This window comes from Bos mutus, chromosome 10 (assembly GCF_027580195.1).
Source record: "Bos mutus isolate GX-2022 chromosome 10, NWIPB_WYAK_1.1, whole genome shotgun sequence".
Lineage (NCBI taxonomy): Eukaryota > Metazoa > Chordata > Mammalia > Artiodactyla > Bovidae > Bos > Bos mutus.
The window spans coordinates 73,855,450-73,927,538 of NC_091626.1; positions in this window are offsets into that span (position 1 = coordinate 73,855,450).

Genomic DNA, 72,089 nt, shown 5'->3' on the forward strand with positions numbered 1-72,089 from the left:
ATTATAAATATTCTGTAGTGAACATAGGTGTGTATATGTCATTTCTAATTAGTGTTTTTGTTTTCTTCTGATTAATATCCAGGAGTGGAATTCCTGGATCATATGATCATTTTATGTTTTATTTTTTGAGGCGCTTCCATACTGTTTTCCATAGTGACTGCATCAATTTAAATTCATACCAACAGCCTGTGAGGTATCCTTTTCTCCACATTCTTACCAATGCTTATTATTTGCTGTCTTTTCCATAGATGCTTTTAATATAATAATAGTTCTCCTTCAGATTTTCTCCCTGTTCGACACCTCCAACAAACCAACACTGTACCGTGGAAGGGCTTCTTACTTCCTGGCCTACAGTGGCTTCATGTTTATGCTCAGACCAAGCCCAGAATCAGGAATGCACCAAGGAGCAAGTGCTGAATGACCCCTCTGCCACCGACACCCTGTGAGACCCTGGGAAGTTCACCTCATCACCTTGAATCTCCATGACTTCCTCTGTAAGATGCTACCTTTGGAGTAAGTGGTTTCCAAAGACATGTCCACACTAAAAAACTGCTATTGGTATTCTGCCAGCCCCACTGAATCCTCCATTAATTGCACATTCCTCATCCATTCAGGCTATGTCCCCACCCCCCACACCTTATAGACAAGTTACCATCTACTTCTATCAGGCTTCCCAGTCTAAACCAATAGGTTCAATGTCAGCACCTAATCTTGGCTCATCCTCCTTTTTCTGCATGTGATAAACCCCACCTCTTTATCAGTCCAAATTCTGCACTTCCTTCAAGATCCAACTCAAATCAACTTCTAGGAAACTTCCTCTGTCTATAGTGACATCCCCTTTATCCAAGCCCCTATAGCAAAATGCCATGCTGTCTTCCCAAGGCAGATGCTCTTAGAGAGGAAGGCCCACAAGGAAATAACAAGGAACCTCCAAGTGAAGGGAGGGGAGGTTAAGTTTTAAACCTTTAAAAGTATGTGTTCGAGATAAACATTAAAAACCAGTTCTTTATGTTTTGCTTTAAAGTTATATGTATAAATAATAGGAAGAAAATTTTATTCTTGATAATTACTGAAGGATTTTCCTTTACAAAAATACTGTATGTATTGTCAGAGATAAAGGGGATACTTTGAATGGATGAAACCCCAGAGAATATGCTGAAGTATCAACAGATAGATGCTTGGGTGCATGGTCAGGAGGATATTTCCTATTAACCACAGAACTTTTTTTTTTTTTTTTTTTTTTGAGCACTGAAATGACTGGAGTAGTCCATTATAACAGGATACCAGATGGGTCTTATCTCATCAAAATTTTTGACATAGTTCCAACCTGGGCACAATAGAGGAAATAGCCTCCCATTCCAAGGAGAGATGTTAAACACACAAAGGACTTAATAAAAATCAGGCACACTGACCCTGGGATTCCTAACCTCGCTGCATACCTGCAGCCTATTGAAGAGAAATATGAAAGGAGGCATATGTGAATATGGAAGTTGGGACCTACTTCCCAATTATAGAATTACACATATGTCATCCTGTTTGGAGGGGAAAAATAGGATTCAGACTGTAATTAGATTGTCTCTGATAAGCTATAGGCCAAATAAGATAGGACAGTAGTTAAGAATATGCCCTTGGAATTATATGGCCTGGATTCAAATTATGGCCCTGCCATTTACTAACAGGGAACTTCAGGGAATTCATTTAAACTTCAAGGGCCTATTTCTTTATCCTTAAAAGTTCAGATAATAACAGTACCTACTTCACAAGGTTTTCTGAGGATTCAAAGATGTATCCTTAAAAGTTCAGATAATAACAGTACCTACTTCACAAGGTTTTCTGAGGATTCAAAGATGTATCCTAGGTGGCTCAATGGTAAAGAATCTGCCTGCACTGCAAGAGGCATAAGCGATCTCTGAGTTGGGAAGATTACCTGGAGAAGGACGTGTCAATGCACTCCAGCATTCTTGCTTGGAGAATCCCGTGGACACAGGAGTCTGGAAGGCTACAGTCCACAGGATCGCAAAGGAGTTGGACATGACTTAATGACTAAACAACAAAACAAAGAAGAGCTGATCTTGTGCTCAGCACAGAGCCTGTCTCTCAGTGATGAATGTGGGCTATTGCTGTGTGCCAGCCATTCAACCCCGCCAGCAGCAGAAACTTAGCTCAGAAAGACTTTCTTCTTCATCTCAACCACAAAGATTTATTCTTTATCTGAAAAATCCATTTTCTGTTTCAGATGAGTTTTTGCTTTCCAAGTAAACAACTATAAATCTTAAGAACACATCTGGATCATAGTAGTTAATAGACATAGTAGAAAGCAGGCATAAATGATGGGAAATCTGTTTTGCACAATTTCCCCAAAATTTTGCAGCTAATGGGAAAATTAGCTGCAGTGGGAAAATCATCTCCTCTTTTAAACTGTTTCCTGATGCTATCAACAAGCAGATTTATCTTCCTATTTCTTCCTAAGTGTTGTGTGTAAAGGTAAAAAATTTAGGAGGCATAGGGAGCTGTGTGGAGAAGGCAATGGCACCCCACTCCAGTACTCTTGCCTGGAAAATCTCATGGACGGAGGAGCCTGGAAGGCTGCAGTCCATGGGGTCGCTGAAGGTCGGACATGACTGAGCGACTTCACTTTCACTTTTTACTTTCATTCATTGGAGAAGGAAATAGCAACCCACTCCAGTGTTCTTGCCTGGAGAATCCCAGGGACAGGGGAGTCTGGTGGGCTGCCGTCTACAGGGTCACACAGAGTTGGACACAACTGAAGCAACTTAGCAGCAGCAGCAGCAACAGCAGGGAGCTGTGTGAAAAGTCACAAAATAAAAGCTCTCAGTCAGGAATCATGGGCTCATACAACTTCATTCTTAGGAAGGTGGTGCCCCTATATAGACAAAAAAGGCTCTGCTGTTAATGATGATGTCATTGAGTTGAGTGCATGTTCTGTTTGCCATCAAGGGACACTGAGCCATGCTCATTATATTTTTCCATGTCACCAGGAGCTCACATTTTGCTGGGTTAGAGCATTCCTCTTGGTGCAGAGACTACATAAGCTGTCTCTTCTCTAACTTTGCTAATCTTGCCACAGATGGTTACCGTGACCTTGGATGTCTTATAGCCAGGCTCAAACCAACTGAGCTAATTGGCTTAGACACTCTTAGGGATGATGCAGGGACCCCACCTCTGGGATATCAACACCCTGTGTCTAAAGTGGCCTGTGGGAAATTTACAGGGTCATGGTCATGTTATTTACATGCAAGTAGGAGAGGAAAATCCATTCCAGCAGGCTGCATTCTAACTGCAAATACCAGAAGAAGTTATAAATACACAAGAGGAAAGCCAAACAGTCTGCTAGCTTTTTCTCAGAATGCCTAGGAATTGAGCCAACTGCATTAGTGGTCACAAAGAGCTTGGGCAAAATCCTATGGCCCTTGGTATCAGATGTTTTTCTTATGCTAATTTGCAGATAGCAGCTTTGCCTAACATTTTCATAGTTAAACCAAGAACAACATATATATATGTATTTTTTTAGAGCTCTGTTTATATTGCAATCATTTCTCTGTGGAAGCCCTAGATTGGCCTCTTGGCTTCCTCAAAAGTCTTCTCTGACCCATTTGTTAACAACCGGAAGTTACCGGTAAACGTTCAACTCTACCTTCTCCTGTTCAAGTTTACATATGATGCCTTTAAAGCAAGGTTCCAAGTCAGTACATTGTCATCTTTCATGTGTAGCTAAAAGTTAAAATTTAATTTTAAAGATTTCATTTAGCTTGCAGATTTGGGCAGTTTCATTAGCCCCAGTAGGAAAGGAATGAAAGCTTTGTCTTTGGATAATTCACCTGGGTTCTTGGAGAAAACCGACAGTACAGATTGTGGGGGAAAAGTTGACCCACAGCGCCATCTCCTGGTATATCTTGTTTGTTACACAGGGTGACAAACATCAGGGAACCTGATGAGCTGAGCACTTCTAGTAACTTTCAGGTTGTAAAAGTACATCAAGCTAATATTGGTGTCATTGAATGGTCCTCAAAATACGGAAGTGTGAGTGTGGCTTCCCAGAAATCCCCAAGACATTTATTGGGCCAAGTATTAAAATTCACCAATGTGGTATACACCCAGATACACTGAAACCTGGAAAGGGCAGGCGCATGTTAAAAGGGAAAGTGAGGGACTTCCCTGATTGGTGGTCCAGTGGTTGGGAATACGCCTTGCAATGCAGGGGGCGCAGGTTCTATAACTGGCTGGGGAACAGGAGCCTATGTGCCACGGAGCCACCAGGGCCAACTACTAAGCCACAACTAGCTAGTCCCTACACCACGTAATCCCTCATGACGCAATGACGATCCCACGTACTGCAATAAAGACCCAATGCAATCAAATAAATAAGTTCTTAAAAGGGGAGGGGGGATGCAAAAAGCCTTTGTAACCATGTGAGAAAGTTTCCAGGAGGATACTAACAGGAGGATAAAAGAGTATCAGTTACGATCATAAGCATAAAAAGAAAAAATGAGGAATCGTGAAAAGTGGAATGTATAAAGATAGCAACAGTATGGTTGATTTCTTTTTCCAGCATCACTTAATATTATGCTTTGTATATGCGACCGTATATGCGACCTCATTTTGTAACGGTGTATCATACTCACAGGAAACATTCTCCCACATAGAAGAAAAAAATGCAACCAACTCACACGTGGTGACCACTACCAATCTTGCCCAACAACCATTCTTTTCCTTCCCTAAATCAGCTGCAGATCTTGTAAGGACCTGTGAAACTGGAATCATGGAAGAGCATTAATCCAGTATCACTAATCACCAGAAATTTTACAGACCAACGAACATCCCCTCCAACAGTCACTTCCAAACCTGGTTTATACAGGTGTTTTAAAGCAATTTTCTCTTCCCTACTCAGATCTACTGCCACAGAAACTCTAGAGATGGAACTCAAGAAACTGCAGGTTCAAAATGCTGCCCCAGTGATTCTAAAAAGCAGCCATGAGCTCAAAATTGTGACCTCCTGGAGGTTTCACAGCTGTATCTTGTTGAGAAAGGGAACGCAGAGTGGATAAAATCCCTGCCTCATCAGTTCTATACTGCCTCCAGGAGATGTATCTTTGGTTCCAGATCGTCAAGGGTAAGCAAGTTTTACTGCAAATGTTTGCTTATAGTTAACTGGTTTTCTTTGGGGCAGACTATTTTCAAATGAAAAAATAGCCCAATTTGTATATAATCTATGGCTGATTTCTTTCCAAATCTTTTCTCTATGAACTATGAAAGTTAAGATCATTTTATTGTTCACCAAAGTCTAAGTCCAGAAAGGAAAAATGACTTGGATGATGGGGAATGAGGTGCATGGTTACCCAAGAAAGAAACCCTTCTGGTCCAAGACTGGGAAACTCTGGAACATTAACTGTGCCAATGAGTTAGTAGGCATCTTGTGGAGCAAGACTGGAAGTTGGAAGATTAATAAGTGCACTTGTGGCAACTTTGGAGTGAGTTAATAAATGGTGGAACTAAGATGGGAAATGAAAGGAAGCATGTTTTCTTCAAAGGGATCTGTGAACCCCATTTCCAAGAAAAAGCCACCCTAAATACCCTCATCAAAATTCACCTGTCACACTCTGAATTTATCCCACCCTCGCATTCTTTATCAGGTCCTTGTATCACAGTATTAGAGTTGATGGGGTGGTGTGTATCTTAATTCCCTGTCAACACATTCCAATCTGCCCAGGAGACAGACCTGTATTCTCACCTTTTCATGCCCTGATGCACCTAGGAGAGAACTTTACCCACAATTGAAACTTACATTAGCTACATTTTTTAAAGAAACTGGTGACTGATTTGGTTAAAGAGCAAGGCTATATTGCCAGCGTGAGTGATTAGATCCAGCATTTCGTTTAAAACAGAGACTCTAATTCCTAATGGTAGAAATTACAAAAAAAAGAGAACAGATGGCCTCAGCACATGTTGTCACCAGTTCACTCTAAGAATCCTTTTGTCTGTGACATCTTGGCCCTGACTGAAGGAGAAACGTGAGCCCAGGACGGCCTCCCCAGAAGTGTGTCCTCAGCGGGGCATAAAGCAAAGCCGGAATTATGGGACCTGAAGAAGCCTCTAGATTTCCCACCATATCCCTGAAATCTCACAACTCACCCTTCTGAGAGTGAGAAACAAAGGGCTGTATGTGGATGGTGAGGGCTCTCTGAGGCTCCCAGGAAGCAGAATGGAATAGACTCTAAAACAGAGACTGAAGGCCATGGCTTCCTGAAAGCTAAGGTGTTTTGTTTAAAAAAAAAAAAAAAATATATATATATATATATATATAAAAATAGGCCTTTTCTCTAGTTGCAGAGAGCAGGGACTACTCTTGGTTTCCGTGCTGAGGCCTTTCATTGTGGTGGCTTCTCTTGTTGCGGAGCACAGTCCCTAAGCACACCGGCTCAGTAGTTGTGACTCATCGATCCTAGAGCACAGGCTCAGAAGTTGCAGTGCAGGGGTTTAGTTGTGCTGCAGCGGCACGTGGAGTCTTCCTGGACCAGGGATCAAACCCATGTCCCTCACATCAGCAGGCAGATTCTTAACCACTGTTCCATCAGGGAAGTCTAGCTAAAGTGTTTTGACTGTGAAAGATGCTCAGAGAGGGGAGAGGGTCTGTTGAATGATCTGCTAAAACTTTCTACTTTTCTGCTTCTGTCTCATGCTGGTGGGAAGGGACAAAAGGAGGAGGAAGTCCCCTACAAACCAGAAATACAGAAGGGGCAAAACAGAGAAAGAAGCTTTATAGCCAGAAATACTGTCGGTGTTTTTCCCATCAGTGAAAACATTTGAGTAGCTTACATATATGTACCAGTGGTCCATTTTACAGAACACTATTTTCATTTTATTCCATTTCTTTCCAGAGTCTCTGCTAAGCTATAAGACCTTGGCAATAGCCCTGTTAATCAATCTACAAGCACATGTTCTAAGTCATTAGTTTCAGAATGAGCTCATTTATTATAAACTCATACCATAGGTATGCCCCTCCACACATTAAGCAAACCTAATATGTGTAAAAATTTAGATTTACACCTGCCGTAAATTAGCAAGACGTAGCCCTGTTTAAAAAATAAGTATGCACTTTAAAAGAGGATTTATCACAGCTCCTTTGAAACTGTGAGTTTATGGTACAATTTGAAGGCAACTTTTGGTTATGAAGAGCTCGTACTCCAGAGTTTGACAGCTGAGTTCATTGTGAGCTCTGCTAATTGTGAGCTCTCACTGTGAGCCTTAGGGCAAATGAGGCAACCTCTCTTTGCTTCTGTGTCTTTATCCATAAAAAGGAGATACAATACAGGTCGTGGCACTGTGCCTGGCCCTCCTCTGCTGCACAAAGTGTGGCACAGTGCTGTGAGGGCCAGATGAGGGGACAGTGCTTGAACTAGGTAGAAAATCTGACACTAAATAGAAATTTATTTTCTCCAGAAAGATCCCATCATAATGGTCGTATGTCTTTTTGAAAAGCAAATAAAAGTCATTCTATTGGGAGCTGCAGGAAGAAATCACAAGTACTATTATTTAGATACAGATTTTTCCATTTTATCTTCATCTTACTTTCTCTGGCATCAAATTGCTAGGATCTTCCCAGCTTCTCAGAATCAATCCAACCCAGCTAAGAGGAGAAGGAAGTTTCCACATCAGGAAAACCATACAAATCACATTTCTGATTAGTTGCTGTACTTCTTCCCATTAGGAATGAAGACAAATAGATGGTGGGTTGCTGAGTGATAGACAGTTGGTCAATAGATGGCTAATGAATTGCTCCTCAAACAATCAATGCTAACTGATAATCATATCTAATTTCTATGCATAAAAAAGTCATACTTTCTGGTCTTACACATGTTAGCAGTAATCTTATGGCTGAAAAAACAATGATTATAAAAATTATTCTTTTCATTGAAAGCTGGTCGATTTAAAGCTAACTGTAAAGATGAATTTAGCAAAAATTCAAAGCAAATGAAATGCTAGTTCAGAAAACATTCTTATGTTTTAATTTTGTCTGGACCTAATGAATTTAAAAATAATGATCCAAATACTGCTAAGTGTTTTGTTATATGTAATTGTGGGTAGAGTTCAAAATAAGTAACTACACAGATTTTTCTGAACACTCCAGTAAGTTGCAGGTGAGGTTTGCTTGTTTATATTTGTGGGACTTCATTTGGATTTAAGTTTAGTCAAAGGAGGGCTTCCCAGATAGTGCAGTAAAGAATCCACCTGCCAATTCAGAAGATGCAAGAGATACAGGTTCAATCCCTGGGTTGGGAAGATCCTCTGGAGGAGGGCATGGCAACCCACTCCAGTGTTCTTGCCTGGAGAATCCCCATGGACACAGGCTCCTGGTGGGCTACAATCAGGCGGGTTGTAGTAACAAAATGCTGATATTTTGTTCACCATGGGTTTTTTGCATTAATTTTTTTAATATTGCATTAAAATCTTTTTGACTCTTGAGGGTTTTGATGACCCCTCACATTTAGTGTCCAGGGTTATTAAACGCCTCGCTTGTCTCACCCTCATCCTGGCCCTGTTGGGGAAGTGTGCTCCATGGGCTTAGTGAGAGGAGCTGTAGTCACAGGGCACAGGACAAAGGTATCAGGAAAGATGAAGAAGCAGACCTAGTCAAACAATCAACTGTCACAATCAGTTTTGGCCATTTTTGTACTTTATTAATGGAAATTGTATAGTGTGTATTCTGGCTTCTTTCCTTTTTGATGTTATGTTTGTGAGATGCATCCATAGGGTTGTGTACACTTGTAAATCATTCACACTCACTATATGGAATTCCATATTGCAAAGACATCACAGTGCTGATAGGCATTTGAATGGTCACGGTCTAGAACTGTTTTGAATAGTGCTTCCTTGAATCATCTGGTATAAATTCCTCTTAAATATCTATGCATTTTCATTTGGATACACACCTGGGAGTGGAATGGCTGGGTCAGTGGGTGCATGTATGTTCATTTTCAGTAGATAGTGCCAGCTTTCTAATTTATTTAGTTTCATCAAGTCTTTAATAAGATAAGGCTTGCAGCTTGTTCTTTTTCAAGATGGTCTTAGCTGTCTTTGGCCCTTTGCATTTCTAAACAAAAATTTAGAAGTAGCTTGTCTATTTGCACAATAAGAAAAAAAACTGATAGGACTTTTATTGGGTTTCTTTTAAATCTATAAGCTCAAAGCAGTGAGAACTGGTATCTTTACAGCATGCTTCCATGTCTTCTTAAATTTCTCTCAATGTCTTATACTCTTTTGTATGTGTACTTAGAAAACATAAGTAGCTGATAAATAGGTAAAATAGGCAATCAAGAAATGTGTTGTTGGCACAAGACTTTAGGCTGCATTACATTTTCAGCCACACTATTCATCCCACCAACACCTGAACTCACATGCCTCGTCCAGCCTCTGGGAAGGGCCTGCATGGGCCCTTCCTTCAGTTTGGTAGAACCCCCTCCTGCCTCTGTCACTCCTACCTGACAACACCTAATCTTGATGAGTCATTTCAGGTTTCACTCTCTGTCGAGTCAGCAGGTCTCCCTTGTGGCCTCCTGCTACATTCTCCTGTACTGCTGCTGCTGCTAAGTCGCTTCAGTCGTGTCCGACTCTGTGCGACCCCATAGACGGCAGCCCACCAGGCTCCCCCATCCCTGGGATTCTCCAGGCAAGAACACTGGAGTGGGTTTCCATTTCCAGAAGGCAGTGGCACCCCACTCCAGTACTCTTGCCTGGAGAATCCCATGGACGGAGGAGCCTGGTAGGCTGCAGTCCATGGGGTCACTAGGAGTCGGACACGACTAAGCGACTTCACTTTCACTTTTCACTGTCTTGCATTGGAGAAGGAAATGGCAACCCACTCCAGTACTCTTGCCTGGAGGATCCCAGGGACGGGGGAGCCTGTTGAGCTACCATCTATGGGGTCGCACAGAGTCGGACACAACTGAAGCGACTTAGCACCAGCAGCAGCAATGCATGAAAGTGAAAAGTGAAAGCGAAGTCGCTCAGTAGTGTCTAACCCTCAGCGACCCTATACTTGGTTTTAAATCACACAGTGTGTTGTGATGAGCTGCTCCAATGCCCACTAAACTTCTGGGCACTGACCAGAGCCAGCCAGCACTTGGAAGATGTGTGTGGGGTATATGAAAAATATGAAAAGCTATTCCCTTTTTTTTTTTTTTTTTTTTTTTGAGCTGTTTGGTTTAGGTGTTTGATTGCCTGGTTTGCTTGTTTTATCTTTGTGGGACTTCATTTGGATTTAAGTTTAGTCAAAGGAGGGCTTCCCAGGTGGTGCAATAAAGAATCCACCTGCCAATTCAGAAGACGCAAGAGACACAGGTTCAATCCCTGGGTTGGGAAGATCCTCTGGAGGAGGGCATGGCAACCCACTCCAGTGTCCTTGCCTGGAGAATCCCCATGGACACAGGCTCCTGGTGGGCTACAGTCCAGGGGGTTGCAAAGAGTCAGACAGGGCTGAGTACACACATACACATCTTAGTCAAAGGAAAAAATGTCTTACTTTGACCCTCTGGTGCATGTCAATCTGATTTTTGTTTCATGAATCATTTTGATTTGAAAATGTCCATATATGCCTAGCCTCTTTACTATAATGTTTTGAAGTGGATACATTTATTGGTGTGATTCCACTTGTGACTCCACAAGTTCTAAGTTAGTTTAAAAGAAAACTGTTAACTGAGTGTTTTCCAAATACTGTAATCAGTAACCAGAGAGTTCATGGAAAGGTAGTCACGCCTCTAATGACCACTAGGTGGCAGTTTCACTCTCAGTATGACCAGCCTGACTCTGCCTTGCACTGTCCTTCAAGTAGTCTGGGGATGCAACATGAACCATGAGGTGAAGCTCGCTTAACAAGCCCTGCTGGCGGAAAAATGAAGGCCAAAAATCATCTATGGAGAAAATGGAATTATGGGGAATACAGTATGTGTATTGAAATTGAATGTCGTTATACATTTATTTCACTGAAAGTTTAGCAAATAACTAAATTGACCACATCCACAAAATTAGAAAGATGTGGAATCCCAGGCACAGGTCAGACACTGTTGAAAGGTAAAGGAGTCTCTTGTTGGCCCTCCCTAGCTAGAATCCGGCCCATTGGGGTGGCGGGGAGCAGGGACAGGTGGAGATAGGGTAAAGGGCTGAGGCCTTGGTGATGTTTTTAAATCTTCCTGTTTAGAGGCTTTAGATAAAACTGGGGACTCTACCCAATTGTTTATGTTTGAAACTGCTGTCTGCTGTTTGCTCTGTGTTTGAGGGGTGGGGGCAAAGAACATGTATGAATTACCTGTTCTATGCAAGCAAGACGCTGCACCAGCTATGGGCTAATAACCACTAGGGGCTACAGGCTTTGTGAATGGGAACAGTTTCTTTACTGGAGTGTGAGCTGGGAAAAGGCTGAGGAGGAGAGGGAGAGCAAGGTGTGAAAGAAGAGCTAGTGGGAAGGGCTTCTCCCCTGCTGTCACCACCACTGACAGGCCCATCCCAAGGTGGGTGGAGAAGGAAAGAAATAAGTGGGACTCCCCACCAAGCATCTAAGAAGAAGCGAGATTGTATGCTCACCCCCCCACCCCACCCCACCTCTTCCAGCTGGAGTTTCCTGACCAGCAGTCCCAGTAGACACATCTGCCCCTGGGTCTCGCACGAGGAGGGAAGAAGTCGGGAGAGGACAAGCGGGGTGGTCGGTGGAAGGGGCCTGAGGCCACTTCCAGGCTTCCCTGGAGTCAAGTGCTATAGTGGAGAAAAGCCATGAATTTGCTTGGACCCAGCATGGTCTGGCGGAGAAGGCAATGGCACCCCACTCCAGTACTCTTGCCTGGAAAATCCCATGGACGGAGGAGCCTGGAAGGCTGCAGTCCATGGGGTCACTGAGGGTTGGACATGACTGAGCGATTTCACTTTCACTTTTCACTTTCATGCATTGGAGAAAGAAATGGCAACCCACTCCAGTGTTCTTGCCTGGAGAATCCCAGGGACGGGGGAGCCTGGTGGGCTGCCGTCTATGGGGTCACGTAGAGTCGGACACAACTGAAGTGACTTAGTAGTAGTAGTAGTAGCATGGTCTGGAGGCCTTAGCTACAACCTGAGACAACTTACTTGCTCCAGGAGGACACTTGGAGGAGAGAAGAGGAGCTTGGAGGTTGTGTGTGAACCACCAGCCTGGGGTGAGGGGTCAGAGGCTGCCTCTCTGAAGCAGCCAAGTTGACAGGAAGCAGTAAGAGGTCCTATGAGCTTCCTGAAAAGGCCAGCCTCCAGCAACATCTCTCCCAGGGGCCAGGCTGGGGCAATGCCAGCAACAACAGGGCAGAGAAGTAAACTCAGATGTGCCGAGAAAGGCATAGGACCAGAAGGAAGGATGCCTGCCTTCCACCAACACACAGCCAGCCATGAAAAGCGACTTCTCCAACACTGGCAGCTACCAAGGAAGTTAGGGTCCCACAGGCAAGACAATTATATTGATTTATAAAATATATTCTACTCCGTAGCTATTTGTGTTAGTTTTCTATTGCTGCTGTAACACATCACCTTTCGTAAGCAGTTTTAAACACAAATATATCATATCTCAGTTCTATGGTCCAGAAGTCCCCTGAGGCTCACAGGGCTGAAATCAAGGCATCAGCAGGGCTGTTTCTCTGCTTAGGCTCTGATCAAGGGTCCTTTCTTTGCTTTTTCAGGTGTTGGAAGTTCATGGGTTGTGGGACTGAGGTCCCCATTTCCTCGCTGGCTGTCACCTGGGGTCACCCTTAGCTTCTGGAGGACTCTCTGGTCATTCACACAGCCCCTGACATCTCAGAACCAGCAGGACCACAAGTCCTTACCCTGCCATCTCTTTGACCTTCCACACTCACATTTCTCTCTCTGGGCACACCCAAGGAAGGTTGTCTGCTTTTAAGAACTCCTGTGATTAGAATGGGCCCAAATGGATAATTTGGAGCTTCCCTGGTGGTTCAGTGGTAAAGAATTCACCTGCCAATGCAAGAGACCCACGTTCAATCCCTGGATCAGGAAGATCCCCTGGAGAAGGAAATGACAACCCACTTCAGTACTCTTGCCGGGGAAATCCCATGGACAGAGGAGCCTGGTGGGCTGCAGTCCATGGGGTTGCAGGAAGTCAGACACGACTGAGTGACTAAACAACAGCTAGTTAATCCTCTCTATCTCAAGGTCTACAATGCTAATCACGCCTGCTTAACCCCTTTTTGCCAAGTCAGGTCACATATTCAAAGGTCCTGGGGATTAGGCTGTGAGCATCTTTGGGGAGCCATTATTCTGTCCTCCACACAGTTCTGTATTTAATGGGCCGAGCACAGTGCTGAAGAGTGAAGCTCATCAGAGGTCTGAGACAGAGAACCTGCCAGATCTGGGCTCAGCCACAGCAGAAAGACTGATGAGGCCCCAGAGGCCTGGACACAGACACTGCTTCTGCCCTTTTGCCCATTTCCTGACCTGGTTTGCAGTCCCCACGGGGCTGCAGGGGGAAATGCCCAGGATCTTCTAGGTCCCTTGTGGCTCCATACCATAAAAGAGATGGGGAGAGGGCAGAAAAAACCTTGGTTTTTCACTGCTGAAACCCCATCCAACTGAGGCTCCCTGGCCTATATTTTACAGCTCCTGAGCTCATGGGAGCCACCATCTTGCTGGGTTTTTCTCAACCACAATCATGGTGAGTCAGCACAGTGGTTGGTTCTCAGCCGCAGGCCCCAGCAGAACCTCAGGTGGAGCAGCCTCCTGAACAGCTGGGCCCCGTGGTCCCGCCGCCGTCTTCCTTTCAGGCCGAGGCCTCCTCGGGCTGACTGCCCCCACCAGGGGCACACCCAAGCAGCTGTGCATCAAGCTGGGTGCAGGGCTTCCACAGCCATGGTGTGAAAGGTGAAGGTGGTAAACCAGAGAAGGGGTCGGCAGCCAGGACCGACTAGTCCAGGCTGGCATTTGGCCAACAGCATCTCTCTGCTTTGGGCCAAACTTGAGGAAGGAGGGAGTTGATGAAGCATTCTGCCTTCCTCTGCTCTGGCGTCCATATCTGGGAGCCAGGCCCTGACAACTAGCACCTTGCACGCACAGTCCACCTCACGGCACCACATTCTGGCCACACAAGCTTACTTGACCTCCCCAGTCTCCCATTGGCTTCCCAATTGGCACAGTGGTAAAGAATCCGTCTGTGGTGTAGGAAACCCAAGAGACACAGGTTTGGTCCCCGGGTTAGGAAGATTCCCTGGAGAAAGAAATGGCAGCCCACTCCAGTGTTCTTGCCTGGGAAATCACATGGACAGAGGAGCCAGAAGGGCTATAGTCCGTGGGGTCACAGAGTCGGACATACCGGAGCACACACAGGGTGCCAGGAAAAAGCAGGTGGGGCAGGTGTTTAGGCAGCACTGTCACTGGGAGAGGCTCACGTGTTCCGGGAAGACAGGGTTTCTGCCGTAGAACATCTGGCAAACTTCTCATCTAGCCTGTCCCCTCCTCAGGACCTTGAATACCGGCTTCTGTTCACTCTGCGACCCTGTGGACTGTAGCCCACCAGGCTCCTCTGTCCATGGGATTTCCCAGGCAAGAATACTGGAGCGGGTTACCATTTCCTTCTCCAGAGGATCTTCCTGACCCAGGGGTTGAACTCGGATCTCCTGCTTGGCAGGCAGATTCTTTACCACCGAGACACTAGGGAAGCTCCATTCGTATCCTGAGACTGGATTGAGTCCCACATGTGCCCTTCAGACAAGCTGGGAGCCTGAGGCCCTGCTCCACCCCACAGCTTTCCCACTCTTCCTCCCATATCCCAAGGCTGCTCCTACCTCATGGACTTTCCTGATCTTCCCTCTGTCTGGAACATTCCTCCTGTGGTTGTCTGCGTGGCTGTGTCACTCTTAGGGTTCAGGCCTCAGTTATACTGTCTTCTCTCAGAGAGGCCTTCCCTGACAGCCTCTCTGAAGCATCCCAACCGCCCCGCCCACCCAAGGCTTCCCTCTCCTACCATCCTTTCTCATTTTCTTGTTCTCACTGTCCAGCACAGTCTGATCTGGTTTGCTTTTTGTGCTGCCTTGCATCACCTGACAAGAGTGAGAGCCTTCTGGAAGCAGGGCTCTTGTCTGTTTTGCTCACTGCCATGTTCCCAGGGTCTCCAAAGGTGCCTGGAACACAGCTGGCAGCCAACAGACAGCTGGTGAAGAAATGTTGAAAGTCATATTCAGACAGATGTGTGGGATGGTCTGGGCATCCCCATGGGGTCGGACTTGAGGAGAAGAGCAGAGTCATGGGACTCTGCAGGAAACCTCTGAGTGGCCCAGGACTCGCAAAGAGGCAGGACCAGGCGGCTGGATGCCCTGAGGAACGGCTGCTCCAAATCAAACATAAGGCTGTGTTAGGTCATTCCCACCCCTGTCCCCAACCCAGGGAAGAAGAGCACCGAAGTGTAAGATAACTCAGACCCTCCAGGCCTGGGATGGAAACCCTTTGTTGTTGTTCAGTCACTAAGTCGAGTCCAACTCTTTGCAACCCCATGGACTGCAGCACGCCAGACTTATCTCTCAGAGTTTGCTCAAATTCATGTCCATTGAGTCAGTGATGCCATCCAACTATCTCATGCCCTATTGCCCCCTTCTCCTACCCTTTGGGAGGATCTTATTTCCAGAGAGCTTCTGCAAAGAACTTTGGAAACAAAGACACAGCATTTTCAGAACATCCTCAAGTCAAGAAACTCAAGAGAGTGCCCCAAGTGTGAGAAGTAACTCTTAGGGAGGACAGTTTAATTGGGCACAAACACTGCTTGGAACTACCCTCTCATTGGGCTTCCTAAATGATATGCTGCTCAGGTATGTCTGATCTTTGCAGCCCCATGGACTGTAGCCTGCCAGGCTCCTCTGTCCATGGAATTTTCCAAGCAAGAATACTAGAGTGGGTTGCCATTTTCCTCCTCCAGGGGATCTTCCCGACCCAGAGATCAAACCTGCAGCTCTTGCATCTCTTGTATTGCCAGGCAGATTCTTTACCACTAGTACCACCTGGGAAGCTCCTAAATGATATAGTCCTACAGAAAGTAGCAGAGCTGGGGCAAGTCAAGTCTAACTCAAAGGCAGTCAATAGAAGCCAGGAGTCAGGAGAGGCCAAGAGATGACTGAGAGGTTATTTGGATTAGATCACTGGATTTCTTAACAGTTTTCCACTGATGAAAGGTAGTTTGCAAAGTTATGATGTGGCACCTCAATTTTCTTTATTTTTCCTGTTCATCAGAATCCATATCTGAAAATGAAAATACTACCTAGATAGTTAATTGCCAGCTTCTAGCTGAAAAAAAAATAAAATTGGGGAAAAAAGTCCTGTTTGAAGTTTGGAAAATTATCAAAATTCATATCTAAATTAAGGAATCTGAATTGTCTTGGATCTTGGTTAAATATCTAGTAAATCTACTCATCCAGCCTGTAATCTCAGGCTTCCTTGGTAGCTTAGATAGTAAAGAATTTGCCTGCAATGCAGGAGACCTGGGCTCAATCCCTGGGTCAGGAAGATCCCCTGGAGAAGGAAGTGGCAACCCACTCTAGTATTATTGCCTGGGAAATCCCATGAACAGAGGAGCCTGGCGGGCTACAGTCTACAGGGTCGCAAAGGCTTGAACACAACTGGTTGACCAACACTTTGACTCTTCACTTCAGCCAGTAATCTCAGTGAATTATGAGTCTAACCAGGTTTTCAACTGAATTGAGTCTTCAGTAGTTTTCTATTCAGAGCATCCAAGTTAACCATTAGAAAGGCCCCTTTACTGTTTAATTGCTGTAAAATAATCAAAGCTCCAGTGCAAATCAGTCATCAGAAATACAAGTGTTTCTGGGGAAGTTCTTGGGCCCTATCCCTACAGGCCGCTTAAGGAGAGGGGGGTTATTTGCTTCTGCTCATCTGAAAAATTGAGATGGTTAGAAAGTTCCACAACAGCACTAAGCCACTGCCCAAAGCGAGATAGAAACAGAGCATCTGATCTGGCAGTTTCACCATCTGGAAAGAGAAAAGTCAAGTCCAGTCTTTATTTTCTTCCTGATAAATCTAGTTGCCTTGGGTTAATGCAATGCATAAGACTTGGTGGCACAAAAAGAATAGAAAGTTCCAGAAGGTATGATTTGGAGCTCTGCGAAGAGCTGTGAGGAGCACACCCTAGGCAGGCAGTATAAATCCTCTGAAGCTCTGATCTTCAGTGACAAGGGTGTCTGGAGCAGAAACAATGCCTGCATTCACATTCAGGCTCCAGAGAGGACAAAGCTCTTAGGTCAGCAGTTACCAGTCTGATCTTGATTTCTGAACACATCCACTCTATTTTCTCAGGCATAATTTTCCCACGATGATTTTACACGTACGTACATATGAGTAAAATACCAAAGTCCTCCATTAACCGTGGTTTAACTTCCTGCAGTTTCAGCTCCACATGGTCAACCACAGTCCAGAAATATTACATGCAAAGTTTCAGAAATAACTCAGAAGTTTTCAATTGTGCACCATTCTGAGCAGAGTGAGGAAATCCTGTGCTGCCCTCCTCGGTCCTCCTGGGAGTGTCAGTCCATCCTCTTTGGTCCTCCTGGGAATGTCAGTACATCCTGTCCATGAGTCACATGGTAGCTTCCTGGGCCATCTGACTGTCTGGTAGGGCTTGTGTTCAAGTCAGAGCTTGTGTTCAAGTCACCCTTGTTTTGCTTGATATCAGCCCCCAAATGCAAGAGGAGTGATGCTGGCAATTCAGATAAGCCAAAGAGAAGCCATCAAGGGCTCCCTTTAAGAGAAAACTAAAAGTCCTCAACTTAATAAGGAAAGGTGGAGGGGAGTATATGCTGAGGCTGTTCTCCAGTAAGAATGAGTCTTCTATCCATAAAGTTGTGAAGAAGGATAAAGAAATTCTTGCTAGTTTTTCTAGTGTTGTACCTCAACTACAAGTTATAGCCCAGTGTATGTTAAGTGCTTCATTAAGGTAGGAAAGGCATTACCTTGTACAGTAAGGTATTCTGAGAGAGACCACATTCATATAACTTTTATTATAGTATATCATTTTAATTATTGTATTTTATTATTATCATTAATCTCTCACTGTGCCTAATTTATAAATTAAATTTTACCATAGGCATGTGTGTACAGGAAAAAATAGTGTGTGTATATATGTGTATATATATATATATACACACACACACATATATATACACACATGTATATATAGGGACTGGTGTTATTCATGGTTTCAAGCATCCACTGTGGGTCTTACAATGTATCCTCAAGGATAAGGGGGGGCTACTGCATGCTTTTTACACTTTGCTGGGTGTTGAATTTGCTGCCTGATGATAAGTCTTAGCCCTTTGCCTTACAGTGGCTTTCCCTAATATGGGTTTGTGAAGCTCCAATGAGCAAAATACACACATCACAACAGTATCATAAGGCAGCCAAGCTTGCATTTTCTGCCCCACTTCCCCAGCCTGCATCCTCATGTGAAACTCTATTACAGTGTGTCCTTGCTTCCTTGGAGAGTAAGCAGCTTCCAGAGTAGAAACTACTTACTTAATCTTCAATTGCTTCGGCAGTAACAGACCTCCTACCTCCGTTCTTGGTTCCATATCACCACATCCAACACCCCAGTACTTTCCCACCTCAAACGAAGACCAGCATGGAATCTATCTCTCATGGTGCATGCCCCTGTTTTTAGAAGATCCCAAATCCTGAGTTAAGGTCGCTCTGGTTCTTAATGTGTACCCTTGAAGATCAGGTCATATCCTACTGAACTCTCTGGAGGAAGAGATCAGAGTTTACCTTCTTAGAGCATCCCACCCCAGGTCTGAGAACATTCTCTCTGATTCCTTCTCCCTTCAGACAATAGAGACAATTGCCACTAAGTTCTGGTCCAGCCTCACCCCTCCCATATCTCCTAGAGCCACAGCTTCCTTTGAGAAGGAAGATCTTCCCTTTATTCTCTCTCCACCCCACAGCCTGATGGCCTGGCCTGGCTTTTTCCACTTGCCCCCTTGAGTTTCCTTCTCCCAGGGTTAGTCATCCTCCCAGAGTTGCTTCTGGAGGGAAGTGGTTCAAAAAGAGGGACATCCAAAGGCTGACTGTTTGAAGGGTGGTGAGCCACAGAGAGGGCCTGAGAAACCAAGAGGGCTTTTGCTGAGGCATGCATTTTCCCTCTTAAGCCTCAGCCCATTCCTTTAATCCACATGTATGTTTTAAGCCATATAGACATCAACACAATCCCTAACATCTCTTCTTTCTGATCAGTGTTCAATACCCAGACTAATTCTGGGGTATTGAACGGGTTTGTGTGTGTGTGTGTACACTCAGTTGTGTCTGACTCTTTGTGATCCCATGGACTGTAGCCTACCAGGCTCCTCTATCCATGGGATTCTCCAGGCAAGAACACTGGAGTAGGTTGCCATTTCCTCCTCCAGAGAATCTTCCTGACCTAGGGATTGAACCTGTGTCTCCTGTGTTGGCAGGCAGATTCTTTACCACCTGTTCCACCTGGAAGTCCATAAGTGGCTGCAGTGATCCTTTACTCTTGCTTGGGATGCTCTTTGGAAAAGGAATCTTTCCCAGAGTCTCCCATCCTCAAGCAATTTTACAAGAGAGGAAGCTTGCACAACCCCTGGCCTGTCCCATACTATGTGTAATGTTTTTCACAACCTTTACATTTGAAATCCTATTGCCTCTCCATAAATCTCCTAATCCAACCCAGGAGGTCAGCAAAGCCTGCAAGACTCCCAGCTCACAGGCTCCTTGCTGCTGTGCCGCTAATCAGCTGCCTGTGGATGCCCACCTATCACTGGTTGGTGGGGCACTGGCTGCACTTCTCCAGATCCTCGCTAGAGGGAGCCCTAACATTTATGTTCTCCCAAACCTGCCTGAATATACCTGATGCTTTTGAGGCCCACTCTCCCCTGTTGCTTGACTTGCTAACAACAAATGTCTATAACAGCCACAACTTTTGGGTGCTCAATGTACAGAAAGCTTTCAACTAGTATCTCAGCTTGTCTTCTCATGACCAAAGATGAACACTATTCTCATTCCCATCTTACAGATGAGGACACTGAGGCACAAAGCAGGTCAGCAACTACCCCCAAATAAATGACGTAATACATTATGTATAAAGCGCCATGGGAGCATTGATGAAACAAAATAATCATCATAACTAATGTTTCTTGAGCTCTGTGTGTCCAGACTTGCACTAGAAGCTGCATGAACTCTCCTTAGCCTTCCCACCAGCTGGTCCAGAGATGACATCAGGAGCATGGGCAGGTGTTACTATCAGGAGAAGGAACATGTTATTTAAAAGTCCCTGTCTTTTGACCATCTCCTCTGTTGTCTCTTGTTCTGACCACAAATGTTGTAAATGCATTTGAACAAACCCAGCTTTTCCACCTCTTCTCTAACATCCTCTTATCTGAGTCTTCATGGCATTCATGTCTGGGGTAACTTCATTTCCTCTCACTCCCCCTGGGACCTCTAGCTACACCACTGGGAATTACTGTTAGTCCCAATTTGGAGATGAGGAGACCAGGGCTCAGATAAACCAAGTAACTTGTATAAGTTCATTCAGCTTATAAAGGAAGAATCCCAGTGTCTGAGGAGGGAGGTACGCATGGACATTGGTTAATGTCAAATGCCAGAGCAAGCAAGAAAATTTAGAGCATCACAGGCAAAGGAAACAGCCTGGATGGAAGTACAAAGAGGCGTGTTTGGTTAAGATCTCTAGAAAGATGTGTTTAATGGGAGTACAGTTGGCCCTCTATATCCACGGGTTCTGTATGCATGGATTCAAGCAACTAAAATTGAAGATAATTGAAAAAAAATTCCAGAAACTTCCAAAAGCAAAACTTGAATTTGCACTGTACTGGCCACTATTTACATGGCATTTACATTGCATTAAGTATGATAGCAATCTAGAGATGATTTAAAGTATATGGGGGGATATGCTTCGGTTTATATGCAAATACTACACCATTTTCATAAGGAACTTGAGCATCCACAGATTTTGGTATCCATGGGGCTCCTGGGACCAATCCCTCATGGATACCAAGGGAAAACTGTATAGGGAGTGGAGGGACATGACTTTGTAGCTGGTTGGTGAGGGAACTGGTCTGCCAAGCTGAAAGGTGGCACTACTGTGAGGCAAAGATTTTTTTCTTAATTGAAGTATGGTTGATTTAAATGTTGTTAGTTTCATATGTACAACAAAGTGATTCAGTTTGTCTACATTCATTTTTAGTTCCTTTTTCATTATAGTTCAGTTCAGTTCAGTTGCTCAGTCGTGTCCGACTCTTTGCAACCTTATGAATTGCAGTACACCAGGCCTCCCTGTCCATCAGAAACTCCCAGAGCTTACTCAAACCCATGTCCATAGAGTCAGTGATGCCATCCAACCATCTCATCCTCTGTCGTCCCCTTCTCCTCCCACCTTCAGTCATTCCCAGCATCAGGGTTTTTTCAAATGAGTCAGTTCTTTGCATCAGGTGGCCAAAGTATTGGAGTTTCAGCTTCAGCATCAGTCCTTCCAATGAATATTCAGGACTGATTTCCTTCAGGATGGACTGGTTGGATCTCCTTGCTGTCCAAGGGACTCCCAAGAGTCTTCTCCAACACCATAGTTCAAAAGCATCAATTCTTCGGCGCTCAGCTTTCCTTACAGTCTAACTCTCATATCCATATATGACTACTGGAAAAACCATAGCCTTGACTAGATGGACCTTTGTTGGCAAAGTAATGTCTCTGCTTCTTAATATGCTGTCTAGGTTGGTCATAGCTTTTCTTCCAAGGAGCAAGTCTTTTAATTTCATGGCTGCAGTCACCATCTGCAGTGATTTTAGAACCCCAAAATAAGGTCTATCACTATTTCCCCATCAATTTGCCATGAAGTGATGGGACCAGATGCCATGATCTTAGTTTTCTGAATGTTGAGTTTTAAGCCAACTTTTTCACTTTCCTCTTTCACTTCCATCAAGAGGTTCTTTAGTTATTCTAAGCTTTCTGCCATAAGGGTGGTGTCATCTGCATATCTGAGGTTATTGATATTTCTCCCAGCAATCTTGATTCCAGCTTGTGCTTCATACAGCCCAACATTTCATATGATGTACTCTGCATATAAGGTAAATAAGCAGGGTGCAATAGACAGCCTTGGCGTACTTCTTTCCTGATTTGGGACCAGTCTGTTGTTCTATATCCAGTTCTAACTGTTGCTTCTTGACCTGCATACAGATTCCTCAGAAGGCAGGTCAGGTGTTCTGGTACTCCCATCTCTAAGAGTTTTCCACAGTTTATTGTGATCCACACAATCAAAGGCTTTGGCATAGTCAATAAAGCAGAAGTAGATGTTTTTTTGAAACTCTCTCGCTTTTTTGATGATCCAACAGATGTTGGCAATTTGATCTCTGGTTCCTCTGCCTTTTCTAAATCCAGCTTGAACATCTGGAAGTTCACAGTTCATGTACTGTTGAAGCCTGGCTTAGAGAATTTTGAGCATTACTTTGCTAGCGTGCGAGATGAGTGCAATTGTGCAGTAGTTCATTATAGTTATTTACAAGATATTGAATATAGCTCCCTGCGCTGTGCAGTAGGTGCTTGTTGTTTATCTGTTTTATATATAGTAGTGTGTACATCTTAATCCCAAATTTCAAATTTATCCCTTCTCCCCTTTCCCCTTTGATAATCACAAGTTTATTTTCAATGTCTGTGAGTCTCTTTCTGTTTTATAAATAAGTTCATTTGTATTACTTTTTAGATTCCACATGTAGGTGATATTTGTTTTTGTCTAATTTACTTCATTTAGTATGATAATTAGGTCCAACCATGTAGCTGCAAATGGCATTATTTCATTCTTTTTATGGCTGAGTAATATATATCGGCATGTAGATAAGTATATCACATCTTCTTTATCCATCCATCTGTTGATGGACATTTACACTGTTCCGTGTCTTGACTATTATAAAGAGTGCTGCAGTGATCACTGAGGTTCATGTATCTTTTCAAATTAGAGTTTTTGTATTTTCCAGATGTATGCTCAGGAGTGGGATTGCTAGATCATGTGGCAGCTCGATTGTTTAGTTTTTTGAGAAACCACCATACTGTTTTCCATGGTGGCTGCCCCAGTTTACATTTCCACCAACTGTGCAAGAGAGTTCCCTTCTCTCCACACCCTCTCCAGCATTTGTTATTTCTAGACTTCTGGATGTAGACTTCTGGCCATTCTGACTGGTTTTGATTTGCATTTCTTTAATAATTAGTGATATTGAGCATCTTTTCATGTGCCTTTTGGCTATCTGTATGTCTTTGGAGAAACGCCTCGTTTGGTCTTCTGCCCACTTTTTGATTAGGTTGTTTATTTTTTTGATACTTAGCTGTATGAACTGTTTGTATATTTTGGAATTTAATCCAATGTCGGTCACGTTTCCAGATATTTTCTCTCAGTCTGTAGAGTCTGCCTTTTCATTTTGTTTATGGTTTCCTTCGCTGTGAAAAAACTTTTAAGTTTAGGTCCCATTTGTTTACTTTTGTCTTTGTTTCCATTACTGTGGGAAACAAATCCAAAAAAATAATTGTTTCTATTTATGTCAAGGAGTGTCCTGCCTGTGCTTCCCTCTAAGAATTTGATAGTAGACAGTCCTACAATTAGGTCTTTAATAAATTTTGAGCTTATTTTTGTGTGTGATGTTAGAGAATGTTCTAACATCATTCTTTCACATGTAGCTGTCCAGTTTTCCCTGCCCCACCTACTGAAGAAAGTTTTTCTCCACTGTATATTCTGGCCGCTTTGTCATAGACTGATGATAAGTGCAGGAGTGTAGTTCTGGGCTCTCTGTACTGCTCCATCGGTCTATGTGTCTGCTTGTGCCAATAGTATACTGTTTTGATTATTTTGTGGTATAGTCTGAAGTCAGGGAGTGCGATTTTTCCAGCTCCGTTCCCCTTTCTCAAGATTGCTTTGGCTATTGGAGGCCTTTTTTGTTTCCATGCAAGTCTTAAAACTATTTGTTCCAGTTCTGTGAAAACTGCCACTGGTAATTTCATAGGGATTACACTGAATCTATAGATTGCCTTGGGTAGTACAGTCATTTCAATAACATGGACTGTCCCACTCCAAGAACACAGTAGTTTTTTAAGCAGAGTGTTCCTGTGATCAGATCTATTATTACTTGAACCATTAACCAGAGCACTGCAAAATAATCTATCTGTACAGATAAGGAAACTTGGGCAGAGAAGTTGAATGGTGTGTTTAGGATCTTAGATCATCAGTGACAGGGCAAAACCTTCTTCCCTAATCTTTCAGCTCCTGGTCCTAAACTCTGACTCTAACAGGGACCCAATGTTTGAGTCCAAGAAGACGCCAGCCTGGCACACTTACCCGTGCTAAAAGTCCAGAGACCTCTGCGTCCCACCCACCCCCATGGCCCCAGCCAGGGCCCCTCACACTGCACACTCTGCCACCATTCTGCAGAGAAGTGTGTCATCCATGCTTGGTCTTTTTCATGTTTGTAGGTGCAAACATTTATTTACACAGAAAGAAAGAAAATTCAGAGCCCAGAAGACCTTTTTCACTTTGAATTGCCTTTCATCCCTTCCTGTCCAGGTCAGATCAAAAAGTAATAAATCCTCAGAAAACAGAGTTTCAACCGGTTTAAAGCCTTCCACTGAAGAAGATATACTTCAGTATGGTATTAGCTCCTCAGTGATAACCTGTAACCCTGTAACACTGGGTAAACCCTTTGAAGAATTCTAAGAATCTTCTCACAGGAAAGGGCTCTGGGGCCTCAAGCTGTTCTCTCTGGGTTCCTTTGAGCACAGAGCTTTGAAATGTGGGTGGAGCCAAGGAAAGATGGGGGAGGGTGGGGAGAGGGGAGGAGGAGGGGCGATCAAGGGACAGAAGAACCGGCCGTGCAAAACCTCGGGTAGACAAATGCATCACTGCTGGGGCCAGAGGGCCCTTCCTTCACACATGGCTACGTCCCCTGCCCCCAGCGCAGCAGAATAAATACATTTTGATGATGTTGACTATGGCTCTTCTTTAGGCAAAAAAGAAAGGAGGTCATCGTACAGGAAAGGCAGCAAAGAGACAAAATGAGTCAGGAGGAATATTAGTAATGCTAGGAGCTAGGACTCAAGAGGCATAAAAAGACAAAGTGGTGGCTGTATAAACTTGCCATGAAAGCCGGGACTCTGGAAAGAAAATGGAATGCTGGTCCCACCCCTCCTAACTGCATGATTTGGGGCAAATTACAGAACCTTGTTGAGCCCATTTCTCCTCTGTAAATGGGGATCGTAGAAACCTCTACCATGCAGAGTACCTGTAAGAATTGAGAGATAAACCATGTAGAAGCACTTCGCCTGGTACCCAGCACCTACCAAGTGCCCCATAAATATGTTATTATTAATTAAAAATTCAGGATTGTCCTCCTCCATACAAAAAAAGTCTGTCACCTCCATGAACTTGTCTTGTTTCTTCTTTATTATGTCTACAAATAATACATTTGTATTATATATGTCTACAAAATACATTTGTTACATGTATACATTTTAATTCTTCCTTCTTCACCTTAGCCACATTCAGTTAATCAGTTTCTTATGAACAAAGCAAACTTCCCAGCCTGCTCTATGTTAGGAAAGCCCGCCTCCTCTTTCTTCATCGTTAACTAAGTTTTGCTTTGTTTCTTATTTTCTGAAATGTTGTCGGCCCCAGGTTCCTCCTCCCCAGAGGCAGCAGCAGGGCACCATAGTTTCCATCTCACCAAGTAGGTAACGGGGCATCCTGGGGAGATAATGGACTTCAAAGAGCACAGGACCACTTACACAGAAGGGCCCACAGTCTCTGGGTAGAGGGTGATGGAGCAGAAACCATACAAATGCTCACCTCCCATTACTGTCCTCCAATTTTTCCTGTCTCCCACAATTAACATCAATTAAGCTTTGCTTTTTAAATCCTTTATCTGCCCTCTGGGGTCATTAGCTTTCATCCAGTCAGCGGTTGGCAGCCAGAACCGGCCCTGATACTTCTCAGAAACCTCAAAGTCCAGAGTTAGATAATTTTTTAGAAATCTTAACATGGCTCTTTACCTTGAATGTTTCAGCTCTGACAGAAGCCCCTGGAACATAGATCCTGAAGAAGTGATATTGAGGGGTGGGGGGAGGTGGGGAAGATCACTAGCTTTGTCTGTTTTCTGTCCCATGTGCTGAGGGTGGGCAGGCCAGCATTGAGACAGACTAGTAAACCAATTTATTTTGCAACTAATTTAGCAGCTGTAAGCAGACAGCTCAGGCAGTAAAGAATCTACCTGCAATGCGGGAAATCCGAGTTTGATCCATGGGTTGGAAAGACCTCCTGGAGAAGAGAATGGCAACCCACTCCAGTATTCTTCCTGGACAATTCCATGGACAAAGGCACGTGGCAGTCCATGGGGTCACAGAGTCAGACCCGACTGAGAGACTAACACTTTCAAGTAGATTTTAAATTTTTTATTTGGTATGTAATTTTAACTCATTTTGTCTCCTTCCAACTCTGATACCCCACAGCTCTTTTACCAGCCAAAGTGGGAAAGGGGTAAAACTGGGATGGGATCCTCACTGATAGGCTACCTACCAGATGACATCTGGAGATTCTTATTCTAAAGCATTTGTCTACTGAAATCTTGAAAATCTCTCCTTTTCTAACTCTCTGTTCCACCTCCTCACACTCCCACTTGCACTGTTCCCCGCCCCCACCCGCCCATGCTAAGTCACTTTGGTCCTGTCTGACGCTTTGTGATTGTATGGACTGTAGCCTCCCAGGCTCCTCTATCCATAGAATTCCCTAGGGAAGAATACTGGAGTGGGTTACCAAGACCTCATCCAGAGGATCTTCCTGACCCAGGGATTGAACCCAAGTCTCTTATGTCTCCTGCTTTGGCAGGCGGATTCTTTACTGCTAGCACCACCTGGGAAGCCTCTTCCACCCCTACCCTTGACCCCAAAAAAGAACTGAAGGCAGAGTCCCTCATTGATATATCGAAGTAACAACTCCTGCAGTATATGTGTGTTACCACTAGATGGGATTAAAGGTCCCAGTCCTATTGCTGTTTTTTGTGCCAGATACCTGGCTGGGCATGAAGAATGCAACGGTGAACAAAAAAGACGGAGTCCCAACCCCACCAAAAACTCCAGATCTAGCAAGAAACAGACATTGGACAAAATATTATAAATAGTTAAATTACATTGCTGGAAGGAAGTGTCCAGAGCCTAATGCTGGGAGTGGGCAGAGATGGGAAAACTTACCCCATATTCTAGGGGCTTCTGCACATGCTCCAGCCACTTTGCACGTTGGTAGGGCCTTGTGACTGGTTCAGGGCAATGGGTGTGAGTGTAAACCATATGACACTTTACAGCCAAAGCAGAGAAAAGTGAGTGTAATTTCTCCATGCTTCTCTCTCCCTTTGCGGTGGTAGCTGGTGCTATGACAGATAGTCAAGCCTTTTGTCAGCCTGAACTGCCTGGGTGACTGTCTGGAGCAGAGCCCTCACTAACCCCCATGCCTGACCCCAGACCTTCACTGCTCACATTGGGTCAGCAGCATGAGTTTTTATTGAATTAAGTCATAGAGACAGGGAGCGGTAATTTGTTTCTGCAGCCTAACCTAGAACGTGTGTTTGTCTGACTGAGGACCAGGGATGGAACTAAGAGTGAGATCCTTTTTCCCTAAGTGAGTAGACCTTACATGAGAGGCACAGACTTTGTGAGGACAGAGAAAACACCTCCAATCCTCCTGAGACCAGTGGGAAGAGAGGAAAGCTCCCTAACCGTTTTCTTACCGTTCCAAGCCAGGTACTGAGCGTATGACAGCAGAGCAGAGGGTATGACTGTTCCAGCAGACCTGAGTCAGGCAGGGAAGGGCACGTCTGTAGGCAGCTGGTCTCGGCAGGACCAGCTCACACTCTGTTGTCTCAGACTGGCCGCAGAGATGGCTGTCTTTACTGAATTAAGATGTGGGATGTCTTTTTATACCTGCCACCATATAAAGAAAGAGAGCAGTCAGGTATTTCACAGCCGGGCTTAACTAGGCACCAGTAACCCACCAGCCAACTTTCTTTTCAGGTACGTATTTTGGGGGAACTTCTTACTTTGATATAATTTCATAATTACAGGGAAAAAAATGGGAAAAGAGAGAAAAGAACACTCATTTACCCTTCGCCCAGATTCACGAGTGCACTTCTGAAGAGTTTCTAGAAAACAACTGATCTCTTCCATATCAAACATAGCTTTAATGCCTGACTCAAACTTCAATATCACATTCAAGTTTCATAAGCTAGTTTTATATTTAAGACTTGAAAAATTTTCAGAGTATCCTTAAGAGATAAAAAGTCCTTTCAAACTCATAAAGAAAAAGTGAAACTCCTGAGAAAAGTAGGTAAAGGCTTTAAGTAGCCAGTTACAAAAGAGGTACAATTGACAAACAGAATTTGGAAAAAATTCAGCCTCTTTAGTAAGTAAATAAACACACGTGGAAACCTGACTGTCTACCAACTGGCCAGGCTGTCCACGGGTGTCCGTGCTAATGATGGAGACAGGCTGAGCCAATGGGCACCCTTGTACCTCAGTGCTCGTTCTGAAAATCGTTGCAGCTTTCTAACTGGCCTACCTGGCAACAATGAAAACAATTTTTTCTTTTCTTTTTAAATTCACGTTCCTTTTAACACAGCAGTTTTTTAAATTTTTTTTTTATTGTGGTAAAAGTCACATAACCAAAACATACCATTTTAACTATACTCAGTGACACCAAGCACACCTGTATTGCTGGGCAACTCTCACCATTATCCATCTCTCGAACCTCTCACTCTCCCAAACTGAAATTCCATTCCCACCAAACACCAATTCCCCATCCCCAACCCCCCTCCTCTCCCCCCATATCCACCCCCATCTCCAACATAGCAATCTTAATTCTAGGAGTTTATCTGAGGGAAATAAGCAAATAGGTACCCCCAATCCTCCCCTGAGCAGAAGACAACAGGAGACATTATTTTCACCAGAGGAAATGTCAAAAAGTGGAGACTTTGGTAAAATAAACAATAGTATTTCATACAAAGCTCTAGCACCACCTACACTGCATTTACCAAAGGCTCTGTTCTCAACATTTTGTGTGTATTAACTCACCCAATCCCCCCAACAAATAGGCACTACAATAGCATTTTACACATGATAAAGCTCAGTTGCAGAGGGGCTCACTATTTCATCCCGGGTCATAAAACTGATAAATGTGGAGCCAACCTTGGCGCCCAGGCAGGCTGCCCTGTTAGACAAGCATCATCCAGCCTCCCACAGAGTGTGGAGGCCTCTCTCTGCCATCGCTGAGATGACAGAATAGATTTATATTCACTGTCAGGGATAAGTATTCCTAATATATGATGGAGAAAGGCAGACTAAGAAACATTATGTACAGTATGAAAACCATTTTTAATAAGGAATTATGTATACACTTATCTAACAATGTGTAAAACACATTCCTCAAGTGGAAGATTAGTAGTGTCAGCATGGTGGGAGATTTTTGCTTCACTTTGCTTCTTTTTATCTGCTATACTTTCTGCAATGATAGTGTAATTCTTGTCATGTAAGATTTTAAATGACTCTTTCCACTACCCAGTCCCGCCTTCTCCTCTTTCCTTCTACGGGTATGGGTCCTCCCGAATAAACAGTCTGCACACTGAACTCCATCTTGGAGTCAGCTTCCCAGAGACCCAGCCTGGGAAAGTTGATGCCGGCAGTGGCCCAAGGAAGCAGCCAGTAGACTTATGTGGGCAGCTGGCTCGCTCACCAGCCAGCTGGCAGTGGGGACCCGTCCCTGAGGGTGGCTGGAGTACACACAGCCTCTGATACAATCACTAAATCACACCACTAAAGTGGTGACACAGGATAGTACACAGGTGGGAAAGTGAAAGTCGCTCAGTCATGTCCATCTGTTTGCAACTTCATGGACTAACAGTCCATGGAATTCTCCAGGCCAGAATACTGGAGTGGGTAGGCCATCCCTTCTCCAGGGGATGGAGTCCCTTCCCAACCCAGGGACTGAACCCAGGTCTCCCGCATTGCAGACAGATTCTTCACCAGCTGAGCCACAACTTGTGCCATGTAATGGTGTTATTAAAGTGTCACAAAAAGAGTGACCTTGGACTTCTGTGGTCGTCCAGTGGCTAAGACTTCGTGCTCCCAATGCAGGGGGCCTGGGCTCAATTGCTGATCAGGGAACTAGATCCCACATGCCATAAAGAAGAGTTTGCATGCCACAACTAAAGAGCCCACATGCAGCAAAGGAGACCTGGCACAGCCAAGTAAGTAAAAATTTAATTTTTTTTTTAAAAAGAGTAACGTCGAGGGCAGTGAGACAGGATGTCTGTTGCTACATTGTTGGAGTTCTACAAAAAGAATATAGTTCAGAGTACGACTGAGAACCGTTAACAAGCAGTTGAAAGTCAGGTGACAACATCAGAAGCTCTCCATAAAAGTACATGAAGAGGCTTTCCTCACCTGAAGATGGAGGACAAAAATGGAGTCTTAGTAGGAAGTGTAGCCCAAACTCCAGTGAAGGTTAAAACTCCCAGTCCAGGCAGGTCTGTTCTACCAAAGCTGAAAGCAATTTGGTTAGGGGAAATGAACTCTGACCCATGGGGTGGAATGTCTGGGTTGATTTCTCCCAAACATTTGAAGTAATTCCCAGATTTCTCTAAACTCTCTGAGCCTAAGGATGACCCACCTCTCTCATGAAGAGCTGGGATCACTCCCTCACTTAAAGACAATGCAGAGAATACAGAGGCCTCTACCTCCCCTCCTGGCCACTTGGTCTAACGTGAACATGAAGTTGCTCAGTCGTGTCCGACTCTTTGCTACCCCATGGACTGTAGCCTACCAGGCTCCTCTGTCCATGGGATTTTCCAGGCAATCGTACTGGAGTGGATTGCCATTTCCTTCTCCAAGGGATCTTCCCAACCCAGGGATTGAACCCGAGTCTCCCGCATCGTAGACAGACGCTTTACCGTCTGAGCCACCAGGGAAGTCTCTACTAGGGTTAAGTTGCAGCTCCACCTAGCTGCGTATCTGCTGGGCTGACAAGGAAAATACGGCCACCACCCCCCCCAACCAACCCCCCCCTCGCAGTGGAGCAGCAAGCCCTCCCAAGCAGGCACACACATGGGACTGGGCCCTGAGGGCTCTTAATTAAAGAGGCTAGAACACAACACTGCATGAGAGGACATGTCTTGGTCTGGAAGTACTTTTCTGGAATACAGAATTTAACATCCTGGCAAGGACCCCGAGAAATGGCATGTACTTGCTACGAGGCTGTATTCTAGATACGCAGAAAAAGCAGTGGCTTCCGGTAAGTGAAAGGGAGAAAGGCCGGAATTTCACCCTCTGCAGATGCTAGAAGAAAGACTCAGAGAAGTGGGCTCCCTGGAATAGACACATTATATACGGCCAGAATACCCACCAAACAATTATATTTCACAGACAGAGTACACATGTGTGAGGCACACTGGTGTCACTCAGAAGTTTGGTGGTGACTCCTCTTTCAAGACCACTGGGGATAGTAGGAAGCAGGTTATTACTATTAGTTAGCTTAATCCTATAAAGATAATAGGAACCCCACCCCTTAGAAATAGAAGCCAGATAATGATGCTTAACTCTCAGAATGGATCTGATTATCATGAGTGGCAAGGTTGGAATAATAGCCAAGAGGGTTTGGCCAAGATATTTATAGAAATTGTTAATAGAACTCAGCATCCTTAGGGGGCAAAAAAAAAAAAAAACAACTGCTGTCTGACTTACCATCAGAATAAACTGAAAATGGATGATCAAGAAACAGTTGCCCCAATAAAAATCCAACATCACTTACTCAGTTATTGGACTTAACCAAGGTTTCAGATTTGGAGCCAACAATGGAAGGAAAGGCTAGGTTCCCAGAAGAAAGAACTTTGCAGAAGAAGATCTACAAATGGCCAATAATAATTCATGGAAACCTGCTGAGTACCAGTTGTTTTCAGAAACGTGCAAATTAAAACCATGATGAGACATCATTTCACACCCATTAAAATGACTGTTACCTGAAAGACTGGCATTATCAAATGTTGAGCAGAATGTGGAACTTTTGATTTGGGGATCCAAGTTCAGTCTCATTATCATCAGGTGGTAGACCTAGTGTAATCAAAGCACATGACCAGAAGCCAGCACTTCCCTCCCCTAGACCCACTGAAGGACATAAAGGGTACAGGTTCTGAAGGCTTCCTTCCATGGCTTTTTAAAAACCTTTAGTTCCATTGTGAAGATATAGTGTTGTTTTTCACTCAGTTGTGTCTGACTCTTTGCAACCCCATGGACTGCAGCATGAAAGGCTTTTCTGTCGTTCACTATCTCTTGGAGTTTGCTCAAATTCATGTCTGTTGAAATCTGTGATGCTATCTAACCATCTTATCCTCCGCCACCCCTTACTCCTTTTGCCTTCAATCTTTCCCAGCATCATGGTCTTTTCCAGTGAGTTGACACTTCACATCAGGTGGCCAAAGTATAGGAGCTTCAGCTTCAGCAACAGTCCTTGCAGTGAATACTCGGGGTTGATTTCCTTTAGGATTGACTGGTTTGATCTCCTTGCAGTCCAAGGGACTCTCAAGAGTCTTCTCCAGCACCACAATTTGAAATCATCAATTCTTTGGCACTCAGCCATCATGAAGATATATTACCTCTGAAAACCTCAATGTGGACCTTTCTGGATTTTTTTCCCCACGCTGTACAATCTGTATAGTAACCTATTCTTTAGACTTAATTTTAGATTTATAGAGAAATCAAGAAGATCGTATGGAACGTTCCACTACCCCTCTCCAGTCTCCCCTATTAGTAACATCTTACTTTATATGGCACATTTTTTATAATTAACGCATCAACATTTATACATTATTATTAACTAAAGTTTGTTTTATTCAATCTCCTTAGTTTTTACCTGTCCTTTTTCTGTTCCAGAATCCTATCCAGGACATCCTGTTACACTTAGCTGTCATGTCTCCTTAGGTGCCTCTTGACTGTGGCAAGAGTCTTAGACTTTCCTTGTTCTTGATAACCTTGACAGTTTGGGGGAGTACTGGTCAGGTGTACAGTAGGATGCCCTTATATTGGAATTTGTCAGATAGTTTCCTTGTGGTAAGACTGAGGTTATGGGGCTTTGTTGGCTTTTTAATTTTATTCTGTCTTGGATAACTTTGAAAATGATCTCAATTACTGACTGACGAGAGTTCTTTCTGATGTCTAGAAAACCTCAGTTTTCTCTTGCTTCAATGGGTTGTACTAATGTTCAAATTGTAAGTTGAGTCAGAAATAGTAGAAACAAAAGTTTTGGAGCATTTTTGCTTTTAAAAAGACCTACTCTTTGCACCACCAAACCAATAAAGAAACTAGCAATTAACATTAGCTTTTATTTAATTAACATTTGTTTTAGTGGTACCACCTCCCTCATCACAAGGGTGCCTAAGTCTTATTTCAGCTCAAAAAAGATGTTTTTCTAATTGCTTTATTATCCTTGTCTTTTAATAAAATATCAAGAATCAAGTAGTTTTTGTGAAGGTAATTGGCATTGAAATATTGTGCTTGAGATTTAGTTGGTTTTTTTCTTTCAATACATAAAAGTAGAATCACATAATGAAGAAAGCAAATTTGTGCATGCTTAATTGACTAACAATAGAAAAGCTGGCAGCTGCACTTCTTGATATACATTTGTGGCATTTTGCTGTCTTATAAATACCTCAAGCTGAACAAATGGAAGGAAAATGTGAGGGCAAAAGAAGGTGGTTTGCTATATGAAAATTTTCTGAATTTTCTTTGTTGTATTGAGGTATAGCTTACATACAGTAAAGTACACAGATCAGAGATTGATGATTTTTGACAACTATGCACCTATTTTCCATTATCCCAAATAAAGTAAGATGCTTTTCCATCACCCCAGAAATTCCCCTTGTGCTCCTGTCCAATGAATTCATCCATCCTCAGTTTCTGATTTCCATCGGGGATTTGTTTTGCTTATTCTGAGACTTTATATAAATGGAATCGTACTGTTTCTAATGTTTTATGTTTAGCTTCTTTCTTTTAATGTATTTTGCATGGCTATTAGCGGTGGCAACCCACTCCAGTGTTCTTGCCTGGAGAATCTCAGGGACGGCGGAGCCTGGTGGGCTGCCGTCTCTGGGGTCGCACAGAGTCGGACACGACTGAAGTGACTTAGCAGCAGCAGCAGCAGCAGCAGCAGCGTTAGCCATAATAGCAATTCATCCCAGATCAAGGGAAATCATAGCCCCGCTAGGCTCTATGCAAGGCAGCCCCATCTGTAATATATTTTCCTCTCAGATAATTCTCCTTAGTTGGGCACTGACAATATAGGGCATCCCAGAAGAAGAGTCTGGAAGTCAGTGAAGACCGAGGAACAGCTGAAAGAATTCAGACCTAGAAAACAGACTTTTATGAGGAAGAATAGAGAAGAAAAAGAGCGACAAGATAATGGTCGCACTGTATTGGAAAGGCTGTCATCTGAAAGAGGAAATAGATTTATGTAGTTCCAGAATTAGAATCTGTGGGTGGAAATTACTGGGAGGCAGTTTTCAGCTCTATGTAAAGAGGAATGTTTTTCAACAATAGGTCATTGGGGTACCTTGAATAGCAGTTAGTTTCTCAGCACAGAGGATGTTGGAGAAGAGGCCCATAACCGTGTATCTTGGATGCTGTTCAAGGACATCCCATTTGGTGGGAGAGGACATCCTCCTACGACTCTGTGGTTTTTGATTTAGACAAAGCTGGGCTTTACCTCCTCTAAAGTAGTTGGTCAGTGTGGTTTGTCATCTTGTATATTTCTCATTGGCAACAGAGTCCCAGGGTTTTCACTGCAAGTATCTCAGAACCAGCTGCTGCTATGAAAACTTTCAGGAACCAGGCTCGATTTTGTGTTCTTTCTTTCAAGGCATTCTTTGTAAAAAAAAAAAAAAAAAAAAAAAGAGGGAGGGGCCTTCCCAGCCTTGTTCTGCAAGCACCTTATTGGATGACCACAGACAGTATGAGATCTTCATCTCTAGCAAACAAGACCACAGCATCCACAAGGGCAGATGTGACTAAAGAGTTTGCTTTATCCTCCTTCAAGGCCCAGCTTGCAACTAAAATGAAAACTTGTTTAGTCACTAAGTCCTGCTTGACTCTTTTGTGACCCCATGGACTGTAGCCCACCAGACTCCTCTCTCCATGGGATTTCCCAGGCAAGAATACTGGAGTGAGTTACCATTTCCTTCTCTGGGGGACCTTCCTGACCCAGGAACTGAACCCACATCTCATGCATTGAAGGTGGATTCTTTACCACTGAACCACCAGGGAAGCCCAAAAGGAAAACGTGAGGCTCTGCAAATCTTTTGTGAGTTGCCATCAGTGAACTGGGTAAATACAGAAAAGGAGTGATGAGAAAAGAAGAAATATTTATAAGAGAAGGCGGCTGTCCTTCAGGGAGCTGAAAGGTCTCCTTAATCTGCCTCCAACATCTGCACACACCCTTCCTCCTCCATCTCCCAGCCCACTGCCAGTTAGCCAAGGCCCAGTCGCCTGCTGTAAATATCTGAATGCAGGTTCCATGCTGTGCAGCTGCCCTAGAAGAAAAGAAAGGAAATCAGTGATCGCCTTCTAGCAGACCCCAAGTTGACTTCTCATTACCTTCTGTAAATCCCAATTCTAGCAATCATCTTCCATATCCTCATAGTTTGTCCTTTGCCTTTTGCTTCCCCAGCTGCTTTTCAAGCTCCCAGCCAAAAGGAAATGGTTTCTGTACCATGCCTGGATTGCCCCCTTTTTTTTTTTTTTTTTTTTTCAAAACCACTGATCTCTGAGAAGCCTGCCAGGGAATCTCACCCACTAGCTTCACTCCCTGACTCCGCCTCTCACAGTCTGTAAACAGCCAGTATGCCAGTGTGATCTCATTTATATATTGCCTTATAGGCATAGCAAAGTCATTTTTAGAGATACCTATAAGATTTCCTAATATGTAAGGTTTCTTCAACAAAAATTCTCCTTGATTTTTCAGTCCACAGACATTTGACAGTGTGACATTGGGGTTGAAAACACATCACAGCCCAAGTTGTTCACCAAGAGTGCTCTTCCAGAGCTGCATGCAGAGGATGCGTGGCTGGTGGTGGCTCTCTGGGCCAAGAAAGATCTGATTTTTTACAGTGGTTCCTTCCTCCCAAGACATTTATGTGAACTCTGCCCCAGTCACATGCCCTCAGCAGAACTAATCGGCAGGATTAGACTGAAGAAGCATTCAGCTGGGCGCACAGAATAGCTGAAGCAACCTCAGCTCTTCCACGACAATTCTGCTTCCAGAGACTATCTAGCCTGCCCATTCACCCAGAGAGGGGAAGTGGCTTATCCAATTCCTCCCTGTTAATGAGGGGCAGAGCTAGGGCAGGAACTCACATTTCCCAATTTGGGCATGACTTATCTTGCGCAGGGAGCTAAAACATGGCTAAGATAGGTCATTGCGTCAGCAGGAAGCCACTGTAACACGTTTAGAACTGGAATTGACTTGGTAAATTACATGTCTGACATTGACTCTGTGAACCTGTTTTCTCATCTGTGGGGTGGGATGGTAATAGTTCTCTTACAGCTTCTGTACAGGAGGAAAAGGACAGGCAAATGGTCTGTGCTTCTTGACATCCACCATATAAAGATTTCTGTGTCTTTTGTAGTCCTTTAGCCAGGTTCTGACATTAATTTCAGGCTTAATGTCACCCCAAAACATACTCAAATTTGCCTCAAATATTTGAAATACGAAGCTTTAGCTAATTGTACACCCAACATCAAAGTACTTTCTAAGGCGATTTTTTTTTTTTAAGATTTTTGTCTAGATTATCTGTGCTAGAGTTAAAGTTAGAGGAAATTTTCTAACGTGTTTTGTGGCTCTTAACTGCTGTTGGAAACATCTGGGGTTTGTTTTTCACCTTTGAAGAAGATATTGCCTTGTAATTTTACATCTTATGGGACATCAGACACGTTGGCATGCTGGCTGGAGTTAATGCACATGAAAAACCAACTCTGATTGAATGATGAAAACTTCTCCCTGAGAATCTCTTAACATTCCAAATACTCTCATAGAGCATAAAGGTCCTGGCAGTATTGAGAGGGGATGGTAGGAAGAGAGAATTAGAGAGAGAGAAAAAAACAAAACTGTGCTTTGTTGATAGGATGTGGGAAATAGTGGGAGTCAGAGGTATGGTCGTCATCCATTGGGTGGGGAGGATTGGCCCAGAGCCTAGCCTGGGTTTGGGATGTTCCCACTGGTTCCCGGGCTCAGTGGGGAGCCAGAGAGGCAGGAGGTGTGCGGGAGGTAAGGCCCTCCTTAATGACCTGGCATGCCATCAGGCAAGGTCAAGAAGGCAAGTCTGCTCCCTTCCCCTCCCCCAAGGAGCACACCGCGCGCACCCATGTCCCCAAGCTGTTGCCTGTCCTTTTGTGACTTCCTCTTCAAAGCTGCCTTGATGCTCTTCATAACCTGATTTCAGTTCTAAAAAACATGTTGTGGAGGAGGAAACACTCAGAGGGATCTGCCCCAACCCTGCCTCCCCACTCCAGATGGTTCTTATTGCAAGAGTTTACATTCTGGGTTTTCAGATATGTTTATGTTCTGCCTTGAAAAGCTACTGTCTCATATCCCCTCTCTGCTGGGCCCTTCAGAAACACCCTGCTGTTCCCTCAAGAGGACCTCTATTTTTGCACTCTCAAGGATAGGGTTATTTATTTTGCCCCAACATCCTACATACATTATCTCTTTTTAATCCTGACCCTAAGAAATAGGTACTATTATTCTAATTTTAGAGATGGAAACAGAGACATTGGAGAGATTACTCTCTTGGTACAAAGTAGGATTTGCAACAGTTTTGTCTCGTAATGTTGCCCATTCTATAATAATTTCTTCTGAAATTGAATATTCAATTAAAAGAAAATTTTTCAAGATTTTTATTTTATATTGGAGTATACTTGATTAATAATGTTATGTTAGTTTCAGGTATACAGCAAAGTGATTCAGTTATACATATACATATATATATTCTTCTTTTTTGAATTCTTTTCTCATTTAGGCTATTACCAAATATTGAGCAGAGTTCCCCATGCTATACAGGAGGTCCTTGTTGGTTATCTATTTTAATTATAGTAGTGTGCATATGTCAATCCCAAACTCCCAACTTATCCCTCTCTGCCGCCTTTCCCCTTTGGTAACCGTAAGTTTGTTTTCTAATTCTATGAGTCTGTTTCTCTTTTGTAAGTTCATTTGATCGCATTTTTTAGATTCCACATATAAGCACTATCATATATATTTGTCTTTGTCTGACTTACTTAGTATGATAATCTCTAGGTCCATGCATGTTGCTGCAAATGGCATTCTTTTTACGACTGCGTAATATTCCTTGTATTGATATGTACCGCATCTTTATCCATACCTCTGTGGATGGACATTTAGGTTGCTTTCATTTCTTGGCTACTGTAAACAGTGCTGCCGTGAACATTGGAGTGCCTGTATCTTTCGAACCTTAGCTTTCTTTGGAAACATGCCCAGGAATGGGATTACTGGATCATATGATAGGTCTATTTTTAGTTTTTTAAGGAAACTCCATGCTATTCTCCATAGTGGCTATACCAGTTTATGTTCCCACCAACAGTGTAGGAGGGTTCCATTTTCTCCACACCCTCTCGAGCACTTATTGTTTGTAGGATTTCTGATGATGGCCATTCTTACTGGTGTGAGGTGATATCTCACTATAGTTTTGATTTGCATTTCTCTAGTAATTGGTGATATGGAACATCTTTTCATGTGCCTCTTGGTAATCTGTATATCTTTGGGGAAATGTCTATTTAGGTCTTCTGCCCATTTTATTATTGAGTTGTTTCTTATTGAGTCACATGAGCTGTTTGTAAATTTTGGAGCTTGATCTCTTGTCAGGCTCATCATTTGCAAATATTTTCTCCCATTGTGTGGGATGTCTTTCTGTTCTGTTTACGGTTTCTGTTGCTGTGCAAAAGCTTTTGAGTTTAATTAGGTACCATTATTCATTTTTGGTTTTATTTTCATTATTCTAGGATACGGATCTAAAAAGATATTACTGAGGTTTATGTCAAAGAGTGTTCTGCCTGTGTTTTTCTCTAATTTTATAGTGTCAGGTCTTACATGTAGGTGTTTAATCCATTTATTAAAGAGACTGTCTTTACTCCACTATATGGACTTGCCTCCTTTGTCATAGATCAATTGACCATGGGGGCATAGATTTATCTCTGGGCTTTCTATCCTATTCCATTGATCTATATTTCTGGTTTTATGCCAGTACCATACTGTTTTGATGACTGTAATTGTAGTCTGAAGTCAGGGAGCCTGATTCTTCTAGCTCCATTTTTCTTTCTCAAGATTGTTTTCACTATTTGGGGTCTTTTGTGTCTCAAAAGGAATTTCTAGCTTAAGAAAAATTGATGCCATGGATTTATCTTTAAGGCAATGCAATAACATTCTTGGCTGCCTATCCAAAAATTGCCATCTTCCTTCTTCCTAATATAACCCAAACTTACTTTTTAAAAAAATTCTACATAGCCAATATATCTTAGGGAAACCACCTCCACCTTCAAGTTCAGGTTGAGACATACTGGTGTAAGAATAATCCCATGCCTCTTGTCAGTAATTGTTTCAGAAATGAGCATGGAACCCAATTCTGGCCAGTAAGACATGAGGAGAAATTTGTTGGGGTCCTCTGAAAACTTCCTTCTCACTTTTAAGAAAAAGACAGAAATAGTGTTTCTCTTTCTCTCTCCCACTTAACCTGAACAAGGAAGCAAGCAGCCAGTCTCTACTGGCAGCCACCCAGCCAAAAGCAGAGGCGCTTAGGATGAAGCCAACATGGGGAATGTCACAGAAGAGAGATGAGAGCAATGAGACATCACTCAGTGGTATCACTAAAGTACTGTATAAAGCAACCCTGAAGGCAACCTTCCACCTCTGGACTTTCTGCTTATTAAGCAAATACATTTTAACATAATATTATCAGATTTGATTTAGGCTGTCTGTTCTTCACAGCTGAAATCATCTTTAACTGATACTGGGATCTGTCACATCTCCAGCATCCACATAACTGTGCACTCCTCATTCATATCTTGAATGATGGTTGAGAGACCCCCAAACGACACTCAATCAAGCAATAAAAGTCAGACTTTGGACATGGCAAGTTTAGTGTGACACTTTAAAGATGGGACAAATTTTTGTGATTGGGCGGCTGCTGAGAGAGACAGTCAGTTTTCCCTTCTTTTTGAGACTAGGCTGACCATGTAGCCTCTTCTGACTAACCCAATGCAGTAGAAGTGACATTAGATAACTTCTGAGACTGGGCCTTAAAAGATTTGCAACTTCCATCATGCCATTTGAAACACTTCCTCTTAGAACCCAGCAACCCAGTAAGATATCCACCTATCCTATGACATTCTTGCTGTGAAGAAGCCTAAACTAGCTATAAGAGAAAGAGATAGACAGGCAGATAGATCCTGTGGAGTAGACTGAGGTACCAGACATAATATGATAAAACTTTCTTGAATGCAGTCAAATGAACCCCAGCAGACTCCATAAAGAGCTAAGAATCACCAAACTGAGCCCTATCCAAATTAGTGACTAACAAATAAAACAATTGTTATTTTAAGCTACCAAGTTTTTAATGGCTTATAGCCATAGATAACCAAAACAAGAAGAAAATATAAAAACTCTTTTTTTCACAAGCTTCGGAAACAGAAACAAAAAGTTTTCTGCTGAACCCTTCTCTGTCTAGATACTTCGTTAGTCAGTATGCTCCATTCCACCCCTGCCTGAGCTAATCCTGGATTTAAGAATGTACGACCACATAGTAAGATAGAGATACAGAGCAGGTGAAAGGACAGTGTTGTTTTACTCCTGCTCACCCCTACCACGATCAGATCTTGGGTTCCCATCAAAGTTTTCAAAAGACTAAAGAAAATATGTGGGAGAGTGGTATGCACCCAAGGGGAGCCCACTTGCTTCATTTCATGAGCATTCTCCATCTACATACACACACATACATCCCTCTAAGTGTAAGTTCTGGCCAGTTTCTAGTCTCCATGCATGGAGTGGCAGGACAGCACTTATTAAAGCATTTGTCTCATAAAAAGTCAGTAGAATTGGAATTGGCCACCAGTTTCTTTTTAAGCTAAACCGACAATTTGAGCTAAATTTATTTTAACTAGGGATTTATGACAGGAAAGGAATAGTTCTAATTAAATAAGTATTAGCCTCGAACAGTGTGAATAATGACTCGTTGGAAGTTTCCCAGTCCCCTAATAGCTAATTAACAGCTCATAACTGGGTTCCTTTGTGTCCCAAGGCAAGTGTGAAAAGGAGGCCTTGACTCACTAATGAGATAGGCTCACACCAGATTAAAAATGAAAATTGGCTTTACAGACTCCAGACCTGCAAATCCACTCCACGTGAAAAGAAAGGATTATTTTTAAGGCATCCTGAGCAACTGCTGAGGGAACAGCAGAAGGCGCTGAGCAGTTCACACCCTTGGGGTGATGCCTTTCACAGCCCTCTGGACAGAGGACCCAGTGGCCAGCTGAGAGGGAAATGGCCTCCCCATGGTCGTGCTGTCTCAGGGTTAAGAGAGAAAGCCAAATAGGCTTTGCAGAGGCCAGTTCTTCCTTGGTCATGTTTGTACTTCAGATAAATATTAAGGTGGACAGACAACAAAATAGAAGCCAGTAAATACCAATTTCCACCTCTGCAAATCCATATGAGAAACTCTTATTCCTTTGTCAGAGCTGAAGGCCAGTTCTTCACTATTACAGAGGAGCTTGGCTCTCCTGAGACAGTAAGCCTGAACTGTGGCCGCCTCTCACAAAACACTTACTGGAAAGTGCTCTTGAATAGGCAGTCATGGGCTCTGGAAAAATGCTACGCGTATTTTCAGGAGCCCCTCTGCTGGGGATGACCACACCCCTTTTATATGGCTGATAGCTGTGGTCATGCTGGCTAAGCCCAAAGCAAGTCCTTGTTTTGACCACCACCACCCAATACTAAAATAGTACATAGAACCAACATTTACTTGCGCAATAGAATTATTCCATTCAGTGCATGGGAGTTGCTTAGTCATGATGAAGCAGTGGTGGGGAGGGGCTCCCCTATTTCCATGAATACAGAATGGCAAGCTCACTGTCCCTTCACCCCATTTGAACTGAGAACATGACCTCAGTGTGGGCCAGAGTGAGGCTTCAGTTAAAAGGGTACTGATTTGGGATCACCACAGAACAGGTGGGAATCTTCATCACTTGGTTGAGCTACAAGCAGTAGATAAAATGTAGAGGGTGGAGGAAAAACAACTTCCTTTCTGAGTTTATAAATAAAATATATGACCCACCCTCATCAGGAAATGGGATGCTTCCTATTAGCCAAATAGATTGTCACTGTTCAAAATACTTACGACCATATTTAATAGAATGAGTTGAATTTTTATTTGATTATTTTTAAAAGGCATTTGAAGGCTCTCAGATTTTCAGTTCTTCATAACTTAATCAAAAAGTGAATAAGAGCTTATTAATAAAGTGACCTGAAGATTGGAAAGCCAGTTTTACCAAGTTAATTTGACTGTATTATGCCTATTCTGCACCCCTAGGAATACAGGTTAGGAAGAAGACTCCTAAGCTTTCAGTAGTTCAGTATCTTTAGTCCCCCCCAGCCTCCACCATCTTACCATGGTGAGGATGGAACCTCCGCAAGGTTGCTTAGCATGTTCCTACTTTCCTAAGGACATCACCTCCAATGTGAGTTTCTCACTTTCATCCACTCAGATAAAAAATTAATCAGAAACCAAGAACCATTAAACCTTATACCAAACAACACAAAAACCAAGTCCATGTCCAAAAATATTTATGGGGTATACCTGGTCTTTATCTACTCCTTTTAAGGCTTAATGCCAACCCATTTGATTTATTACCAAGAAAGGGGGTAACTCTCAAGAGATGCTGCAGATGTACTAGGTATCAGTTAATTAACACTCTCTCAGGGTGAACAGAAGTGCTCTTCTAGGCTGGAAAGAATCTCTCTCTCTTTTTTTTTTTTTTCAAAACTGTGACTTGGCACTGACAGTTCAAAATTGTCAACAGTAACTTGGGGGATGGGAATGTGTCTTTAGTTATTTTAATCAGCAGCATGAACTGAGCACACTTTCACTGCAGAGCTCTGTCTGCATAAGCTTCTATCGGAAGATTAGAAATAATGATCATGTCTACCCTCAATTAATTGATTGGATTAAGAAGTTAGGACCAGCACAGACACCATTATAAAGGATATAGGTAAGCACATAAAATTATGTTAATATTGTGAATGTATGAAATAAGTGACTAAAGGATGGCCACATTTTAAACTTGAGTTAAGCTCCTCAAGGTTGAGGACATTTAAACCAGTGTATTGGAGGGAGTGGTGGATGAGGATCAACAGCAGAGGGACGAGCGAACAGATCGTGTGCAAGGTCTGGCCCGAAAATATGATAGAGCAAGAACATTTAAGAAGTCCATGGTTTTATAGAACAAGAAACAAAACTAAAATTGTAGAATTTAAAGCTATAAAAGTAATGAAGAGAAGAGCAAAAATCAATGTCATATGTATCAAAAATTGGAAAAGGCATGGGAAGAGGGGAAATAGTGAGAATGACCTAAATCCTCACCTTTTACAGAAAGAAGATGATGAATGTTATCTAAAATAAAGAAATCAAGGCACAAAACCATTAGCACCTTATTTCGTCTCAGAGATAACCCTCAGGAGAGCTAAAGTTATAAATCAATAAAAGGAGAACAAGGAAAAGGAAGGAGTTTAATAAGAATTGATTGTTATTTTAAATTTGCTGTACTGATTGGTGTGCATGTATTACCTGGATGATTTATAATGGACAGTGGAAGTTCCTGATGTTCCAAGTGCCTTGAAAACTGCACTGTTTTCCTGTCTCTGTGGTAGCCTCCTTGGATGCTAGATATGGCTGGGGAAACAGTAACTTCTTCAAAATTCAGGACTTACGAAGAAAAAGAGGAGATTGAGGTGATTCATTTAGCATCTCATGAATGCTAAACAAGTCCCAGTGTAGGGTGCCTCATGGCTGATAGTATATATGTATGTATGTATGTATTTTTGGCTGTGTTGAGTCTTCACTGCTGCACGTGGGCTTTCTCTAGTTGCGGCAATTGCAAGCTACTGCCTAGTCGCAATGCGCAGGCTTCTCACTGCAGTGGCTTCTCTTGTTGCAGTGCACAGGCTTAGTTGCTCTGTAGCAAGTGAAATCTTCCTGAACCAGGGATTGAACTCGTGTCCCCTGCACTGGCAGGTGGATTCTCAGCCACTGAACCACCAGGGAAGTTTCCTCATAGCATGTTTTGAAGCCTTCACTCTTTTCCCCTTTGTAAGCGCTCTTGGTTATGGTCACATAGTGAAAGTCAGCATTTTCATATGCAGAAAAGTCAGCATTTCTGGGGGACTTGGAAATAATACCATTCTGGCATCCTTTGTCCTGACTGTTAAAACATGAATCCCAAAGGGAAACAGAATTTTTTGTTTTCAAGGTCTACAAAGAGTGGAACTGTTGTTCGATGACAGAATTCTAGTATTTAAGCGTTGGCTTTAAGAATCATCTGATCTAGTTCCCTTCTTTTGAAAGTGAGCAAACTGGGCTCTCAAGGAGCCCTGAGACTTGCTCAGGGGCAGGAACCAATAGGAAACCTACTTCTTTCTGGGGGCTTTTGGTGCCTACAGTTGTCCCCCAAAGGTCTTTTTCCCCAGTGAAATCCTAGGAAGAAAGCTCTTAAGAACAAGAAATTACCTTCACCACAGTAAAGCAGTGAATCATGTACCAAATTTCTCTCCCACCCATCACTTATGCACTTCATCTTAAAGCTTCATTTTTATTCTATGAAGGCAAAACAGCCTTTAAGGGTTGGATATTCTTAAGTCAGTTAGTGTGGGAAGGGGGAGGTGAAAAAGGAGCTCTCTGAGGATAATCGCAATGAGAACAAAAGCTTTTCCAAATTATGCAATACGTTATAATTATGCTATAAAATTGCTCTTCAACTGGAGGTGTCAATGGAGAGCATTACAGTTTTTAAATAGTTCTGTTCTTGATGGGGACTCACGAACATTTGAGGTGTTCATGTATGCACATACATATTGAGCCAAAGCACAGAGCTATAAGCGTTCATCCAGAACTCTGGTATCCTTTCCTTCATTAAAAAAAAAAAAAGAGAGAGACAGAGAAGAAAAAGGGAAAAGTCTAAGTGTACATGCAAGCATTGCCCTTCTGGAGGGATCCTTGAAGGAAAAGAACTGGAGCTCTCAGTTCAACGTATCTGAAGACTTTCTGGGTTCATGAAGCTGTGTGGTTTGAATTAAGTGTCCTAAGCTATCTTCTCACCTGCAGATGAAACCAGCTGATGAACAAGAGATTGAGTATGTTCCTAAGGAGAACAGAAAAGAATGCTAGAAACTAAGGGATCCAAGTATGGGAAAGTGCAGAGTATTGCTGTTATCTGCATAGTTCTCTGAGCACTATGCTGGACATTTTTGGAGGTACAAAAAAGCAAAGACTTTTATTATCTGTGGAATTGAGATGATCATTGATTCCAGCTGCTGCATCATTTGTTGTAGTTCAGTTGCTCTTTGCAACTTCGTGGACTCTAGCACGCCAACCTCCTCTGTCCTCTAGTGTCTCCCAGACTTTGCTCAAATTCATGTCCATTGAGTCAGTGATGCTAACCTTCTCATCCTCTGCTGTCCCCTTCTCCTTTTGCCTTCATTCTTCCCCAGTATCAGGGTCCTTTCCAATGAGTCGGCTCTTCGTATCAGATGCCTGAAGTATTAGAGCTTCAGCAACAGTTCTTCCAATAAATATTCAGAGTTGATTTCCTTTAGGATTGACTGTTTTGAGCTCCTTGCAGCCCAAGGGACTTCTCTTACCATGCCTGAAATAAAAGAACCATGATTTGCAAAGGTATTATTTTTAAGGGTTGTTTTGAGTTTCAGATTCCTACCTTGACCCATCCCATTTTTCTCTTCCTTGCTGAAAACTTTGACCGAATTAAGTTTTTTGCTGTTAGTGTTTTTGTTCTTATATATCCATGGTTCCCAACCTGGCCTCATATTAGAATCCACTGGGGCATCTTAAAAACAACAACAGGGAATTCCCTGGCGGTCCAGTGATTAAGACATGGGCTTTCACTGCCGTGGGCCGAGGTTCAATCCCTGGTCAGGAGCTAAGGTTCCCCAAGCCACACAGTGTGGCCAAAAATAAATAAAACAACAAAAAGCAAACCAATTATATCAGAATTTTTAAGTCTAGGAATCAATTTTTGAGGAAAGCTCCTTCAGTGTTTCTGATGTGCAGCCATGAGGGAGTCCTTGTTATAGATAGTATATCAAGATCATTCTATAGAAACTTCAGTTAAAACCTATTAATTTGGCCCAAAGTTCTGAATGTGTAAACAGGCCCCGTGTGGAACTTAAAACCAAAGGTGCCTATTCTAAGACCTGTAGATGGCAGCAGATGACTCTAAGGTCCATAGAAAATTCCAGAATTCACTTAAAATCTGGGATCATTTTCTGATACAGACAATGCTCTCTGGTTTGTCTGTAGCAAATGCTACCTTTCTACTTCATTCTATGGTTTTTTAAGACAGCCTCTTGTCAAAACCTTTTTACGGATTGACCGCAAGCTCTTCCCATTCACAATGGCTCCGATTTGCAAATCAGGAATGTGCTAGCCAGATGCATCTGGTAATGAACCTAAGGCACCCCTTCCCAGATCCTAGGTTTTAGAACTAGATTGGTGATGTTTGGCATCGAGAAGGGCATACACTCATGCGATAACAATTTCTGCTTTCAGAAGCATTTCTTTCTCTACCTGGACTCTGCAAACTGAATCTGTACTGAGTGCAAGATGGGAGACTCTGAGATCAGGTGAGGACAGAGCGTACAGAGGACAGGGCTGAGGACAAGGGGCAGCAGCATGGAATGGTGACCCACAGGTGAGGGGCGTTCTGTGTAGGAGTGACCATGGAAACTAGATTTTAAATCCTTGTACTAGAATCTTTCTTTGGAATATAATTTCATTATATAAATATTTCTTTCTACATATACACATGCAAAAACATACACATGAAATATATATATTCATATAATTTATATAGTTATACATATTATATAAAACATGTATATATATTCTTGCCTGAAGAATCCCCATGGACAGAGGAGCCTGGCGGGCTACAGTCCATGGGGTTGCAAAGAGTCAGACATGACTGAGTGACTCAGCACAGCACAGGTATACATACATACACACACACACACACACACATATATATATAAACTGAGAAAATAGATCAAGGTTCTTGGTCAAATGCAAGAGAAACTAATGTTAATTTAAAAAGAAAAACAAAATTTTGGAAGGATATTGGGCACATCAGGGAAATGACAGAAAAGATGAAAACCAGGCTCAGAAAATATAAATAAGTCATGTCATCTGCTGTGCTTCTTTGGCTGATGCCACCTGGATCGAGTGCCGCTGAACACTCACCATTACAACTGCTGCTAGACCCTGGATTCTCCGACATGTGAACAACTGTGTGACTTCAGGAGTGGGTGTCTTTGCTGAATGCGAGTAAAAGTGGGAAGCATCAGTAGAAATACAACAGACTGCAGGTTCTTTGAACCAAAGGAACATACCATGTCTATCTCTGCATTAAAACATTGCCTTGAAAAAAATGATACTCTGTAAGTACTTGTACATTTTAAAAAGGAAAGGAAAGTAATCAGCATGACATGAGATGACATGCAGTGACATAGCATGAAATGCCAGCAACCAAATGTGAGAAGCAGAATGGTATCACAGAATAATTTCTATGAAGAGTTTTAGTCCTAACTCAGTTGTTCAGTCGCTAAGTCGCATCCAACTCTTTGCGACTCAGTGGACTGCAGCATGCTGGGCTTCCCTGTCCTTCATTATCTTCCACAGTTAGTTGTAGAGTCTTAACTCTCCCGCTTAGGAATTTCACACAATGAATCATCACTTATTTCAACTTGGTGTCAAGGACTCTATGGGCTGTAAATAATTTCCTTCTAAAAAACACAAATCAGAAGCCTGTTCAAGCAACACCCCACCCAATTTGCTAGTCCCAATCTAGAAGGACATTGCTTGTTTCAGTGTACACGTGGATTGGTTCCTAACTTTGTGATGCAATGGGGATTTCTGGGGGAATGTTCTTAGCTACATTGACGTGGGTACCATGAAAGGAGAAGAAGAAGTAAGAACTGAGACAATTTAAAAGAGGTTTTATTTCCCAGGGTAATTGAATAAATTTAACTCTTTTACACACACTACAACCCAGGCGTCAATAAGATAACCAACCTGATGACTTAAATTCTGCAGAAGTCCAGCATTTGTTTAGGGGAAGATGATTTGGTGTGTGTATTCAATATTGAAAGACAGCAAAAGTCATAAACTAGGGCTCCTTGAGGATAGAGAATATTGCTTATAGATGGACAACCATCCTCAATCCAGTCTAAAATGCCACTCTTAGTTACCATTGATACTTCTGTGCATTAACCCCTTTCTAAGCACCAATTAAAATGAAATAATTTCCCTGTGCATCTCACTCTCCCTGGGTTCTGACCTATTTCCCAGGATTATAAGAGCAGAAGAATGGAGAACAGTTGCAGAAAAGAGGAAATTTGTTAGGACATCTTACATTTGTGCAATACCTTGTGCTTTTTTTCAATAGACTTTATTTTTTAAAACAGTTTTAGGCTCACCCCACAACCGAGAGGAAGGTACAGAAATTTCCCATGTTCCCCCTTCTCCTGCACAAGCATAGTCTCCCTCACTAACATCCCGCATCTGAGTGGAACATTCATGATCACTGATGAAACTATGTTAAGAAAGCATTGTTTCCCTTAGGAAACCATTGTTTCCTGCAGTTTCCCTTAGGTTTCACTCTTGATGTTGTACATTTTATAGCTTTGGACAAATGGATAAGGTTCACAAATGTATGTTTTTCAAAGTATGTTTACTGTACCAGTCCTCAATAATCCTGAAAACAAGTTTATGAAGTAGGTTCAATTTTTACCTACAATGAAACACACAGACCCATGAAGTGACTTATCCACCATGATGAATAGAAAGACTGTGGACAAGGCTCCATGTCACCACAGTAAGGGGTCTTTCAATCCCTATCAGTTATCATCAAACTTTACTGAACACAGTGAAGGGCTCCTGTGAGTCTGCCTCAGTCTCACACCAGACGTGAAAGTGCTTAGCGAGGTGCCAATTCTGAGACTCAGGCCAAGAAATGCTACTTACAGCAGACTGCACAGAAAGTGCTATTTCTGAATTGCTATCCCGGGGAGGGAAGCTAAACAAAATGTAATTTCCCAAGTTGTTTTGTGGATCTTTTTTTTTTTAAACTTGGTCAGGTGAGATATTCTGTGCTGCAGAAGGAGCTGGGAGTGGAGGGAGAGAAGGGAGGAGGGAGAAGGGGGGATCAAAAACGTACAAGAATAGAACATTCTAATTAACAGCTAAAAAGTGAGAATTGTGCAGGGCTTTTAAGTGAGAGCACCCTTCCTTGAAAAGAGATGTAAATTGGGAAATCCAGAGAGAAACAACCATAGATGTTGGTGTCAGATCTGGACTCCATTTTTGAAGGTTGTTTGCACACATCACACTGGGCATGCTGACCACTCAATTAATCTCTGGACCTTAGCTTCTCCTTAACTCAAACTTTATGAGAAAGATGACACAAACAAAGGAGGAAAGAGCTAATGTGTGTTAACCAATCCATCAGGAGAGATCAACAACATGGTCATCTCGACTTTCAAGGTGTTATTAACAACTTGAGAAAGTAAAGAGAAGAGCATATGAAACAGAACAACTCAAGCCAGTAAGTAATCGAGTGCTTTGGACTATGGATGGGACCACAGTTCTCCAAAAGGGGGTGCAAAGGGAGACGCTGGTATCTTCACCTGCACCATAAGTAAGACAGTCATGTGTCCTGAGAGAAGAGCAGAAATTTTACAGGTAGGAAGAGTTGGCAGAGGCTGCTCTACTTTCCAATAATTGTGACAAATGAACTTGTCCATCCCTACTTCAGTGAACTTACCAACTAGTTAACAAAGACTAGGTAATATAGCTCCCACAAAACGGACAAGTGCCATGGATATTTTTGGTAAATTATCCATTGAAAATAATATTAATGACTTTAGTAGGAATTAACTACAAGAAAGTGACAGGACTGACATTTCTACCTCTCCTGGAGCAAGCTCCTTATCAGCTTCAGGAAAAGGTAATCACAAAGATGATCTTCTCGAACATATCAGGGTATCAACAAAGTTTTTAAATTATCAAAAAAGAAAAAGCATTTGAAGCCTAGACTTACATCCACTGTTATTAACAATGAAATGTGTCCCTAAGTCAATATTTTTCCTTGAGATATAATAAATCACAATAAACATGATATTTTAAAATACTGTTTATTTCCTTTTTTTTTTATCTTTTAAAGTTTCCCTCTTTTCTACATAATGTTTTAGAGTAGTTTATGTATAAACTTCAAAGGATCAGTAAATACATATATTGGGAGATATGTTTTTAAAAAATGCTCTGCTGGTAGGGATATGCAGTCAGATAAGCAGAGATCTCTGGCTCAAGAGTGAACAGCAGAGATTCAAAGGAAGATAAATCAGTAAAAGCTGAAATCAGGGAGTGTTCCATAGAATTTGGAATTGAAGGATGGGGGTACACAGAGTAGGTGAGTCTAGAAGAAAGAAAAAGGTGTCAACAAAAACATAAAGACTAGGATATTAGAGAACAGACCTGACATCTGCAGGCTGATAGTGAGGAGAAATAAAGGCCTAATAGCTCAGTTTGAAACCCACGTGCCTTACACTAATAGAAAGTCAGCAAATCTCCTGGACATTCACTTCTTCCACACTCATCCTGCCCTGCCTCTCTGAACTCCATCTTTCCTTGATCTAAGCTACTTCCTCTGAAGATGGCCTCAGAAGCGTATCTTCACCTCCAAGCTGACTTTTCCAGGAACCTGTTGGCTATCTCCTCAGATCTCCACAACTCCTCAGATTCCACAAATCCAAACATGTCATTGGCTTGAGAGATTCTCCACCCATAGCCATCATTAAGTATCCTACCTCTTTGCACTTTCAGGAAGTAGAGAGATCAGTTGACCTAGTATCTATTGTTCTCAAAATTACATTTTATATCTTTTTGAAGCACTAAGAGCAATTATTCATTCAATAAACATTTATTAAGCACCACTGCCAGGCCCTGATCAGGAAACATCAGTGGAAAAAAACCACACATGATCCCTGACATAGAGGAGCAAGGACATCAAAATTTAAGAAGATCAATAAATAGAGCTTCCCTGGTGGCTCAGGTAAAGAATCCGCCTGCCAGTGCAAGAGACAGATTTGATCCCTGATCTGGGAAGAGCCCACGTGGCATGGAGCAACTAAGCCCACGCACTATAATCACTGAGCCTGTGCTTTAGAGCCTGGGAGCCACAACTTCTGAAACCTGTGTGCCCTAGAGCCGCTGCTCTACAACAGGAGAAGCCACCATGATGAGAAGCCTGTGCACCACAACAAAGAATGGCCCCCACTTGTCACAATTCCAAGCAGCAACAAAGACCCAGCACAGCCGTAAATAAATGAATAAAATTACCACCCCCAAATCGATAAACCTACAGATAAAATGAAATGTCAGGTCCACCAGTGACTGATCTTTTGAGAAAGATTGATCTGAGATCTTTAGCAGCAATGTTTATCACTCTACAGAAACAATATGCTGATTTTTTGAAATCAGCCCGATCTGGGATCAAATCTCATCTCCATCACTAACACGTTTGTCCTCTTAGGCGAGTTACCTAAAATCTGTTTCCTCACCTGTAAAGTAGGCATAAAAGCATGAAATTGAGATGTAGGTTTCTAAGAAATGAAATCTGTAAATGTCTTACACATAGTTGGTGCTCAATAAATGTTAGTTTCTTTTTTATTAATAAATATGCCCATGTTGGCTTCACTGAGAAATGGTATTTACCAATGATGAACAAAGAAGTCAAACTGAAAGGTAATTTTGGAGGAGAGAGCTGAGGGGAAAACTCCTACCCAACCACTGCTGCCTCCTCTATGGAAGCTTCTCAACGTCCCTGTCAGAGTTTCTTTTTCCTGGATCCATTCTATTGTTTATAGATCACACTGATTTTTACCATGGTCATTTCTGAATCTCTGTTTCTGCATTTATTGAAGGCAGTGTCTTGTCATGCTTCCCATCCCCTTCAGCATCTAATTTGGTGCCAACCACAAATACAGGCTTTTCTGAATTCAGGTAGCAGCTGAACACTTCAATGAAATATCTTGCTCACTGTGTCCTAGCAAGTCATTCCATACAACTAGTGCAACGAATTACAGAATAGGTCCTCCAGGAGCCAGCTCAGGCCCTCATAAGAAAATACCAGAGACTAGACATGGCCTTTCCTCTATGCATGTGGAGAGCTCTCTTGCTCTTATAAGGACACTAGTCTGCTGGGATTAGGGCCCCACCCTTATGACCTCATTTGACCTATCCCCTTAAAAGCCCTATTTCCAATTACACCTACATAGGGGTTTCAGGTTTCAACATATGAACTGGGTAGGGGGAGGGAGAGGGAAGAGGGTACACAGTTTGATCCAAACAGGTCCCTAGGTTTATTTTTCTCTATAAGCAGAAATGTTAATTAAAGAAAGAGGGAGATTCATGGTCCCTCATCTCATGAAACCCACATCTATCTCCTTCTATCAAGTCTGAAAATAGGGTTAGAAATGAAGAGAAAGGCAGGAAATAGAAGAGCCCCGATTCCACCAATGTGTAAATTATATCAATAGGATGGATAAAGCGTTAATCAGAGAGTTAGGGGTCCAAAATTAAATGCCAGTCTCAAGCAATGCATCTAACCTCTCTTATCTAATTTTCCATTCTATTTATAAAATGAAATTAAGACATCCTGCTGCCAAAAAAAAAAAAAAAAGTGATGATTTTGTGTTTCAAATATAAACAAGGCAATATTTTCCATTTTTTAAAATAATCTCTTTTCCCCTTATTAACATCTTCACAGTCACTGCCTTTGAAAATATATTTGGTCTTGTCTATTTTTACATTGTATAGTGCTTGGGCTAAATTCGCTCCCCAAACATAGGCAGTCCTTTGTGTTACTTTCTCTCCTTCACAAGGTCTAGTATCTGAGTAGAAATTCTTATTCTTGTTCCATAGCAAGATAAAAAATTTTGCATTTCTGATTTCCTGGCAGAGGAACTTAAAAAAAAAAAGAAAACAAAAACTGCTCGCCTGTGTCTTCTCTTCTAGTTGAACCTCATCTGCTTGAAAATTTCTCTTTCTGGGCCTTCCCCTCCACAAAAGCACAAATGCATAGGCAGCAGTTTCTTTTTTTTTTTTTTTAACTAAACAGTTGTGGTCCAGCCTCTTTAACATAGTTCAACATGGTACTCCATTCTGGTCCCGTATATAATTTGAGTCAACTTCACAACTAGCTGAGGTCAGAAAGACAGTGAGACAGAAGTTCTATTCATCAAGTATTCCACCTCAGCGTACCTTTTGGGTACATTGTAAAATTATGGTTCCTTATCCTTTTGAGATTAGGCTTATCCATGAAACTGGTTCTAGTCAATGAAAGAAAATAACTTATGCCACTTCTGGGTCCATCCAGAGCATTCTTCCCCTCTACCTTTGTGACCAGCAGTGTTCCAGGTAGTAACCTTGTCAGGGGGATCAGGAGCAATGAGATAGAGAGAGAGACTCCTCATCTCCCCAAAACCCCCTTCACCAACCTAGGTTGGACATGTAGCATGTGAGAATAAACTTGTGTTGGGTAAAGCACCAATATTGTGGGGTTCTTTGTTCCTAAATAAAACCTAGTCTGTCCTACTGGGAAAGACAGCTACTATTGTTTCTGCCCCTCACCCACATTCTTACAATCTCCTGAAGGATACAGTCTGTCTACCTTGGACACACAGTTGTTGAAGTGTACACAACTCAATTTTACAAAAGAAAGTACACACTCTCGAGTTCAGGTGGAACACATATATTCATAAACTCAGCTTTCTGGATACAAATTTAAAATGTTGAAAGGTTCTGATCTCAGGTGGCCTTGGCCTGCAGCAGCTTGATGCAGGGTTTCAGTTCTAGAGACTGAAGTCAGATCTCAGTGGTGAGAGTGCTGAATCCTAGCCACTAGGCCAGTGGCAGGTGACAAGGCCTTGGCCCTTTTGTTTGCAAAAACATAAAACAAGTAAAGTGTTTATTAGGAAGAAAAGAGTATGGTACATGTGGAGAGACACGTGGGAAGACTCAGAGAGTTGCACCCTTGTGGTGGTTTCTCAGTTATATGGGGCATTTCTTCCAGGTTTCCTTTTGGCTAATCACCTTGCTTTGCCTGGTTCTGAGTCTATATTGGCTTATCTCAGGATCCTCCCATGAGTGCATACGCATCTCTTAGCCAAGTTGAATTCTAGCAAAGAAGCCTGTGGGTAGACTTGACGTCACTCCCTTCTTGACCTCCAAAGAGCTTTACAGTCCAGAAGGTCTCCTTGACTTTGAGAATGAGAAATATGTGGTCTTTTATCTGAGTAGAGCTCAGCCTACTCAGAAAGTGAAGGAGGAGAGTGAAAAAGTTGGCTTAAAACTCAACATTCAGAAAACTAAGATCATCCAGTCCCATCACTTAATGGCAAGTAGATGGGGAAACAATGGAAACAGTGAGAGATTTATTTTGGGGGGCTCCAAAATCACTGCAGATGGTGACTGCAGCCATGAAATTAAAATTCGCCTGCTCCTTGGAAGAAAAGTTATGACCAACCTAGACAGCATATTAAAAAGCAGAGACATTACTTTGCCAACAAACGACCATCTAGTCAAAGCTAGGTTTTTCCAATAGTCATGTATGGATGTGAGAGTTGGGCTATAAGGAAAGCTGAGCACTGAAAAATTGATGCTTTTGAACTGTGGTGTTGGAGAAGACTCTTGAAAGTCCTTTGGACTGCAAGGAGATTCAATCTGTCAATCCTAAAGAAATCAGTCCTGAATATTCATCGGAAGGACTGACGGATGCTGAAGCTGAAACTCCACTACTTTTGCCACCTGATGTGAAGAATTGACTCATCAGAAAAGACCCTGCTACGCCATACCACCCTGAACGTGCCTGATCTCGTCAGAAAAGACCCTGATGCTGGGAAAGATTGAAGGCAGGAAGAGAAGGGGATGACAGAGGATGAGATGCTTGGATGGTATCACAGACTCAAAGGACATGAGTTTGAGCAAGCTTCGGGAGTTGATGCAGGACAGGGAATCCTGGTGTGCTGCAGTCCATGGGGTTGCAAAGAGTCAGAAATGACCAAGCGACTGAACTAAACTGAGGGCTTCACCTCTCCTATTATCCTCCTATTATGGAGTTTCTATCCACGGTGTAAGAAATTCTATAGGATGGTATTTTGGACTTCCCTTTTGGGAATTTGAAACAATATGGGTATTAGTAACTGAGGGAAGAAATTGTTATCCTCTTTAACAAATAAAAGTTTGGTAAAAATCAATAATAAATGAAAACCAGGTTTATCTTTTTTATCAGAAGTTGCTAAGATGAATGTTTTCAATATTTTGTGTGTGAGCTTTCTTTCTTTTTTTAGAATAGATGAATTCCTTTATCTTTAATATTATTATCATTTTTTGGCCACTCCATCTGCTCAGCCTGGGGCCTCAGTTCCGTAATTTGAGAGCTCTTATTCTGGCCTGCTCTGTTTGACATGAAAGTCACATGTATTGAGCACTCAAAACGTACTGGTTAGTGCAACTGAGGAACCAAATTTTAAAATGTAATCTAATTTTAATTAATTCAACATTTACATTAGTATGAAATATCTCAATACAACTGATTTTGAGTATATGTTGAAAGGGTAGTATTTTAGATATAATGAGCTAAGTAAAATAGATGAATAAAAAATAGTGTTACCTATCTTCTTACCTTTTAAAATGTGGCTACTAGACTAGAAAATTTAAACTTCCATATGTGGCTCATGTTATATTTCTGTGGAATGGAGCTAGTCTAGAAACTAATGGCTCAGGATTACGAATGTTTATTCAGATTCTGCTTCTGTCTTGCAGTCCCATGCAGAATGGTGCCATCAACTCCATTTAGTTTCTAGAGGAGTAAGTTTTTCCTCTAGAGCCCTAGAAACCCACAGTTAAAGGAGGGTTTCCCCTGATTTGCCAGGTCCTGAGGAACTCCTCCCTAGGAATCCTACTGTGTGATTCTCAGCTCTGAGGCCAGGTCTCGGTCCTGCTGATACACTTTTCTCCAGGTCATGCTCCGTGGAGTGCTGCATTCTGGTTTCCTGTTTCCCCGTGTGTCCTTTTTCAGCACCCCCCACCCAGATTATCCTGCACAGACATTATTTGCATTTGCATGCTGACTCAGTCTGAGACCTCGCCCTATCCTCCTTAGGCAAGGAAATTACTGAAGACCCCTATATTTATTTACGTTCGAATCCTGGGCTTCTTGCGTAATGGGGGAGGGGGGCAGGGTTTGAGAAGGGGAACAGTGCCTATCATTTCACCATCAGGTTTTAGGAAATGAGTGCATTTATTCTCATCTTCTTAAGAAGTTTGACTTAGTCTAATGTTTTCCTTGAATGAGGTCTGAAAGAAAGAGGTTTCTCCTGGGTACATTTTCCCTGTTAAAATGGCCAGTAGAGAGTTCAAGGTTGGACAACAAAGTTCTGTTGGGCATCCTAACTTACCAATGACATCATTCAGCATCTGTCCACAGGTCTCTCCTGAAGCTTTCAGTCTGTTGCTCTTCTTGGTGAAAGTTTGCAGAATCTCGGATGATTTAAAGCTAGGTCTTTAGAGCAAGTTTATAGAATCTGCCAGAGCCTGGACTCCTTTCCTTACTCTCTTTTGTGTCACGTATTTATCTGGGTTTTGGTGTTTGATTTCCTTTCAGAACTGCCCCTCTGAATGTCACATAGCTGACCCATTCTTCAAAGACAAGTAAGAGGTCCCCCTTTGACGGCCCATCACCCAAAGGCCCACTGGTGCTGGTTATAATTTTTGGAACCTGCAAAGATCAAACAATTCTTCTGTAGTTGCTCAGACAGACACAGAAAAACTTCACCCCCCCTCCCCAACCTAACTTCCTGACCCCAAAACCCAGAGTTTGATCACTGAGCCAATAGCTTCAAATTTGGGGTTTTGACAACTACACAAAGCTAGGTTGCAAGAAAGTGGCTTCCAGATAAGGGTAGAGAGGATACAGGAGGAGGCCTGCAAGTCTCCTCACTTTTAATCTGATGCTTCTTCTAATCTGCTTGCTGCTTTGCATATGTTTTCAGTTTGAGTTCCTTCTCAATCCAACTCTTGAGGTTAATTAGTTTCAGGGATTAAAATCAAGGAGTCATCTACTTTATGAATTAGTCAGCAGGCAAGACCTACGTGCACCAGGGTGCATCATCTCTGTCCCAAACTGGGGGTCCTAGAATACAGAAGCTGACCCCAGGTAGAGACTCAGATCCAAAAAGGTTACACTGGGCTTTGGACCAAATAGAATGTTAAACGAAATGGGTGAAGACTTTTATGCTGAGAAGTAACACCAAACTTCTGACCTCAGCTCGCTGCTCTGACTTCATACTACTTAAACCTCAAGGCTTAGAGGCCAGAGCTTACTCAGCTTGCTGTGTGTGGACTGAGGGGCTGGGCTGCCTGGGTCTTGATCACCGCATAAAAATGCAAGTTTCACTCATATCAAAAGGCCTTTGCTTTTCTGCAGAGGACTGAAGGAACACAGCTCACACAACAATAAGAGTTTTCCACACGTACAAGTGTGTTTAGTGTTTTTGCCACTCATATGCTCTGATCTTAGAGTCCAGAGCACACCGTCTACCCACACTATCTCCCATTCAGGAGCCATTGATGCCTGCAATGCCCCACTAAGTAATTTGGCTTAAGGGTAAGAAAATCCTTGGGAGGGGTGACACATCAAAGCTCATTACTTATCTACAAGACATGATTCTGTAGTATCTTCTCTACCATCCTGTAAATGCATTTTTATCAAACCTTTTCTAAGAGTTATTTTGAGAGAAGAAAGAAGTTTCAGGTGCCTGGGAAAGTGTTTTCAAAAAAGAAGAGTTTCCCTCCCTCACATCTCTGCATGGGGCCAGCTCTGGGCAGAGATGGGAATTGGAGGGGCGGGGAGTAGGGAGTGAGGACAGAGGGGTGGGGATGAGTCTGGTTCTGGTTCCTCTTTCTTGTCCAACGGCTCTTCACATCAGCTTGCTCATGGCTGGAGCGTTGAAGGGAGGGTTATCTTTGTCACCTGAAGGGGAAGGAGGTGTGGTTTTATTTTAACTTCAGCTTCCTTTGCTACTGGGGTGCTGCCCTTGTGTTAACTTGCTTTGCTTGTCAGAGCTGAGTATTTGCTACCCAGAGCCCATGTGTTTCAGCAGAGAGGGGAAAAAAACTATCCCTTTGAAGGGAAGGTTGGGTGAAAGAGAAAGCCACATTAAACAACCAGCCCCGTGTTAAATTTGGACTTGCTCCTATTTGTAAAAGGTTTAAAAATACCCTGGGGCCCTTTTCTACTTTTGCACTTTTTTTTTTTTTATTCAGCAGCTTACCCCATTTCCAAGCAGCCCAGCATATAGGCACTTCCTTTGGCTCTTATACCTGCTGAGAGATTTGATACCAATTCTCTCTGATGGTCTCAGGGGCCCTAGAAATGCCTATTAGATGCTGAAAGATTCTGGCCCCAGCTTGGGAAGAAGATGTGTGTTCAAACAGGACAAACAATAAAGAAGTATCCATCCTGCTCCACCCACCTGACACCCGCCCCAGTCCGACCAACCTAAACCCACACAGGAGGGGTGTGTCTCCAAGTGCTTACTCTAAGATCAGTTGATTTAATTGTTGTGAGAGAGTTGTGGAGGGCACTCCTTTGATGTGGGATGGGGCTTTACAAAGTCAGGAAAGTGTCTTGATTTGTCTTTGGCTACTTATGGAGGCATGGGGCTCTTTGTCAGAAATAAAATCCTTTCTGTATTCTATAAGAACCAGTTCTTAATTACTGCACTCAAAATGGAAAAACAAATGGGAACAGACATCAATAGAGCCTGAGTTAAATGTAATAGGGTGTAACCATAGATGGAAAACTGAACAGTTGCCAAAAAAAAAAAAAACCAATGAGGAAGCTGTCTGGGCACTGACATGGAACAATTACCAAGAGATATTATTAAGTGATAAAAAGTAAGAAACAGATTGATGATAGTCTGCTACTACTCTAAAACAATCTCCTTTTTTACACACATAGATTGAGATCCATGAAAGAAGATATATTCTATATTATTTCCCAGAGCTTCCAGAATGTTCAAGCTCCCAGATCCCCCGAGGGACCCATCTGTTGAGTGCTTACTGTATGCCAGGCACTGTTTCAAACAAGATCCGGATATACTCAGCACTATAAAGATAAACACTCAGCTACCACAATCATTAACTCATTGTTTCTCTTATTTCAACTCTAACCCCAGCCACAGTCAAACTACCTCCCCCTGTACCCCCCCAAAACATACATACTTGGGATTATTCTGAAGGAAATCACAGACATCATATCATTTTATCCATAAAAAGCGTATAAAATATAATTAAGTTTTTAAATGTTACCACAATAAGTGTTACACCTCCCCAAGTTTACAGTAATTCTTTAAAATCATCACACATCCAGACCATGTTCACACTCACAAGATGACCAGGAAGATTTGAACACTAACTGCATTTGCATGTAATTTTTAATTTTAGATGATTTGTCAAATCAGTATCTATACAGGGTACTTTGGCATTTGGCTGTGATTGACCTTGTCTGTTTTAATCCTTATGGGTTTTTTTTTTGTTTTTTTGTTTTTAGCTTTATTGGTTGAATAAATTGGGTGGCTTTACTTGCAGAGATTATCACCTTCTGGATTTGGCTGATTGCATCCTCAGAGTTTGGTTTCGGTTTTGTCTATTCAATTTCCTATGTAAATTGATGTTTGACCTAGAAGCCTAGTTTGACTCATATTTAATCTTTTTTAGATGAATGCTTCATACGGCGGTGGTGTGAGCATCCATCAGGAGGTATACGATGTCTGATTGTCTGTCTTAGCAGCCATTGGTCACCATTACCTAGATCCATTATTTTAATTAGGAGTTGCAAAATAGTGTTATCCCAGTTCTATCACTCTGCCTTATTAACTGGAATACTCACATAGAGAGAGAATTGCTAACTGTTTGGTTACCCTGAGATGGAATTCTCACCTGAAAAGAAAGATAAACACTTGACCTTTTCCTTCTGAGAGAGTGACGTTAGTGAAAGTCGCTCAGTCGTGTCCAACTCTTTATGACCCCATGGACTGTATACTTCATGGAATTCTCTAGGCCAGAATACTGAAGTGGGTAGCCTTTCCCTTCTCCAGGGGATCTTCCCAACCCAGGAATTGAATTTCACCCAGGTCTCCTGCATTGCAGGCAGATTCTCTGCCAGCTGAGCCACAGGGAAGCCCAAGAACAATGGAGTGGGTCCACCTATCCCTTCTCCAGCAGATCTTCCCAACCCAGGAATCAAACTGGGGTCTCCTGCATTGCAGGTGGATTCTTTACCAACTGAGCTATCAGGATAATGAGTTGGTTCTCCAGCATCCTTCAAAGATGATCAGTTAGCTTTTTTCTTAGTATCTTTATGAATTCATGGGTTTTAACATATATGATATATTTCAATTTATTGTGACTTTTAGCTTTTCTGGTGCTCAGATGGCTGTCTTTGGCCAATATGAGGTTCAAGGTGGCTCCTAAGAAATTTGACACAAGCCCAACAGTCTTTGCTAACTTCTTTGCAATCTGGTATGTCAGATATCCAAACCCCTTTTGTCTGTTGTCTACCTTCAGACCTGGAACATGCATTTTCCCAAAATTCCCTGGCTGCTTTCACTGGAAAAAGTTACAATCTAGCCACAAGGGGTGCTTATTGCTAATGGGTTGACTGACTTTTTTTATGGAGGGAAGCAAGAAAGAAGTATTTTTAAAAATATATCATAGGTTCATAGTGATATTTTAAATTTAACCATAGGATTACAGGATTTTGCTTTGGTGATTTTGTGACTTTTTTGTTTTACATGAAAAAATCAGTGTTTCTAATCTCTTTAACCTAATCACTTATTTGCTTTATACTATAATATATGTAAGGCTTTCCTCGTAGCTCAGTCAGTAAAGAGTCCACCTGCAATGCAGGAGACCTGGGTTCAATTTCTGGATCAGGAAGAGCCCCTGGAGAAGGAAATGGCAACCCACTGCAGTATTCTTGCCTGGGAAATCCCATGGACAGAGGAGCCTGGTGGGCTACAATCCATTGGGTCGCAAAAGTCAGACACGACTTAGAGCATAGGACAAGCACTGTGGCCAGGTTTAGGTTACAAAATGGCTTAGGACAAAAAATGGCTTCGTTACTTCCATGGTGGCTCAGACGATAAAGAATTTCCCTGCAATATGGGAGACCTGGGTTCGATCCCTGGAAAAAGGATTGGCTACCCACTCCAGTATTCTTGTCTGAAAAAACCCATGGACAGAGGAACCTGGCGGGCTACAGTCCATGGGGTCGCAAAGAGTCAGACAAGACTGAGCGACTAAGCACAGCAGGGCATAATATACGTAACCATTCGAGGTAATGATACAAACAATGCCATCATTAAGTTTTTTTGTATGTTGTTGCTATTGTTTGGTTTCTTTAACAGTCCTTTTTATCTTCAGGGTTTACCACATTAAGACTGTATGGTCGCATGACTGTTTTAAATCATGGGCTTTTATATTTCATTATTAAATAATTATATAAGACATTTACATTTGTATCAATTTTATGTCCATAAAACAAAGTACATTCAGGAAAGTCTAGCTTCCACCTCTATTCTCTTTCCCCTCCCCCTTCCTATTACTTTAAGTAACTATTTTATTTCATGGTTCCTTAAATGTCATCCATACACACATACCACCCTTCCTGAGATAAATCTTAAATACTATATCTATTTTTTAAATATTTATTCATTCATTCATTCATTCATTTGACTGTGCTGAGTCTTAGTAGTGGCATGTGAGATCTTTCGTTGTGGCATGTGGGATCTAGTTCCCTGACCAGGGAGCAAACCCAGGCCCCCTGCATTAGGAATATGGAGTCTTAGCCACTGGACCACCAGGGAAGTCCCTATACATACTTTTTATCTTCTTTTTTTTCCCATTAAACATCTTATTGAGCTGATAACTCCATAGCCATATATAAAAATAGGCTTCTTCCTGTTTATAGCTACATACTAAAAGGATGTTCCATAGTTTATTCAGCTAATTTCCAATCTTTTGCTATTAAAAACAATTCTGTAATGTATTATTCTATATAAAAGTCTTTCTTTGATGTTTTATAACATGGTATAAAACATGTAAAATATGTTTTACAATGTGTTTTTTGTATTCTCCAGGCAAGAATACTGGAGTGGTTAGCCATTCCCTTCTCCAGGGATCAAAGCCAGGTCTCCTGCATTGCATGCAGATTCTTTACTGTCTGAGCCACTAGGGAAGCCCCTGGATATTATAGAGGTTAGATTACTGGATCAAAGGAGAAGTACATATATAATTTTACTAGTATGTTAAATTCCCATCCATTGGGTCTGTACTGTTTTGCTTTCCAAACTAGCAATATATGTGATTGTCTATTTCTCTACTGCCTTCAGTTCAGTTCAGTCACTCAGTTTTGTCCTACTCTTTGCGACCGCATGAATCACAGCACGCCAGGCCTCCCTGTCCATCACCAACTCCCAGAGTTCACTCGAACTCACGTCCACTGAGTCAGTGATGCCATCCAGCCGTCTCATCCTCTATCGTCCCCTTCTCATCCTGCCCCCAATCCCTCCCAGCATCAGTCTTTTCCAATGAGTCAACTCTTCGCATGAGGTGGCCAAAGTACTGGAGTTTCAGCTTTAGCATCATTCCTTCCAAAGAAATCCCAGGGCTGATCTCCTTCAGAATGGACTGGTTGGATCTCCTTGCAGTCCAAGGGACTCTCAAGAGTCTTCTCCAACACCACAGTTCAAAAGCATCAATTCTTCGGCTCTCAGCTTTCTTCACAGTCCAACTCTCATGTCCATACATGACCACTGGAAAAACCATAGCTTTGATTAGACAGACCTTTGTTGGCAAAGTAATGTCTTTGCTTTTCAATATCCTATCTATGTTGGTCATAACTTTTCTTCCAAGGAATAAGCATCTTTTAATTTCACAGCTGCAGTCACCATCTGCAGTGATTTTGGAGCCCAAAAAAATAAATTCTGACACTGTTTCCACTGTTTCCTCATCTATTTCCCGTGAAGTGATGGGACCAGATGCCATGATCTTAGTTTTCTGAATGTTGAGCTTTAAGCCTTACATTCCTAATAAAATGTATGTTTCAGATTTTTGCCAATCTTACACATGACAAAATTATATCTCAGTGGATTTTTCATTTTTATTGTGGTCAAGCATCTTTTCAACATGTGTAAAGCCATTTTCCTTTCTTTTTCTGTGAGCCTTCTGTTCACATTTCCAGCCCATTTTTCAAAGGTGTATTGTGTATTTTTCCTATGTTTCTAGAAGTTCTTTTACATTGCAGTACTACCTCTTTACAATCCAATTTCTTTCAAGTTCTAAGAACCTTTTTAAACATATATTTTGATATCTTCAGATAAAAACACTAAAACACAAAAGAGTTAAGCTCCTAAAGACCAGGGGGGAAAAAAGAATGTACATTTCATGGATAATAAAACATAGGTTCATGATAGTTAATCACAGGAGGTGTATCTCCAGACTCTGGTTCTCTGTGTCAGACTTTGGATAGCAGTACATTTACAGTCAGATGTCAGATTCCCCATCTGCCTGGATAATCCACAATAAGTTGCCTTAATACTTGGTGCCTTGGATTTACATTTCTCCAACACACTTAGCAAAGCTCACTGTTTCTATTTATATCAAGTTCATTTTTCAACAGATACATCTAGACTTTGTCCATTTAGAATGTAAGTCAGGCCAAGTCTGTCTGAGGTGGTTATATCTGAATTAAGACCTAAAAAGATAGGCCAGCCCTTGTGAATGAATATCTAGGGAACAGATTCCCAGGCAAAAGGAATGTCAAGTGCTAAGTCGCTCAAAGAGAAAAAGTTTAAAATGTCTGAGGAGCACCGGGAACATGAGTACAGGCGGAGAACTGTGAGTTAAAGGACACGTGTGATGGGTGAGCTTGACAGCTGGGGCCAGATAAAAGAGGCTTTTTCAGGTTAGCGTTAGGAGCCTGAGTTTTAACTGGCTTCCATTCTTGCCTATAGCTGAGTCCTTTTTTGTTATTGTTGGTTTACTTGTTTTAGTTCCCCCTGTGCCTTAATTTATTTTCACTCTATCCTTCTCACTTTTACAACCTCAGCACTAGCTCTCTCATGCCATTCCTGCCCATTCTCTACCTTGCCCTCTGAGATTTGAAGCACCATGCTCAGCACCTGGCACCTGGCAGCTCTTCTTCCTGGAGGAGAAAAGCAGTGTGAATTTGACCAGTTAACACACAACCACTGCCTTTAGCACACATACAACCACTGCCTTTAGCACAGTCTTATAAGAGACAAGACAGTTTCTACACATAAGGGAGATACATGTTCCCAGAGGCTAACACATGCACCTGGTCTTTGCCCAAGTTTGAGTTTATGTGCCCCGTCATGTCCAGCTCTTTGTGACCCCATGGACTGTAACCCACCAGGCTCCTCTGTCTATGGGATTTTCCAGGCAAGAATACTGGAGTGGGTTCCCATTTGCCCAACAAGTATGGATAATAATCCTTCATATATTTGCAAGTACCTTCTTGCATAAAGTTTATCCAGATACTTTGTAAGTTTCTTCTGAGAGCTTTATCTTTTGTGTGCTCTGTAAATTCTTGGAACGTTACCACATATTCAGTAAACACTAGTGGCTGCTTGTTTATTAAATAACTTTCCTTGGAGTTCCAATATTAAGAGGTCCTATTTCAGCTGCCATGCCACTACTGTAGGTGGTAACAGCGACTAAACTAGCCAAGAAAACTATTCAAATTAAACATTTCCCATGCTTTTCCCCACTCACTGCTCCTGCCACCCTACTGCTGATAGTACATACGTCTTTCCTTACCTTAGGAAAACCTGTAAAATCTGGAAAGGGCAGTGAAGAGCTAAGTGAATAATTCTGAAACAAATTATACAGCCTTCTAGGAGCATAAGGGACCTAGGACAGGATTTCAAATGCTGACTTTTTCTTAACAGGATGACTATTTAATTTGGGAGACTAAATATTCTGCTTAGGAAATGTGTTCCCTAATCACTTTTTATCTTTGGCTGTAAAGCAACATTTCTCTTCTTGTGGATGGCTATTTCTAACTTAGTAATTTAATTTTCATTCCAGCAGACACTTATTCTCATGCACAGTTGAAGAAAGTATTTAAAAGAAAACCTAAAATAAAAATATCTTCCTTAGATTCAATTAATAGTTAATAAGTACCTTCTAAATGCCTGGTACTTTTCACAAACACTCTGTTATTTAATTTTTTCCTGGAGTAGCTTTTCTATTTTTTCCAGTAAACATTATAAAGCACCGACAGGTGCTCGCACTAGGCCAAGTACTGGGGATATGTATCAGTCAAGACGGACTTACTTATGCTGTAGTAACAAACGCCCCCATATAGTGATTTAAAACATAAGAAATTCATTTTGTACTCACACTAAATGTGCACCATGGATTAGGTAGGGATCAGCTCACCATCTTCATTTTCACTCTGGGTCCTCTGTTGGCAGAACAGTAAATCCCTGGCCAGTCAGCCCAGGGGACAGCCAGAGTCTAGAGGGTCTGCCACTGGCAAATTCCTTCTGTGGCCCAGTTTGAACACGAATGACTTTCAATATAACTCATTGGTCAGAACTAGTTGTATGGCTTTAGGGGAGGTCAGGAAGTACAATCCTACCACATGCCCAGATGCAGAGTTAGAGATAGTTAGTGGCTAGCATCAAGAACATTACAGGATAGACAATTAAAATGACATGCTCTTGTCTTTGCTGGAGTAATCAGTCCAAATGGGATATATATATATATATATATATATAAAACATTTCAAATTTTGTGTGCTAAGTGTAGTCTGTAAAGGTGGCTATGGGAGCACAGAGGGATGGTGGTGAGTTCCAGATGGGAGATGTGGAGAGCAGCAAAGGCTACCTAGTGAAAGCAACAGTTGAGTGAATCATGAATGATGGGTTTGCCCTCCAGGTAGCTGGAACCAAGGCAGAGGCAAGACATAGCACAGAGCATGTGGAACAAGAAGCAGAACATTGGTGCAACACAGCTGAGTGTTAAGTGCTAGGCCAGAAGGGGAAAGAGAGAAGACTGTAGATGTAGGTAGAAGCAGATCATGCCCTTCAGGGAGCTCAAACCTTGATCCAGGAGAATGGGAACTATTGGAGTGTTTAAGGCAGGAAAGTACTATGGTCGGTGTATCCTCTCGGTGCATACAGTTCATTTTCCTTCTTCAGTTCTTCGGAATAAGAAAATAAGATGATACTTGGAGAAAAATTATGAAATCAACCCAAATTAGATCAAAGCTGAGAAATGGAAAGTTTCCGTGAAGACCAGAATATTCCAATAGTAGACTGGAACATCTATTGAGTAATCTAAAGACATTTGGAAGTGGAGTGAAGACAGAGGTTTTGCTCAGCCTTGAAAGCCTGAAAAATGCTTTTCACCGAGTCAAATACAGACGCTGCTCATCCAGTTCTCCCTAGAGGAGAGAGAAACCCCACAAATGGACTTTGAGATTTTTCAGTCATATTGCTAAGGTCAAGCTAATTATGAGGTATTATCAAACCATTGTTTAAACAGTTCCACTATAATCCATAATCCCTACATTATATAATAATGTAGTTTTTTTGTTTTAAAGTGTGTTTCATTTTATATTAAGGTATTTATCCCAGAGTTCTTTATTCAGTGTCTTCATGATATCCCATTTATCAGCATTTTATTTTCAACTTTTTGTGACATTATACCTTATGTATTTTGAAGCTATTATATATCTAAACTATAAGATTGTGAGCTTAAAAAAGAAAAATAACCTGAGCCACTGGTTTGAACCAATGAATTCACCCCATTTACATTTGTCATGATTACTGACCTATTTGGTGGGGTCTGTTTCTAGAATTTTATTTTAGGCTTTCTATTTCCCTTTCTTTCTTATTGCTGCTTTTTCTTAAATTTTGTTGGATTTGTCGTATTTTTTTATTTTCTATCTTGCTTCCGGTTTTCAAGTTATATTTTTTATTTTTGTATTTTGAGGATAACTCAAATTTTATAAGATTAATCAAAAAATCTAAATGTAATCAGCATTTCCAACTTCCTCACACATTCTAGAACACCACTGGTGGTGGTGGTGGTTCAGTCACTAAGTCGTGTCTGACTCTTGCGACCCCACGGACTGCAGCCTGCCAGGCTTCTCTGTCTATGGGATTCTCCAGGCAAGAACACCACTAAAACTTCTAAAATTCAGTCAACTCTCTCCTACCCTACATGTTATTGTTTTGTCTACTTTAATTTCTCCTTCAAATTGCATCCCCATGATACTCATCATTTTGTTAGTGCTGTGAGTGTCTATATCACTCTTTATCAGTTTCTCACTGTTTCATGTCATTTATTACACATTTTTAATTCCCAGACCTTGCGGCAATAAAAATTTGGATATCAAGCCCATGCAAAGCATATGTCTGTGATTGCATTTTCTCAGATAAGACTCTTTTTCACCAAGGACCATATGAAAACAGAAAAGTTTCCTTTTTGGGTCTTTGGCCATGGTATAGATTTTTTTTTCTTCCTCTGTCCTTTTACTGAGAGTACAGTTTCAGCCTCTGAAGGCCTGACTTTTGCAGACATCTCAGATTCACTCCCCACATCACGCAAATTCTAGCTCCTTATTTCACCTACAGTGTCCTCAAAGCCAATGGCCCTGGTTGTGGGAACCCGTAACCCCCACACCAAGGGCAGCCAGGGTCCATTTACAAGCTTACTGATCTTGCTTTCAGTTCCCTCTTCATTTCTGGGATCTAGGGATTCCCCTTTTTTTCTTACAAGCTCAACTATAAGTTTCAAAGAATTTTTAAACATTTTGTTTAGCTTTTCTCAGAATTTGTAGTGGGAGAGTTTCAGGTTCTCTTAGTCTAATCTTTTGACAGAAGCCACAGGTTTTCTATGTAATGTGTATGTATATGCAGATATTTATATATACATGTATGCATTTGTATATGTTTTCTTTGTACTTGAATCTTCTATATTTTCTATGTATTCTTCAAGCTTAAACATACATGTATTGTTGTTGTTGTTCAGTCGCTCAGTTGTGTTCAATTCTTTGTGACCCCATGGACTGCAGCACTCCAGGCTTCCCTGTCCTTTTCCATCTGCCACAGCTTGCTCAAACTCTAGTCCACTGAGTCAGTGATGCCCTCCAACCATCTCATCCTCTGTCATCCCCTTCTCCTCCTGCCTTCAATCTGTCCCAGCATCAGGGTCTTTTCGAATGAGTCAGCTCTTCACATCAGATGGCTAAAGGATTGGAGCTTCAGCTTTAACATCAGTCCCTCTAATGAATATTCAGGATTGATTTCCTCTAGTATTGACTGGTTTGATCTCCTTGCAGTCCAAGGGATTCTCAAGAGTCTTCTCCAATACCACAGTTCAGAGGCATCAATTCTTTGGCATTCAACCTTCTTTATGGTCCAGCTCTCACATCCATACATGACTACTGGAAAAACCATAGTTTTGACTCGATGGACCCTTGTTGGTAAAGTAATGTCTCTACTTTTTAATATGCTATCTAGGTTTGTCATAACTCTTCTTCCAAGGAGCAAGTGTCTTTTAAATTTGTGGCTGCAGTCACCATCTGCAGTAATTTTGGAGCCCAAGGAAAGAAAGTCTCTCATTATTTCCATTGTTTCCCCATCTATTTGTCATGAAGTGATGGGACCAGAGGCCATAATCTTCATTTTTTGAATGTTGAGTTTTAAGGCAGTGTTTTCACACTCCTCTCTCACCTTCATCAAGAGGCTCTTTAGTTCCTCTTTGCTTTCTGACATAAGGGTGATGTCATCTGCGTACCTGAGGTTACTGATATTTCTCCGTGCAATCTGGATTCCAACTTGTGCTTCATTCAGTTCAATTCAATCGCTCAGTTGTATCTAACTCTTTGCAACCCCATGGACTGCAGCACACCAGGCTTCCCTGTCCTTCACCAACTCCCGGAGCTTATTCAAACTTATGTCCATTGAGTCAGTGATGCCATCCTACCATCTCATCCTCTGTCATCCCCTTCTCCTCCTGCCTTCAATCTTTACCAGCATCAATCTTTTCCAATGAGTCAGTTCTTTGAATCAGGTGGCCAAAATATTTGAGTTTCAGCCTCAGCATCACTCCTTCCAATGACCACCCCGGACTGGTCTCCTTTAGGATGGACTGGTTGGATCTCCTTGCAGTCCAAGGGACTCACAAGAGTCTTATCCAACACCACAGTTCAAAAGCATCAATTCTTCAGCGCTCAGCTTTCTTCACAGTCCAACTCTCACATGCATATATGACCACTGGAAAAACTGTAGCCTTGACTAGACGGACTTTTGTTGGCAAAGTAATGTCTCTGCTTTTTAATATGCTGTCTAGGTTGGTCATAACTTTCCTTCCAAGGAGTAAGCATCTTTTAATTTCTTGGCTGCAATTACCATCTGCAGTGATTTTGGAGCCTAGAAAAATAAAGTCAGCCACTATTTCCACTGTTTCCCCATCTATTTCCCATGAAGTGATGGGGCCAGATGCTATGATCTTCGTTTTCTGAATGTTGAGCTTTAAGCCAACTTTTTCACTCTCCTCTTTCACCTTCATCAAGAGGCTTTTTAGTTCCTCTTCACTTTCTGCCATAAGGGTGGTATCATCTGCATATCTGAGGTTATTGATATTTCTCCTGGCAATCTTGATTCCAGCTTGTGCTTCTTCCAGCCCAGTGTTTCTCATGATGTACTCTGCATATAAGTTAAATAAGCAGGTTGACAATATACAGCCTTGATGTACTCCTTTTCCTATTTGGAACCAGTCTGTTGTTCCATGTTCAGTTCTAACTGTTGCTTCCTGACCTGCGTATAGGTTTCTCAAGAGGCAGGTCAGGTGGTCTGGGATTCCCATCTCTTTCAGAATTTTCCACAGTTTATTGTGATCCACACAGTCAAAGGCTTTGGCATAGTCAATGAAGCCAAAATAGATGGTTTTTTTTGGAACTCTCTTGCTTTTTCGATGATCCAGCAGATGTTGGCAATTTGATCTCTGGTTCCTCTGCCTTTTCTAAAACCAGCTTGAACATCTGGAAGTTCACAGTTCACATATTGCTGAAGCATGGCTTGGAGAATTTTGAGCATTACTTTACTAGCATGTGAGATGAATGCAATTGTGTGGTAGTTTGAGCATTCTTTGGCATTGCCTTTCTTTGGGATTGAAATGAAAACTGACCTTTTCCAGTCCTGTGGCCACTGCTGAGTTTTCCAAATTTGCTGGCATATTGAGTGTAGCACTTTCATAGCATCATCTTTCAGGATTTGAAATAGCTCAACTGGAATTCCATCACCTCCACTAGCCTTCAGCCTTAGGGTCAAGATTTCTGGAATCACACCCAAAGTCTGTTCTTGCAGGTGGCTGAATTATTACAATGTAAAATGAGTTCCCTACATTATAGTTTTCCAAGTTAAAGTTAGAGTCATAATTGTCAAAAAGTGGGACTCTGAATATTGGGATTGGACTTATGGGTAAATTCCAGTGGGGCTGGACAACTTGAACTCAAAAACTCTACTGAGCCTATTTTGCTTGTAGAAGCAGTTCTTCCTTCCCTCTCTCTAAGGAAGTTAATGTCCTTTTGCCTGGAGAACCTGTAATCACCTTCCATGAGATACTTTGCATCGCAAAAGACTGCTGATCTTCCTTTGGACTTAATCCCACCAACTTTTACTTCTCCTATAACTTGACTCAATTCCCAGAAGATCCAAGAAGGCAAGGTACAAAAAAGTGTGACACATGAAGAGGTACAGTAAACAGCAAAGGAATTGGATTATTTTACCACTTTACATCAAAAGGAATTTCAATTACAATCAGTTCCAGACTTTAGCTAGTACACAGAACCCCTTAAGTTAAGAACAAGGGCCCCCAAGACTTCCCTGGCGGTCCAATGGGCGAAGACTCGGTGCTCCCAGTGCAGGGGGCCTGGGTTCAATCCCAGATCTTGGTCAGGGAACTAAGATCCCACATTCCACCACTAAGAGCTGATGCAGCCAAATTAATTAGTTAAAAAAATAAAAAAGAATAAGGACCCCTTTGTGACTTCCCTGGCAGTCCAGTGGTTAAGGCTCCATATTCCCAATGCAGGGACATGGATTATTTAGTCCCTGGCCAGGGAACTAAGATCCACATGCCACACAGTGTAGCCAATAAATAAATAAATACAAATAAAATGTACTCTCTCATTCATTAAAACATTTAAAAAAAAAAGAATGAGAGTAAAGGCCCCCTTATTTGGTCTGCTATAGAAACCAGAAAACTATATTATAGATTCTTCTAATTTCCCCCAAAGACATCTATGGCCATTTATCAAAGTGACTGTGCATTGGAAAAGGACAAATAATCAGACTTCCAGGGATTATTGGATGTTCAGTAGTTTCTGGAGATCCAAATCACCAGTGTCCACTAGTCAGAGCAGGGTTCTGATGGAGGGTGGGTGATGAAGGGAGTTTTGGCTCAAGCGTGACTCACGATAGTCACAGTGGACACCTAACCTCAGACAAGATCATCATCGTA